This window comes from Melospiza georgiana, chromosome 7 (genome assembly GCF_028018845.1).
Source record: "Melospiza georgiana isolate bMelGeo1 chromosome 7, bMelGeo1.pri, whole genome shotgun sequence".
Taxonomy (NCBI): Eukaryota; Metazoa; Chordata; class Aves; order Passeriformes; family Passerellidae; genus Melospiza; species Melospiza georgiana.
The window spans coordinates 31,416,073-31,472,707 of NC_080436.1; the positions used below are offsets into that span (position 1 = coordinate 31,416,073).

General features: G+C 47.5%; 1 protein-coding gene across 1 annotated transcript; it reads right to left on the reverse strand.

Annotated features, from left to right (window-relative positions):
• Nucleotides 1-4,121: 4,121 nt before the first annotated feature.
• HEG1 (heart development protein with EGF like domains 1) lies at nucleotides 4,122-55,698 on the reverse strand. Its single transcript, XM_058028510.1, has 21 exons — nucleotides 55,527-55,698; nucleotides 37,380-37,646; nucleotides 36,170-36,388; nucleotides 35,558-35,797; nucleotides 34,091-34,399; nucleotides 33,382-33,690; nucleotides 32,563-32,865; nucleotides 31,390-31,698; nucleotides 30,140-30,694; nucleotides 29,441-29,782; nucleotides 27,116-28,465; nucleotides 24,819-24,938; nucleotides 23,104-23,198; nucleotides 22,277-22,335; nucleotides 21,682-21,842; nucleotides 19,867-20,001; nucleotides 15,155-15,197; nucleotides 15,015-15,052; nucleotides 14,440-14,527; nucleotides 12,833-13,007; nucleotides 4,122-11,256 (listed from the first exon to the last, which is right to left on the reverse strand). Exons 1-21 carry the CDS (start codon nucleotides 55,696-55,698, stop codon nucleotides 11,107-11,109), a joined length of 5,439 nt encoding a protein of 1,812 aa, XP_057884493.1. The 3' UTR covers nucleotides 4,122-11,106.
• Between the last annotated feature and the right edge of the window lie 937 nt (nucleotides 55,699-56,635).

Genomic DNA, 56,635 nt, shown 5'->3' on the forward strand with positions numbered 1-56,635 from the left:
TGACCCCGTCCCAAGCTATGCTAATTATGCACTTGGAAAAGAATACCTGGGATCCACATGTTCACTTCCTGTGCAATAAATTACCAGTACAGACAAGCTTCATGCCACAAATTCCAATTATTTTTTTCCTATGAGCAAAATCTTATGCTAAAGCACTTCTTACTGCTTAACAGGTTAAATAGAAAGAGAAAACACCTGCACCTTTGACATCAAAGAAACAGGACTGACATTGGCCCTTCTGGCAGTGATCATGGCTGTTTTGTTTGCTGCCCTCTTATGTGTGTTGCAGGCTCACTAAAGTGGTGAGTGAAAAGGAGCAGCAGGCAGGACAGCCAGCAGGTGTTTTTGTCTTTATCTGAGTGGCAACCTCCCTTGCTTGAGGTAAAGTGTATTTCTGCCAGAGAGACATTTGCAACCAGGGAATGTCAGGCTGGAGCAGAAATCCTGCAGCAGATCTAGAAATGACAAAAAGCCCAGAAAGGTGTTAAGCAGGTAACCCTGCTGTGATGTGTGGAAAATAGGTTGGAGACTGAGACTTATGAACATTGGACTCTAGGAAGCTTCTGAAATGGCCAGTGAGAGACCAAGATGGGAAAAAAGGTCTCTGTGGGCAGGAGTTGGTTATCACAAAGTCTCTTACTTCCAGCTGCCTCCCCTGCCCAAGTTTTCCAGTGTTTGTTCTGCTTTGTGCTCCAGTAAAATGCACTGCTTGAGGTCAGCTGGGACAGATCAGTGATTTCCAGTTCCTCCTTTTCAGGCAAAGGTGTAATTTCTCTCATTTTGAAGGTCTGAGTGACTCTGTATCCTGCCACAACTGCCAGTAAAGTCTTTCTCTGAAGTAAACACAGGTTATGCCATCATTACCAGACAAAAGAAGGACAAACAACCCACCAGTGTATTATCCTCTGCAATGCCACTTCTAATGGCTATGGTCCTGGTCTCCTCTGGCAGACCCCACTGCCAGCAACACAGGCAGGTTATGAACACACTACTGAATGCCACGTAACAGCTCCGTGTAGTAAATGCCTCTCCCTTTGTCTGCTTTTGTTTGATTTTCTGTTTTAAGAACAAGAAATGCAGTCTTGGGTAATCTCCTTGAATGAAGGAGGGTGAGAGAGACCAGAAGTATTACTCAAAGTCATTCCTGAGCTTAGGGCTGTCCTAAACTTTTAACTTGCACTGAACCAGGAAGCACTGCTGGCTTACCGACAGCAAAAATGGTTGTGTGCCTCTGCCGGCACAAGGAATGAGCAGCCTTGTCCCTCTGTGAACCTGCTCAGGATGCTGAGCCTGAAATGTGGGGGGGTTGCCTGTGCCTTCCTTTGTATCTCTGTCCCTGAAGTCCCTCCAGTGTGACCTGCTGCCCACACCTACCCCCAATCCCCACAGTGACCCCCTGGCAGCCCCCTCTCCCTCTGTCAGCTCCTTCAGGCCATGCTGGATTCAGCTCCTGCCCTGCTGCTCCCTCCCATGCCCAGTGCCCCTCAGATCACTCAATTCCTCCAGGCCCCTCCTTCAAAGTGCTTTGCCAGGAAGCTGACAGAATAAGAGAAGGAAATGCCTGGGAAATGTTTGGCCCCAGTGCCCTGTGCATACCTGCTTGGCCAGTGTCCAGCCTCCACCTCAGGCCACCACCACCCTCCCAGCGTCAGGGACATCCAAAAACAAATCCCAGAGTCTTGTCAGAATAACAAATTTCAGTGCTGTGAGCCCCAGAGCCCAGCAGGTGCTTCAGGTGGGAGTGAGTGTGCAGAGGAGGACAAACCTGGCTGTTGGAGAGTGGCACAGCTTTGTGTCACCCATCCTCTGGCAATGTCCATCTCCCAGATTACACTCTGATTTTCCAATGCTGCCTCAAGGTGCAGCCAGATTAATCCAGGTCTCAAAATCTCCCTGTTGGCTGTAAGGAAGTGCATGGGACCAAAAGAACTTCTCAGGGCACTACAGAAAATGAGGGCCAGGTCTTCAGCAGGTGTAAATGGTGCAGCTTTTCTGCCTACACTAGAGACTAGTGGCTGAGTGTGCAGTCCTGCACATTAGAACTGTTCTCTACAGTGAATGCACATCAGGAACTGGTGTGTTACCTATATTTCTAAACTTTACTTCCATTCCCGGCTGGTTGTTTATGTTTATTACGATCACAGTTTAGGCAGTGTGAGTCATTTGCAATGCAAAAGGCCCCAGTTCCTCCAGGAAGCAATGCCCTGAACAGACACAGATCATCAGGGACTAGCAGTTTTCATCTCTGCCTGCCCTTCCCTGCCCATTTGTGACACACCAGTGGTCACAACAGGCTCTCTCCAGGAAGGAGGGTGAAAGGCTCTATGTGCCCTATTGCTTGGTGATTTGTGGGGAAATTAATTATATATTATAAATCAAAGATATGGTGGCTTAGAAGAACAGACACAGAGAATTAACCAAAGAGGAGAACTGATAGCAGTGAAACTGCACTTAATAATTAAGTCATTAAGCACACAGTAAGCACAATAAAAAGTTGACTGTTAGTCCAGACAGACTCACACAGCCACAGGAATTGTGATGTCCTGCAAGGAACTACAGAGAAAACTTCCTTTGCAGAAATAACCCAATAACTTTCCAGAGGCTGAAAAATCAAACTGTTGTGTGTCAAAACTCAGATATGCCAATCAAGAACACTGAACAATTATTATGGAATAAACAAATATGCTATGTTTAGTAACAGTAGCTGCTCTATTGTCAATACTTTTTTATGGCAGGAAAAAGAAATACCAAAAGTAAAGGGCCTTATCTGTCTATTTAAAAGTGCATGTAATCAAGAGGCAATCATGTTGTCAGAAGAAAAGGTAGGGAAAATTATTTTACAGCTCTTTATGTGCACTAGCTCAATACTTTTTTCCTGCACATTTTTTCAATCCTTTTTCTTACTAGATTCATCTATATTTTGTTATTTCATGTAAATTTGCTTCCTCCACTATATATGACATATATAAGTAGAAATATATGTTTTAATTAGCTAAAAGTTTAAAAAAAGCTTCAGAAGTCTATATCAAAGCTTTAGCTACGGATACAGATTCACATATAATCTGGGGAAGCAGATGCTCTTTAACTCCTTTTCAGGTGGTTCCCAAGAGTTTGAGGGCAGATACTAGGGATGCATTCAGTAATCTCAGAGGCACTGACATGCAAATCTGGAGTGGGCAGGGCTGTTAAATCATGTCCTTCTCCACAACCACAAAGACCTTTTACTTAGTCCCATGGAAATGTTGTGACCTGTGGTTTTACACTGCCAATTTCCTAACAGATACCAACCTCACACAGAAAGTGGAATAATATGAGACAGTCATGGTAAGTGGTCTCTCACCATGGGGTGAGGTGCTATCTGCGGGTGTGTCTCTCTTTTCATGGCTACTGGGAGAGCCAGATCATGTGTTCAAACTGGTCACCTAAATTTTCATAGAACAGATGAATCCCACCTTAGTCCCATCTGATTTCTGTCATAGTTGTACGGCTCTGGAGCAACACTGAAAAAATTGTCCCAAATGAACCTACCTGCCATTGCTCCAGATGCTGTTCCAAGCCATGCCTCTTCTCAGCAGCCTGAGTGTTCCTCTGGATTCAAGGTGCCCTCCTTCTTCCTTTGAGGGACACTCAGCTGGGCATTCTCCACTGTCCCTGGTGGTTTCTACTGGGACTGGACTGATCTCATGGTGGTCAGGTCCAGTCCTTTGCCCTTGCAAACAGCCCTGCTGCACCCACCTCTCCTGAGGTTTTCCTCCCCTCCAACATGCACTCACACACATAAACAAACAACTTTACCAGTTCCAGCAAAAATTAAACTGAGGAAAAATTAAAATTCGACTGAGTTGCTTGGTGCCACCAAGGTAAATGTATCAGAACACAACTTGTACTTCAGCTGAGCAGAATTTTGTTTGGCACAACTAACAGAACATACCCATTTCTTTTTGCTTTTCAATTTAGTTATTCTATCAGGAAGCACCATCAGAAGAACAAAAGCAATTTCTTTTCTATGCAATTTCTAATTTTCTGGATTAGATGTATAATAATAATTAAGACCGCCTAAAAATTGCATATGTTTTCCCTTTACAGGCAAAGCTAAGTACAATAAAAAAGCAGGGACATAGTAATATTCATTGTTTTATTGTATCCTTTTATGATACTGACTAGAACGCCAGATTTAATAATATTGGACGCAGGTATAAAAATAATCCAATCCTTAAAAATTCTATTTTGCTACTACAGTACTGTGTAATTAGTGGAGGCTGAAAATATGATACAACTTTAAATAATACTGGTTTGGAAAACATCCTCAGAACCCCAGAGACTTGGAAGCAAACATTCAGAGATAGAGGGAAGGGAGTGGAGCAATGTCAAGAACATAAAGCACGTTTACATTCAGGTTGAAAAGAAGCACAAACAAATGCTGAAAATTTATCTTTTGGAAGAAAGTTCACAAAAGGTGAGCTTTACTACTGAAATTCTAAAAGCTGCTTAAATAAATCATTATGATTTTACACACCAAGTTTCACCTTTGACTGGGAGAAAGTCCTGTGGAATTTAATGGGTTTAAAGCAAATGACTGAGTTTAACAGGATTTCCTTTAAAAATGAAGGTAGTAAATATTTATCCTGTTGAGTAGTAAATATTTATCCTGTTGAGTAGTAAATATTTATCCTGCTGAGCTTCTTTTTTTTTTTTTTTTCTATTAAGTAAATCTATCCTAGCAGATTTTATTGAAGACTTTTAATGTCCAGCAAATTCTATAGCCGTATTCAAGAGAAGTGATCAGTGTTCACTGTATTCCACAGGACTTTTCCATACAGGATTTTGCTGATCTGGGGGCTGCCTGCTGCAGCCATTAACCCAAGTAGGGAGTCCCATCTCTTCTAGCATTTCATTGAAATAGAGACTGAGCAATTTAGCATTTCAATACCACTTTGGAGGAACATCAGGTACCCTTGCTAGGTGTTCCCTCAACAAGGATATTATGCAACACAGACTAGACACAGAAAAGGTGTCATCCCACACTTGATCTCACAGTACTAAAGTCACACTTCTGCAAATTAATTAAGCATATTCTTTTTTTTTTTTTTTTTAATTTTGGTACTTCTTACTCCTTTGTGAATTTCTTCCCTGCTTTTCAATTTCAGCAACTCAAGGGAATGAAGAATTAAATGTACATTGAAAAGGTCCCAGACTCTTATAAGCATAGGACATACCCCTTCTGAAACTAGGAGATCTTGCTTAATTTTTAAAGGGACAGGCAAGAGTGATCTGCAGAGCAGCTGATATGTGTGACAGCAGGAAGCATCTCTACATCCCTAGATATTACAGGATAGGAAAGAGGCTGGCTGACCAGTAAAACAACGACACAAAATTCACATTCACACTCTTCCCAGGAAACTGTTTCCAATCTTGAAGCTGTTTTGTTCATTCTCACATAACACAGGTTCCGCTACAGTAATAATTATGCTTTAAAAAAAAGAACAGATAAAACACGGAGAGGCAGGAACAGTATCACAGAAACAGGCAGACAGAGCCATGGGAAATCATGTACTACATGCAGGTGACCCTGGTGGTGGAGTAATTCAGGCCTAAAAAAAATTTCTTTACATTCCATGGGAGAGTTACCCAGTCACTGTGGGGATGCTGGATTACATCCTTTGTGTGTAAAGAGGAAAAAACATTAGTCAGCATAGGAAGAGCATTTAACTAAAATGCATCCGTTCTTGTTAATTTAAGGAAGAAAACTAAAGATTACTATTAGGGAATGAAAATTCCAGCTGGGTTTGGAGTGGATATGGCCATTGACCAGCATCAGAGACAAGTCCTGGGAAAGCAACTCAGCATATCTGCAGCAATGTCCAAACCCAATCTGTGCTCACTCAGGTCCCAGCAAACAACCTGTACAAGTACTGACACAAACAATTTCACAATGATAAATACCTCTCTCTAACGGCAATTTATTGCTATTTTTAAATAGCAATAAAGAGTGTGGAGGCAGATAACTTTCATAAAGCAGTTCATGAGCAGTAACTCAGTACATGACTGTGCCAGTAGGTCTTACAGGAAATGCCACAAGAGCAATGAGATTCATTGCTGCTATAAAACCTAACCCTTCCAGTGTGGGGTAAAACCTGGCCCAGTTTATCCACTTATGGCCCAATTCAGTGCTGTGAGGTTTCAACAGTGTGAAAAAACTAAGCCTGATTTTCCCAGTGCAGCTGGAAGGACAGGGCAAGCAGCAGGACACAGGAAGACTGTATGTTCAAGATGCCTACTGAAAGATTCCTCAAATCTGTGTTTTGCTGATCATTTCACTGGGACTGCCTCTCCTATGCTGACTGTCAGGGGTATTTTTTGGGGTAAGGCATTTTGTCTGTATAACTGGCAGAGCACCATAGCAGCAAACACATGCCTCTCACAGTTTTTCCTATCAAGCAATAGAATTAGCATTTTTTTTCCCCAAATTAAAAACACACCCACACAACTGCCCATGGGTCATTGATGACTCCTCCCCTCACTTTCCACAGCAGCCAGGAGCAATAGCAGATTTATGAGCAGTCTTAGTGTAATTTCTCTTCCTTTCCCCACATCTGGCAGAACCACTTGCATTCTCCATACCAAAGACATGCCACTTCCCTCCTATTCTCTCACACAGTGGAGAATGATTCCCCTTGGCAAAAACATCCAGTGTGCTCAAAATTTTCAGTTTGGGGTAGCTAGAAGTAATCTAAAAGAGAGATGAGAAATAAGCTGCATGATGAGAAATATCCTACAGGGAGTTAGGTTGTGAACAGAGAAGCATCTGATTTTGAAAGTGGGCCTGAGGGCACATAGAGACCTTTCTTATACCCAAGAGGAGTGACAAGCCCCACTCCACTGCCAAAGGGAGCTTTGTTCATGGCAGACACAGAGAGGGCCCTGGTGGCAGCTTTACACAGAGACAACCAGCACTGAAACACTGCCCCCATCCCTGCTGTGGCTGGGCGAGTCCCTGCTGCTGGGTGAGGCAGTGAACACTGCAGTGAAACAACCACCACAAACCGTGACACAGCACAAACTGTGTGTAGCACAGTGCTCTGCACCCACCCCTGTGTCCCAGGGGAGCTGGGAGTGGGTGGTGCCCGGCTGGAGACAGGAGCACTGCAGCACAGGTTGCAGCAGGGCTGGTGGATCACCCCAGGCTGCCTCTGTCACCTTCGCAAAAGCTTCCTGGAACACTCGGGGAAAGCACCTGCACTCATCTGGGTGCTGACTCCTCCTGCCTGAACCCCTCTCTTGCCTGCTGGGCAGGGCCTCCTAAAACACCCAGAGAAGGTGTGGCAAGCCAAGAGGGACCCTTTTTCCCCTCCTTCTGTGGGCTATGCCTTGGCTCTGAGACTCCTTCCTTATCCAAGCTACACAGAAGGTCAGGCTACAATGGATAAACTCTCACAAGAACGCCCCAATGTTTACTTCCATTAGCAGAGAGAAAATTTCAGTGCAATAACACTCTTTCAGAAAATTCCAAGTTTTGCAGTCCTCACTCAGAAAATCCTGCTGGATTTACTGAGACCCTTTCTCTCCAGATACAATTCAGCAAGAATTTGAAGACCATTAAGATATTAAAATTATTACTTTCAAACTTTTGTGTGCTTTCTTTAGAAATTCACTCAATTCCACTCAAATCCCTTGCAATTTGCCATGTGCTGGGAGATACAGACCAGAAGTTTTTGTTCATATACTCTTTGTGCAGAAGGACTGCAATTGTGAGTTGGTGTGCCATACTTTGCCCTCGTACCTGACACGCAGAAGTTCATCTCCCAGTCTTTGAACTAACCAAGCAGTTAAACATTTTTGCCTATAAGCATAGGCCTAAATGTTTCCCCATCTGAGGAAATGCTGGCACATGGGAAAATCATGGGGTTCTCAGCATTACTGGGACATCTTATCACAAGCTACTTTGCTAAAAAGGGACAAAGTCCAGTGCTTGTCTATAGGCTTTGGATTTAGATTTTGCATGAATTGCGTCTTCTTTTCTTTTGTAACAAAAACACAGCTCTCCTCCATACCAGGTGAAAGGCAGTCCTTTCTGTCCTGGATGAAAACTCTGATCAGCATGGCAACGAACAGCTAATTCTTGTGCTTTACCTGTTGTAATATTTTGGACACTGTAAGTAGAGCTTTCCTTAAATACAGTTCCTTAGGTAGCTGTACTTCCCATGAGCATCCATTCCTTTCCCCCTACAGCTGAGATCAGCTGTGCACTACCAGCTGCAAGGCTGATTGTGGATCAGACAGGTGTGAAGCTGCATGCATTGTCACCAAAAGTTCATGCAAGTACAAAGGGTACTGCCCTAGGTGTCCATAAAGCTCTGGTTCTCTGCAAGCTCACACTGCTGCTTCTGCACAGAAGACAAGAGCTGAGGCATAAAAGAGACAGTGTGTTTGTGTGCTATGGCTGGTGCACTGAACTGTGCCTTCTCAGGCACATCTGGGGCACCTTTCCTGTCTTGAAGTTTTGAGAAAACAGAAACAACTGTGAGCAGGGACCAGAAACCTCTAAGCCAACACAGCTTATAATTGCCTGTTGCTGTCTCACTTCCCTCTGGATGCCAGTTACTGACCTTTGGTAGGGAACACAACAGCCTCTGAAGTGCTGGGAAAGGATCTGGGAACTCACACCATCTGTAGGATGCAAGTACCCCCTTCCTGATAGAGAGCTCCTCATCACCCCGGGTTTGCCTCCAGTGAGCAGCCACACAACACATGAGCATGTGAATTAGGGTTAGACACTTTGGGGGATGCACCCCATGATCCTCAGTGCTTCAGTCAGCTGAGCTACCTAATGAACTTAGCAGTGAGCACTGTGTCTTTTAAAGCCTGGTGGGGGAGAAGGGAATATCAGCTTATGTGCACACTACAGACGTGGTGAGTTAGTGGCAATGGAACTGTGCTATTTCTTATCCTTGTACAAGCAGCCACCTTGAATTAAAAGCACAGTCACATTCAAGAGGAGAAACTGCATCTGGACCTTGTATCTAAACAGGCTTTGGGTGACTCAGATTAACAGTGCAGTAAAGATAAGTGGTAAATATACTTCATGATATTTAATTATATTTCCCGCATGTGAGCCAGGGCAGTCCCCAGCACAAATGCAGGCTCTTGGAGAATAGAAACTAACCCTGAGGACTTGGGGTGTTGGTTGGTGAGAAGCTCAACATGACCCAGCAATGTGCTCTCACAGCCCAGAAAGCCAACTGTGTCCTGGGCAGCACCAGATTCTCTCCCTCCACTCTGCTCCCCTGAGACCCCACCTGCAGTGCTGTGTTCAGTGCTCCCATCAGAAGAAATGAGGCCAGAGGAGGCCACAAAGGTGGTCAGAGGCTGGAGCACCTCTCCTGTGAAGACAGTCTGAGAAAGTTGGGGCAGTTCAGCCTGGAGAAGAGTAGGCTCCAGGGAGACCTTAGAGCACCTTCCAGTAACTAAAGGAGGCCTACAAGAAAGCTGGAGAGGGACTTTTCACAAAGGCATGTAGGGATAGGACAAGGAAAATTATTTTAAAGCAAAGAAAGTAGATTTAGATTAGTTACAAGAAAGAAATTCTTCACTATGAGAATGGTGAGGCACTGAAACAGGTTGCCCAGAGAAGTTGCCAATCCCTGCAAGTGTTCAAAGCCAGGTTGGATGGGGCTTTGAGAAACCTGGTCTAGTGGAAGGTGTCCCTGCTTATGGCAGAGGAGTTGGAAAAAAATGATCTGTAAGATCCCTTCCAACCCATTCCAGGTTCTGTGATTAGTAAGATCTCTTTCCACAACTCACTTCAGGTCAGAATACAGTCCATAATTTTCAGCCTGATCTTTGGTGAGAAATGCAGTAACTTAAATTCTTCAGCTTCTGCTAATATGAACGACTACACCTGGGTGAGGAAACTTGCCTGGTCTGAATCACTCGAAACTAGGATGGAAGAAAGAAAAACACTTCAACATAAGTGATCTTTGCTATGCCAGGATTGCAAGCATCATGTTTTTCTCTTCCTTAAATGCAACTGACTGCAGTAAGCCCTCTTTTCCAATGCACTGAAAGTCTCCACAGCGCCTACAAATTCAAGGTGGACTCTGGAGGTTTGAAAACATATCCCACCTTCAGTGCCCAGAATTCAGGTTCCTCTGCCCAGCCAAGGCTACAGCATTATTACTCCTTCAGATTCCTCATAAAAAATATTCTGAATTCACAGCTCATCTTCTTCTTCCCTGTGAGTAATTACTTAATATTGTATTGCTGTGTCTACAGGCATTTAAATCCTTGCAGGGAAACAGAGCCCCAAAGGATCCCACATGGAAGCACCCCGATGGCAGGTAGTGGCATCACTTCTGAACAATATTGGTTGACAAAACAACAACATTCCCTATATACAGAAGATTTCAAAGCAGCACAGAGGAACAACTGTGCCTTTTTTCTGTTAAAATTGCAGTGGTGTGACTAACCTTCCCACACTCCTTGGAGACAATCAATCCACAAATTCAGCCAATATCGCCAGACACCTGGCTTTGGCAAGGACCCAGAAATCTGGAGAACTTTTACCTGTATGAAGGTGAACACAAGTCAGCTTCGCTATCATACACGAAACCGACAGCGAGGCAGTGATCTAAAAGGGAGTGGACAAACTTGCCTGACCAAAAGCAATTGCACAGTGAATCTTTGCATGAAGGCTGGCTAGGAAGACAAGCACAGTCAACAGTGAACAAGATCTGTAAACAAGACACTCCCTAGTGGTATTCAACGCAGAGTGCTGGGCACAGTCCATCTGCCTGTACTGATCCATGCTTGCCCTTGTAGCGCCAAGAGTGAAGAATGAATAAGGAGTACACGTGTTAGCTTCCCACTGGGTCTTTTAGTGATGTGCTTCTTGAGCCATTCCCTCCTCTTCCTCCTCCTCCTCCTCTCTGATGCTCAGCAACTGTGACCGTCCCTCAGGGCAGCAATGCTCAGCATGAAGTTCAAAGTCCTTCCTATTAAATGGGAAGAGTAAGATTGATGTGGCCTCAACTACCCAGGAGACACATTGCACCTGGGAATTAAGGGCCACACAACTGTGTCAATCTTCCACTCCCTCTCCACTCTTTGCTAAAAGTAGTCTCTTCTTCTGGTTTCATCACTAATGAAGGACGGATTGTATTGTCCAGGGTAGATGCACGAATGTCGAGATCCAGGCAAACCAGTGTAGGGAGGAAAAAGTCCATTTCTTTCCAGTTCAGGATTTCTCAGTCCAGTTGGCTGTATTAGCAAAACAAAACAAAAAAAAATTAAATAAAAAGGGTCTTGTTCTCACACTCAAATCCTTCTTCAGGCACAGCATTACCATATTTCTTTGCTGTTGGATCAGTAGGCAGAGGGAACAATGGGATCTCTAATGGTCTCTATAATCTAGAACCATTTTTGCTGTATTGCCTGAAGGAATTATTATGATGAAATCTAATTTCAACATCTGGCCAATGAACAGATTTGAAACTTACCTGACTCTGCCAAGTGCAGTCTAAGTACACAGTTAATTTTTAATTAAAAAAAAAAAAGTCTACTGCTGAGCTCAGGTATTGAAACAACTCTCATTTAAAGGATATCATCCTAGAGCCATCCTTAAAGGAGACAATTACAGAAAATCAAAGGTAGTCTCCTGCTCTGAGTATTACCTGGGCACTTCTCTCCCCATTTACCATAGGTACCTCATCTCCCAACATAGACCCTTGAATTACATGTCAAATACAAAACTATCTGATCTTCCTTTCTCTCCCCTTCCTGTAACTAAGTAAGATTCCTGGGGACACTTGGTGGAGGAACATTGATGCCTAAGATCAAGTCTGTACAATCCTTTCACCCAGTGAATAACATGAAGCTTCTGGGTTTAATCTGTTATAGAGCAGATCCCTGCAAAACCCTCATCATCTACTGCTTGCTAAAAAGTTTCCATTTCTTGTTCCCAGCATAATGAGAATCTTTATTTAGTCTAAAAAATTAGGCAATGTATTTTCATTTCAAATATCTCATTCTTAGTGGAAGCATGAAGGAGAATTGTTCAACTCCATGCTGTGCAACCCAATAAATTTGCTCACTGAAAAACTTAAAATATAAGCCAGGAAAATAGTAAAGCTCTCTGGTCTGGAAAGCAAGGAGACCAGAATGTGTGATTTGGGTGAAATCCTGTGACTTTCACTCTCATGAGGAACTCACACACACCTTAAGGACATGTTGCTGAAAATGAGTGACAGATGATACAGCAGCACCACAGCTCTGGATACAGCCATTAGCAGATGGTACCAACCATGCCATAACAACTTGAGCTTGTGTCTTTCTGTGCCCTACACAGCTTATTAGTCCTTACTTCCTCCGAGCTGAAGGGATGCTCCTCATGTACCTTGGAGAGGGAAGGAATGGAGGAAAAGAGGGGTCCTTAGTGACCAGCATCTTCCTATTCTGGGGCAAAGTTCCCCAGACAGAAGTTTCAACCTTCCCTTTCATCAGTGAGGGTGGACAGGAGAAAACTGCCAACAGGGAACGCTAGCAGTTTATCCAAAACCTTTAACTGTCCTTCTCTACTCCAGGATTGGGATTTTTGGGCATTTTTACCAAACTATTCCTAGACATTTCCTCAGCATTCTTCCTAATGACATCTCTTTGTGATATTCATCACAGGTAATACCTAGAGCCCATAGGACTCCTAAAATGCCTTGCTATGGAAGACATTTACTTTGCCCTTTTATCTTGCAGGAAAGGGATCTGCACTTCCAAAAAAGAAAGGAATATCTCTTTCCTGTATGAGGCACAAAGGGTTAAAAGTGAATCTATGGATAGATACCGAATAATACACATCTGTCATCTGCAACAGGTTCTTGGTGCTTCCATTCTCCTGCATCTCGATGGTCTCTCTGCCCCACTCCTGTGCCCGGGGATTCTTCGGATATTCAGCATAAGGTGACATCTGGAAATCCCCACTCTTGAAAATCAGTTTACTTATGTCATTTTTATTCTTCCTGTTTGTAAAAGAATGAGGGAAAGTGAAAACTTACAACTTATCCTGCTGTCTTGCATACACTTCTGGCATGATCTCAGGAGAGATCATTACTTGATGTCACGAATCTTGACTGGGAACAAAGATCACCTCAGAAGGACTACAGTCCAGCCATCTGCTCTGAAGCCAAGTCAGATATGAAATCAGGTCATGCAGCTCAGGGCATTATCAGGTGGGACTTGAAATCTCCAAAGTTACATGGCAACCTCCCTGAGCAACCTGTTCCACTGCCTTACTGCTCCCTTGGTGAAAGAGTATTTCCCTACATTCAGTTTGAACCCCTCCTGTTCCAGCTATGCCCCTTGTCTCTTGAAAACATGTGTGTTCATCTAAGTCAATGGAAAAACCATGGAAATGGAGGAAGAAAAACATATGGAAGTCCCCATGCTATTAACTACAGCACTTGTAGGAACTATGTTAATTCCTAAGAAGTAAGACCTGCAAGGAGCTGGCCTGAGTGACACCAAATGTCCTTCCAGGACTATAATGGTTAATGTGTGGACTTTGGTGACATTTCCAGGTCAAAGGAGAGTATCCTCCAGGAAGTTACATAAGCTGCCCAAGGCCAAGGCTCATGAGATCAGTCCACCCTTGTGGAGATCTGCACTCTGGGCCCCCTCATCTTCTGGCTGGGGTTTGCTGGCATTCCCCTGGCTGAAAATATGGGGTAACATGGGCACAACCAAACCACTGCCACATCGATATTCCTGACAAATCCAGTTGCTAACTTTATCAGAGAGCTTTGAAATCCTAGATTTGGGGACTGGAATAGCAGGGAGAAGGTGTTACTGCAAGGCATCCCTTTTCAGATAACATGAATCAGGAAATAGAGATTACTAGGCAAACACATCATGTCCAAAGCCACCTGCTGGTATGGGAATGAGGTGTGTATGTGTGTGAGTGTGTGTGTGAGGGAGAGACACGCAGTGAGAGCACATGCAGGACTTGTCCATAAAGATGGATGAAAATAGCCTTAAATACACTCAAACACCACTTGAGCAACAGCAAGTAACCTCTCCTGTTGCCTAAACTGCTCCTTTCTACTTAGCTTGCACTTTTGAGGTCTGCTTCCTGGCTTCAGAGCCTTACAGCTCTGCATTGGGAACGACTCCCCTGCCTCTCCATCTTTGGAGGACATGATTTCCAGGTGTACCTTCAAGAGACACCCAGTCCCTTGTTTAGCCTGGCTGCTGGGGAAAAAAATTTAAAAATTCCCCAAATGAAAGCACAGTGTGATACTTCTGTATCTCAGATTACCCCACTTGCTTAGCCTATGTTTTCACCTATGTTTTGGTCCTTAGCTGTGCTATGTTTTAGTCCTTAAGAGCTCACATGGGGGACTCTGGATGTGGTGCAATCCAGTGGCATTGAGGCGGGCTGGCAGCGGTACCTACCGGCAGCAGGTGACAATCAGTGCAATGCCCATGATCAGCAGCAGTCCCCCTCCTGCAGCTGCAATCACCACCGTGATCAGCTGATAGGCTGCAGACAGGAGAGACAGAGACTCAGAAACAGCAGTGTGGTTTAAACCCCAGTGTAACATACCCACAGTCCCCATGCAAAGGGATTAGCTGCTTATTTCCCACCTTCCCCCCTTCCCCTAAGCAATATAGCCCTAAGAAATAGAAACAAGTTCTTGATTCCCTAAGGAATAGATTGCCTTCACTGATAGATCAGAGTAACTCAAATGGATTCACCTTCAAATATCTAGCTTCAAGAATGCCCACTATATGTGCTATCCTGACAGACCATACAGGGAAAGGAGATCTCCTTTTCTTAAATGACATTAAGTCAGCCTTGTAAAAGAAGGTCCACAAAATTACTTTTAACAGAAAATGAAGGAACAAAAAGCACTGAAAAAAGTAGTGTGTACCTACTGCACTTTAGACACAGTCACTTGCAATTACTTGTTTCAAATCTCCTATTTCTGACACTGTAGAAAACGAAAGGAATGAAATTTGGTACTCACGGTTTCCACAGTTGAATCCACCCAAGCCAAAGGGGCAGCTGGGAACAGAGAACAACAGGGAGTTTCAGCAGCTCAGTTGTGCCAACAGGTCACCAGAGCAAGGATGGTGGGGTGGGAGGAGGGCAGAACAGTCACCATACCTCACACAGGTCTCGTTTTCCAGCTTATATCCATCTTCACAGGCTGAAAGCAGAGGGAAGGGCCGTGAGCACCGCGCAGTGGAGCCGGCAGGGATCTCCCAGCGCAGCCTCACCCGCCCGCCCCCGGCTGCACCGCCGTGCGCTGGATGGGCGGCTGGATGTCCTCAGGCTGGGGCAAAACATCGGGCACTTGGGGTGAATGGGGTAAATTACACCTCCTGCTGACTTTAATGGAACCATTTCAGGGCTCCCAAGAGGAGCCAGTTTGGAGCCTGGCACAGGGAGGGCTGCTGGCATTCCCAGCAGAGCTTCTTGCCCAAATGAAAACTCACTGCACACTTGTGCTGCTTCACACAAAACAGCAAAGCAAAAAATGTGCAAGTGCCTCCAGTTTTCATTTTGAAAGTCCACTTAAACTATGCTACTTTAGCATTGGCACATGTTATCAATTACATTTAAATGTTAATACTGCAACAAGACATTATGCAAACACAGTCAGGGTAACCCAAAGTGGGATGCTGATGTTGTTTTTTCTCATGTCACCTTTTTTTCAGATTTTTCAAATTTGCAGCTAAATCAAATTTTGAGATATCATATTTTACTATATGAAGAGAAAATTTTTCAATAGAAATTTAATTTATTAGGTCTAGATAATCCAGAAAACTGCTATGTGCAAAATGTTGGTGAAAAACTGGAACCATCACTTCAAAATAAAATAATTTCCATGCTTATGGACAGCTATCCTAAATTATCTGAGGAAATTATACCACCCTTCTGATGAACAGCAAAGGGGATGATACACAGGATGCACAACTATAAGGTTCAAAATACTGGTAAGATCACTATTTTTCTCAGCAATAGTCCCAGCAGAGCTCTGGCAGATCTGCTGCCTTTCACAGAGGCAGTGAAGGTGGTCACTCAAAGGCCTGGGCAGGAATGACACAGACAGAGTCACTTTGGGCAGAGGGACGAGCCAGAGCAGGAGTGACAGAGACAGAGTCACTTTGGACAGAGGGGCAAGCCAGAGCTAGCACAGGCAGCAGCCCTTGGGGGTCTGCAAGACATCACCCAAGGTCTGGAAACACCCTGTAGCACATATTCCATGGGGAATTGTTCAATGAAAACAGAAATGCTTGTGGATTTTTCCCCCATCAAACACTTTTGCTTAAAACTGTCACAGAATTTTCCTAAATTTAATTCCAGTTTCAAATCAAATACTTGGACTGAAGCTACATTTTAAAGAAACACCCAAGACTGATTTTAATATTTTCAATGACAGACAATCAACCACAGCACTGGGTCAGAAGCTCACAAAGTTAATTTTCCTCAGCCATTAAAAACATTCACCTTCTTTCTGGTCTGAATTACCCCAGTGTCAAATTCCAGACTTTGGATGTTTACTTATTAGATTGGAAAAGGTTATATGATCAGATTTCTCCTCCTCACCACCGAATCACTCCTTTATCTTTAACAAAGCCAAGGCCACTGAGATCTTTGAGTCTCCCTAATTATTGCAGCTTTTCTCTGAACGCTCACAGGTTCTCTTTGACCCTTCTGATTTCTAATTCCCAGAAATAGATGTTGCAAGCACAGGGATAACAAAATTTACATCCTCAGGATGTGTGGACACAGAAGACTGCGGCACTCACATCACTTCTGTGGCTGCAGACACAGACTTGCTGTAGCAAGTGGCACCAGTGATGGTGGGGGGCTGATGCCCACAATACCTGGTATTGCACACCTTTCTTTGATCTATGTGGCCCCACTACTCCACCACCACCTCCCTCATTCCATTCATTTTTCCAGAGCTGAGGATGGGGAAGGTGAAGCTCATTACACAGCCCCCCCTGCTGCATCACACTGTGATGCTTTTTGTACCAGGTATATTTTGCTCCCTCTAAGATGATTTCTTTGAAGTAAAGGAGGAGAGCAGAGGTAACTGAAAGAGTTAAGAGCCCCAGTCAGCAAACAGCCAGGGCAAGGATAGTAAATCCCAAAGAATCCTTGCCTGGCTCATTCATCTCACTGGGGCATTAGCTAAAGGAGGAGACTAGATGGGTTGCTCCTTTCCCTTGCTAACAAAAGCAGACTGAAAACATTATGGAGTGAACATTCCACCACAGGATTGGGCAGTAACAAAAAGTGCAGTGGAAGGGAGGGAGGCATCCCCTCACAGCTCACAGGAGTTGCCTTCTCTAATGAGCACAGAGCCCTGTGTATCCCAGCTCCAGCCCAGCCCCTGCATGCTGGGAAGGCTGCAGGAGCAGGCAGACAGGTGCTGGACCCACTCTAAGCTCAGCAATGTGTGTGAGGCACATCCACCTGGAGCAGTGCCATGGGCAGGACAGCCCTGGCACCTCGCTGGCACACAGCTCTCAGGTCAGGGGGATATGGGAGCAGAAGAGGAAGAGCAAGAGCCTGAATATGCATTTCTCTGTCTTACATAAAAACTTGGTGCTTATGTATTTTCCTCTCCTCCCTGTGTCTTTTCCTGCCACTTTGCTTTCTCCTTTGGCATCTTTGCTGCTCCTTTGAACACATTCCCAGGAGAGCTCTCACTGTCATACTCACTTGGCAAGACTCCAAACACAAGCAGGGAACAGAGGAAAGGCCTAAGGGTCAGGGGCCAAGCAAAGCTGTTGAGTTGTGCTCTTCAACCTAGGATTCCTTTGCCTTCCCAAAAGACACTCAGGGGTCTCTTTGGAAACCTGCTTTGCTGCTCCTTGCTTCACTCCAGAAACAGTCTGTACTGGTAAAAATAGCACGCCCTTGAAAGGCTGGCACATTGGGTTTGCTGCTCTGGTACTGAAATAGCCATGAAGATACTGAGAAGCTGAAAATCAGCAGCAACCCAGAGACACTGAACAGCACATCCTGGCCAACATGCTGGACCTCCTGTGGCTCAGAGACCCAACCCTTCCCTGGCCCATGGCTTGCTTTCCCAAGCACGTCCCTGGGGACAGATGCCTCAAGGAAGACAGAACAAATCCTGTGGGTCAGTGCAGGCAATTCTCCCAGTCTTCCCACGGGGGAGACCGGACAGGGCAGCACAATAGCCATTTCCCCCTTTGCAAATCCTATAATTGGAGCTCCTAGACCACATTTTCACAGCCCACAATGAGGGTCGGATGCTCACGAGACCTTGGTTCCTGTTTAGGCCCTAAAAGGGCAGAGGTTTCCAAAGAGGCTGGTATATTGTATGCTATATTTATCAACAAAATAGCCCTGAATATCAAAATGGGGGCCATAGCTTGGCTTTTGAAAAGCCTTTAAAAATCCCAACCACCTGGCTTGCCCAGATGGGCACAAGTGATAATGAAAATCTGGCATCTTGTCAGAGAGTGGCACCATGCAGCCAGTGCTGCCCTCATGCCTCTGCACTGCTGCCTAAATCCAGCATCAGCCCTGTCCCTCAGACACCCTCAATAAGATGTTTCCTACTGACAGCAGTGAGATGAAGGTGGCATTTAGGCCTCACTGTTTACAGATAAGGTTTTCATATTTTCCACAGCAAATAAGTTTCTTAAGTATGGAGTAATCATACGTTCGATGTCTTAGATCTCTTAGCCCTGTGCAACCATCACACCCAAGTGCCTCACAGCCTTTCAGGTATTTATTTTCACTACTTGGCAAGAGGCATGAACAAGACAAATGGAGTAACTTTCCCTGGGTCCCCACACTCCATGATGGAACAAGAATTGGGTAAAAATCTCTCAAGTTTCAGCTGAGCTCCTCACTCACTACATAGGCCCCTCTCTGACTCTCTAGGGTTGGTGGAGATGCTCAATATTTCCCAAAAGAAATCCTTCCTCCAACATACAAGATATGGGGAAAGGAGGAAAACACAGAGGGAAAGGTTTTGTCACAAAGGAGCCACAGAGTGCAGGAGAGGCAGGGCCATGACCTGGCAAGCAGAGATGCCCATCTATGAGCTGTCCCTCCCATAGCACATGAGTTATTTCCAGGCACATTTTTCTCACTCTCAGATTTGGAACTGACAAAACATCTCCGCCTATTTCAAGAGCAACCCAGCAGGCAGTGCCAGAAGCAATATATTACCACTACTGCAATTGTTATTGATATGTCATCAGAAAAGCCCTACAGCAACCACAAACTAGGGAATGGACACCCTGATCCTCCAGAAGTCATTTTGAACATTGGCATGTAAAGACTTTGTTTAAAATGCAGCAAAACCAGATTTGTTGATCTGAGGAGTAGCTAAAAAATACCATTAAAATATCTTTAAGCTTAAAATTTCTATTTGGAACTCACCTGAAAAACAAATTCATAACCATTTTCAGATACAAATTTTTAAAATACTGATGATATATTAATATAAGCTTTTGAGTTTAAAGCACTTCCCCTAAGTTCACTGAGAGTTCAGACAAAATCAAAACAGGCAGAGACACACGTCATCTCTGCTCTGTGCCACTGAACTGGAGCCCAAAGCAGCCAGGCCCCTTTCTCCCTCTCCTCAATCACTGAGACTCACAGCAGGCTCCAGAAAGAGATAATATTATTCCTAGAGAGACACTGTGTCTTCAGTGTCTGCTGAAAAGCCCCCTAACTAAATAAAAGAAACTTGAGCTGCTAATATTTATTCATAATATCGAGGGTTTTGCAGGCACAGCACTACAAGCACACACTCATTTCCACTGCAACAAAAACTTTGAGGAAAATCCAGGCAAAGTACACCACATAAAGAGCAGTACCTCTGCAGGAGTGGTCCATCTTGTTGTATTTGAAGTACCCACTTTTGCACTGGCAGAGAGCAACCCCATCAAAGTCGGTGCATTCTGAAGTTTCCTTGTCACATTCAGGGTCCTTCTGTCTGCACAAGCTGCCAGCTGTTGGGAAGAGTGGCCGACATCAGCATGGTTCTCTCTGAACCCACCATTATGCACATTTGCTTTCCCTAGGCATCCCATTCAGTTGATGTGCTGATTTAATCACTTTTTTTTTTTTTTTTTAAGTAATGTTTGTTCCATTAGGAGGGAGTCAACATTACCCTGTGTCACCATTTCTTGTGTATCTACCATCATTTGCACAGGCAAATAGAGGGGGTGAATAATAAATGTTTCAGTTTGGAAGCAGAAGGGGAAATGAAAAAGAGAAATCTGGTTTGGCTCAAGCTCAAACACATTAATCCCCTGACACAGTTCAACAAATCAATTTTTAAGTTTATATCAAGCAAAACATTACACCAAACCAATTCTTTTCCATTTCAGTACTAAGCACTGGATTTTTCCAGTTTTCAAACAAAAAATTTGTACTTTCATTTATATTACTTTGAAGCAGTGTTTTAATTTAGAAAGTCAGATTTGTTACAATGAGTATTCAGCAAAACTGTGGATAAATGATGGAAATTGTGACATCAAATTTACATTTTTACTGGGAGGTCAGACTAAATGGAATTAATAAATATTTGTGAGAAATAGGATTTTATGGAAAATATGTCACTCGTTTGGCATTCTCCTTTTATAAACCTTTCCTTGCTAGATCAGGGTTTTTTTAATCTGACATGTTTTCTTTTAGGTACTCACACAGGAATATAATTTGTTTCTTACTCTGCTTATTTCAAGTTAGAAGTTGACTTTACAGAAGCACTATATCAGAGGTAATGGGTAAGTATAATCCAAGTAGGTTTACCCAAATAATTTAAAGCAAACCATGGGCTGAGTATGGCTTTAAAATACAGCCCATTGCAATAAAAGCACACTTTTCATCTGCATGTTTACTCTGCCAAAATCATACTGGGGGTTTCCCACTAAAGCCAGGCTAAGCATTGCCACCCTTCATCCTCCTCGAGGCCAAACCTTAAAGCCTCAAACCCAAAAGTCCCAAAACAGCACGTGCAGCAGTTTCCTTGCAGGAATCTCTCACAGATAAATCTCCTCCATCACTCCCTCAGGAGGTGAAAGCTGGAAGATAACAGGGCATAGCATTGGGGTCCACCTGGAGAAGGTCACTGGTGTCCTTCCCCACATCTTTCTGTGCTGTATCCACACCGCCCTTGGGCAGATGGAGTGTTCAGTACAGAAATCACAGTTCTCACTAATTGTGAACCATTTTACAACCTGCAGCACTGAAAGTGGGCAGGCAGGAGAGCAGGGCTTGCTGTGCAGCCTCCAGCAGCTCTAATTGAGCTCACCAGCAGGGTTTTGTCTCTGGGCTTTCACACCATTTCCCTGGCTCCCGGCCACACGTGTGAAATTAAGAGTTACAGTTTTTTCATCTTGCTGGGCCCAGTGTCACATCCCAGAGATGAAAGGCATCCCTACAATGTCTCTAATCCTGTGCTGCACAAATTTTCACAGAGGCAGATTTCTCACACATGTGGAAAAGATAAGGCTTGGTATCTGCATCCCTTTTGTACTGGGAGGTTCTTAAGATGACTCCCATTTAAGCAAGATAAAAAGATACAGAGGGATTTTTCCAAATGACAAAATGTTGTCCCCCTTTTATAAAAGGAGCCAAATAAAACATCCCTTTCCCCTCCTGCCACAGCCCTTCCAGATGCTATTTACCTCTGTGGAGTGATTTCAGGCTTGATATGAACTGGCAGGCTTCAGTGGGGGATTTGCAAGTTCGAATGTAGCTTTTCACACTGCTGATAACATCGAAGAAAGTCACGTTGGATGCTAAAGAGAACGTGGATTGCACTGAAACGTGCACAAAATTTGCCTCCCTAATAAAAAAAACCAAAAAACAGCCCTGAGTATCACAGGTCAGTTTGATGTCATCATTAGCACCTCATACATAGAACTGCTGTTAATACAGGAGATGCTTACCACAGACACAGCACTACATGCACTGTGACAGACCTTAAAACCAGGACTAACCAATACCCAGAGAGGAGAATATGGAGCTGGAAAGGATGCTGGTAGCTCACTTTGGAACCAGCCGTAAATCCCTCCTGGGCAGGCCATCCCCAAGCTGCTCAGGGCAGGAGGAGAGTACCTGCAGGTGAGCCTGGCAGGCTGGTCAGGCATTCCTCATGCCCTGCACCACTGCCAGGCTGGATTGCATCAAGCACTGACTCAAAATGGAGAGTGTGGCTCTCAAGGTGAGGATCCCAAATGCTCAAGTGTCTCATTCTTCCCCTGGCAGCCTTAGCCTTACCTGCTTGCCTTAACTGTGGAATGGTGGTATCCTGGCAAGCCTGACAGCGATGCATTGAGCTGCAAGGAGGGAGAGAGCAGCTGTTAGTGCCCAGGGCATGATGGAAGGAGGCAGCCCCATGGGATGTAGCATGGGACAGTCCTCCTGGGTCACTGACACCATCCCCTGTGTTTCCCAGAGATGCCTGCTGAGACCAAGGGGGCTCTGAGCATCCCAGAGGTTTATCTGCTCTATAAGAGAGAGGCACTGCCCTGTTGTCACTCCAGGATGGACAAAGTCACCATTGCACAGCCTTGGGGATTTTGACACGAGCATCTGCCCGTCGCCGTGCTGTGTCATGATCACAAAGGTCAGGGAGAGAGCCCCGTGCAAGGCCAGCCTCAAAGCAGCACCCTTGGAGACTGCAGCTCCTCCCTGACCCTGGGTCTGTGCAGTTGTTTGTGTTTACTCCCCAGCACAAGCTGTGCAGGCAGCACCACAGTGACTCCACCCAGCACCACCTTCCTTTGGCAGCATCTCCAAATCCATCTCCAAAGAGCTGGAATGAAGTGCACCCATCCCAGGAACCACTAACAGGATGAGCTTGTGCATGCAGAGATCTAGACAGGAACTGCACAGGGATGTGCAGATGACCCCCAGCCCATGGGTCTCTTTGGAGCTATTGATGGCACAGCCTTTGGGGAAGCCAAGAGCCTGCCCAGCACTGGCTCTCAACTGAACAAGAGCCACATGGCTCAAACTGAATGGCCGGGAAATGTGACAATCATAAGAGGAGTGAAGGGGACTTGTGCCACCAGCACTGCCCAAGTCCCAGCAAGGACACTCACCACCTCCAGGATCTCCCTCTCCACGTGGAAGAGCTCTGTGTACTTCCCATGGGTGATGTTAAGTTTCAGGGGAACCTGGCCAATAAATATTCTCACTAAAAAGTAGAATAAGACAAGTTAGTTGGAACACATCTCTGTGCCATGTGTAGATGTGGTTTTATCTGCCTTACATGAGAGGCTGTTTGCATGGAAAATCCCTTTACAAGGCATACAGAAAACTCAGATCTGAGAGTCACTGCCCCAATAAAGCAAAGTCATAGCCTTGGGTTTTTTTCCCAAGGGTTGCTGCAATGTTCCCACAGTCCCAGGCAAATTCCAGAGCTCAGTGCTGCTGAACAGACAGCATTTCACTTCAGTGTTCATACATTTCATGCAGAAGCACAGACTAACTTAAATAGATCCCTGAACACAGAGAGAGATGGGTAAATTTAGTAGGAAGACAGTGTCAGGTACCAAAGCTATTTATGATAGTTGGGGGTCAAATTATGTCAAATCTCTTACTTTTCCCTGCAATGGAAGGAAATCAAATCAGCAAGTCAAAATAAAGCACTGTAGAAAGGATATTTTCATTTTTCAAACTGCTGGAGAGAATGAGCAATGACATTTGAAAAGAGGTCCAAAAGATGCATTTTTCTGTGCTTAGATTCATATTTGATTCACAGCAGCAGAATGCAATAATCTGAGTTGTCCAGACTTGCAGAGATAATACCCCTAAATCTTGTATTAAGTGTCAGGAGATACTCAGTGGAACTGAGAACTCAGAATTCCAGCTTTATGTTCCACCAGAAAAACAAATACAGTTGCAGATAACATTATAAAGTCCTCAATTCTTTCCCATTTGTTTCCCATCCACTGAACCTATCTTCACCACAAATTGTATATCAGACATCTCTAATGTAACAGCTCCAGACAAAAATTATGATGAGAATCACCTTCACAGTGTTTATATAATCTGTCCATACTCCAGTTCAAGGCATAATCAAAACAAGTCTCTAAATTAGAAGCTGACATATTCCAACTTGAAGAAATGTTCCAAAACACTCTTCAGGGACACCTCACCCATGTTTCCTTAGCAAAATTTCCATGCCTCTAATCCTCGTTGATTAAGGGTCAAAATAAAATCTATGAAAACAATTTCCCCTTTACACTGGAATATTTTAAGTCCTTGAGACTGAGAGTCCTCTGACAGAAAGGAAGGGGTCAGAACCTGAGTTCCAGCTAATAACTGTGCTGCTCAAAAGATTCTAAAGGTCTGAAACCAGACCTTGATCTCACAAAGACTTTCACCACGGCTGCTTAGCTTTCCACACATGGCTGATCCCACTGAAGCCAGGTTACACAACAGCCTCCCTCACTTCTCCCAAGCCAAGTGCCTCCACCAGAGTTTGCAGGGCTGATAAGCTGCTGGATGCTTTTTGGGGGTTTTAAAACACATCAGGAGCAGAAGGGGCACATCTGTCCTTACTAACAAGCCTGAGCCCACTGCTCCCTTGCTGAGTTTTTAAGAAGAACTCAGATATCTCTGCCTGCTCCCCAGGCAGCCCAACACAACAGGCATTAGACACCACACTTGTATAAACACTAAAAGGCTCTGATAAAAGAGGTGGTTGGGAGGAACACTAAGCTCCTGAACTAGTTCTGAGCCTAAGTCAATTTATTTTAGAATATTAAAGATAATTATTTCCATCCCTGGTTTTTCACTTTCGTTTTCTTACCTAAATTGCACTTTCCTTTTTCCAGCTCATATCCAAGAGGACACTGACAGATATAGGAGCCATGGGTGTTGTTGCAGGTGGCCAATGCAGGACAAGGGTTGGAAAGACATTTATCCACCTCTATAAAAGTAAAAAAACCAACAAAACAACAAAAAATATTATACTTACAGAATCATAAAAATCATCAGCTGCTGGGCTAAAAGAGATGAACTTGGCTCCCCATCTGTGACTCCTTGAGCATTATCAGATGCTTCATTGCATCATTTGCACTTACTATTTATGCTGTTCCTAATTACTCTGTTGGAGCTGAAAGAATAAATATAAACCACTTGAATATTCATTCAAAAGCCCTTGAGGTCTAGCACAGATCCATGTTAATTTGAACATCCAACTGATCTGTAGCACTGCTCATCAGAAGATCTCAAGGTTCTTTCCAAAGACAAACAACCCAACAGTTTATGCATGAGAAAACCAAAGAAGGAACCTCAACAGCCCAAGTCAGACATGTGGGCATGGGCTGCTTGACCAAAGTCCTGTCCTTTTCATCCAAGCCCTGTATCTCAGCTCCAAGGGCAGAGCTTGAGCACTGATCCAGTCTGCAGGTTACCCAGTCCTTCTCCAGGGCTCCTCCATGCCAGCCTGGGGATGGTCACAGCAGTGATTCCTGCCTGTGCCACCACTGCCAGTGCCCTTCCTGCTGGGTCAGCAAGAGCTTGGAGAGCAGACACCATTGTAATAAAACGGTGTCTCGGGGGATTAAAGACAGTATCTCAGATGTTTTGTAGATTAAAAAACTCAAACTGCATATTCTGAAGAATATATCCAATATTTCCTCTTAGAAAAAAAGAAAAAAGATGTCCTGGTCAAAAAAGCTCCTCTTGCTGCATCTGTGACTCAGATGAGCACAAACACACATCATACACACCCACAAGGGCAGGCCATAGGCAGGGCTGGGGACTTGTCAGTGACAAGGCTCTACAAGACCAGCAAGACATCTTAGACATCTTACACCCCACTCATACCTATCTTGTGGCTGCGGCTGCTGAGTGCTGCAGCAGAGGCAGGAAGCACAGGTTCTGTGGTTACAGCATGAAGGACAAGAACCAACCCATGTGTGCATTTCTGGTGGCACTGCAGTAACCCACAGCACCACACAGACCTGACAGCTCTCTCTGCCCTGGGACACACCACTCGATGCAACCTCATGCCTGGACCAGCCTGGCACAGCTACCTCAGCATCAGTGAGAAGCAGATTTGGTGACTCTAATCTAAGCAACCAGAAATGAGTGGGAGTGATTTAAACCCATGGCTTTCACTTTGCCATCCTTCAGCTCGTGCTTTGTACAGCAGAGACCAGGGCAGCCACTCTCAGGGCAGTGAGTGACCATGGACAAAGCACCATGACCAAGACAGCAAAAGGATCTTTTGCATTCTGGTGAATGGAAAAGTGTGAATCAGTTTCTAAAAAGGATGCATTATCTTAATTTTTCAATTAAAAAATCATTCAAGTAAAGAAATTTTTTTTTGCATTAAGCTATAGCTATAATTAAAACCAATCAGCCTTAGAAATAACATTTAAATACTTAATTATTGGATGGAATACATATTATTGCCAGTATTTCACTGAGATTAATGCCTTTAGCACACACAATATCCTACAGTGGCATGATGGCCGGGCTGTGAACTTCAAACACAAAGTCAATTTCCTTTTATATAAGACTTCAGCAAATGTATTTACTTGAGAAAATAAGGAGACTGGCAGTGGTAATAAATTTCTATAACAACATTCTCAGCAAGACTAGCAGGAGAAGCATCAGGCCCCTAAGAAGATTAATATTTAGTGAGGTGGGGAGAAAACAACTATAGGTTGTAATATGAGAAGCAGTTTCAACAAAATACCAAGTGCTGGCCAACTGTACTTTCTCAGTAATAAGGCAGATATCAATCATTATATTTCTTGATGGATTAACAATAACAATAGATAAAGTGCATCCTGTGCTTACCTGTAAGGCCAATCAGATTTATTTTCTCAAAACAGCCAAATTTCAGCTTAATCTTTTTATCAGAAATGCTCATCAAAGTGCTCACCCTTATTTCACCCATTCAACTTGACTGCTAAACCCTTAGCTTAAAAAAAAACAACACAGAGACGAGTTATTGCCCTCAAACCCTGCTGACAACAGACTTGCACACATGCATGGACACACAGCTCTTTGAAAACTCCTGAAGTGGGACCCAGGAATTCCTGCCTGCTTGTTCCTGGCCCCACCACTGGTGAGAGTCATTGCACACATTACCTGTGGCTGGAGGTGATGTCCTCAGCCTGACTGTGCTGCTTGGCAGAGGAGCAGTGGTTGGTTTGGCAGCAGCCAAAGTCGCTGCAATGCTCCCAGTGGTTTTGATGGTTGGAGGTGCTGCAGAGGTACTTGTAACAGGGATGTTTTCCTCAGTGGCTTTACCAGGCTTTGCAGTGGTGGGACCCATGGCTTCTGTGCTTTTACCAGTGGTGTAACTGTGCTTAGTGGCAGTGGGTGTCTGGGCCCTGTGGTCCTGCATGGTGCTGGCCTCACCTGGGCTGGGCCGGCGACCGGACGGCGTTGTCAGCACAGGAGGCTTCACCGTGGTCACTGCCACTGTGGGGACAATGCTGCCCTCATTTGCTGCACTTGCTGAGGGACTAAGGGGTGCATCTGTTGGACCAGCCTGTGGAGCTGTGGTGAGCAGTGATGTTGCCTTCCCAGAGCTGTCCCCATGGGTGGTGGCATCTCTAGGCAAGGCAGTCTCTGTTACTGCCACGGGAGCGGACACGGACACAACGCGTCCACCAAGCAGCTCCATGGGTTCCGTAGGGAGAGGTGACCTGGTGGGAGTGAAGGTGGTGCTCTTTTGGGGCTGGTGTGTGACACTGGGCTTGTTGGTCTCTCTGGGTGAGCTCCTGGCTGTGGCAGCTGTGGAGGGCTCCAGCCTGACCGTAGCCACAGTGGTACTTGCTTGATCGCTCTCACTGGACTGCGACATGGATGAGGGGGATGAAAACACAGACAGTAAAGATGCCAACGAGTAAGATGGGGAGGGCAAGGAGGAAGTGGGCAAGGAGGATGGCAAAGCCTGCAGAGGGGGTGAAGATGCCATCACAGAGCGCAAGCGGGGCTCAGGTGATTCTGACAACGTAAACAGATGAGTTGGTGGTGGTGTTGATGACAGCAAGTGCTGCAGTGATGACAGTGACGAAGAGGCTGGAAATGCTGATGAAGACAGAGAGGATCTGTCAGTGGTCAGCAACTCAGAGGCAGTGTTGAATAGAGTTATATTTTCTATGCTGCCTGTAGAAGAAGATGTCGATGGTTTGGAAGGGTGCACCAGCAACGGCTCCGTAGATGGTTCAACAAAACTGCTTCTGTTTGATGCATTAGTCTGCCTGTCATGAGCCACAGATGATTGTGAGGCATCAAAAGGGCTGGAAATTTCAGAAAAAAAGGTGGAACTCTCTGAGGAGTCAGCAGAGGTGCTGCTGTTGGAGATAGACAGGAGAGTCCTTTCTCCTCCTCTGGTGTATGTGGTTGAAATGTACGTGCCGTCTGTGTGAGAGACCGAGGTTCTTTTCTCAGCATCACTGCCACTGACTGGCTGGTGGCTACCTGAAAAGTCTGGAGTAAAAGGATAAAAAATATTAGAAAGATAGAGTAATATGAAAGCATTTTGATGTTATATTAAAGCTGCTTGCTAAATAAGATGTTCTTGTCTGTGAACCTGTTCCATGATTTTCTAAGAATTTCAAGCACCATTCAAGCATGGTTACACAATTAGGAGCCTTATGCATGCCTTAATTGATTATAAAATTATGAACCGTGACAGACACAAAAGTCCCATGAAATGTGTAGGTTTCCAAGTCACTGTTCTTCACATATTGCTTTCCTAAAGTGATTGAGATCTTAATATTCTGTGGTATTTGTGACAAGCTAAGCAGAAAAACCCAACTGTTCTTTTTATCACTCATAATTTACAAAACTCATATCCTCGCCCTCTTATCCTCCATCCCCATCTACAGAATATCCATCTTGCTCAGTCAATTTGTTTTTAGACACAGTGAACTTCATGCCTCTGCAGGATGAAATTACTGCATTATGTTAATTTGCAGCTTATCATGAACCCAGTGATTCAAAACTTTGCAGCCAGGAAAACCTAAATGCACATCAGCATGCAAAAAGTTCAGATTATTTAGCACTAAAGGTGCAATCAATCTTATAGTACCGGTTTCAGGATGTACAGCTAAGGTCAGCCAACTTTTAAAAAATTTAAAATGGTATTGAAATTTTGTTTTAATTCTAAAATTACTTAGGTTATTGTGAAACAGTTCTGAAAGCATCATCCAAAAGAAACCAGTTAGGGTGCAAAAAAAAAAAAAAAAAAAATGCAGCCATCAAAACAGGAGGGTTTATGGCTCCACTTCTGGAATAGTTTCCTATCTGTGTGGGGTCTGGTTTTGAGTCCTTTGATGGAAACATCCCCCTGAGTGAACCCACAGGTGGTATTGAATGTAGTAATGAACAAAAACCTTATGTACAAAATACTAAAAAACAATGTGAATTTCCCCAAATGTACACCAAAAACCATTAACTTACTTGTGAGATCATTTTGGAAAGAAGAGTAAGTGGGTATCTTGGCAGAACGCACAAACACCGTCTCCGTCGCAAAGCCCGTGAAGCCCCCGCTGCTGGTGGAGGCGTTGGCTGTCCTGCCCTGCTCCACCAGGGCTGGCTCAGATGGCCCTGGAGAGCTGGGAGCTCCAGCATGGAAAGAAGAGCTCTCCATGCCACCAGCCAGAGTGCCACCTGTCACTGAGAGCAGCATCCTCTCCTCAGCACCCGCAGACGGGGATGAACTGTACACGGGATCAGTGATGGGGCTGGGCATCCTCTTCTCAGCACCTGAGCTGCTTAGGGAGCCATGGCTGCTGCCAATAGCTGAAAAAGGATGGAAAAGCAGAAGTCTGATTTTATCATCTCACAGCAGACAGGACTGCCCAGATACTGAGGGATCAATACAATTAGAGTCATAATGGTATGTTTACGTTATTTGTAATTATCACCCCAACCGAGACAGGCAGTCAATGTGCCCTACAGAAACAAGAGCCACATGTCTCAAGAATGAGACCCTTCTTGTTAAGCATCAGCAGCTGCAGATATACAACACCACAGGGCAGAACCATGACCACTTATAAATGGTGCCCATGACACCTGCAACAGCTGTGTCATAGCAATCCCTCAGAGAAGGGAAGGGAGAGGCAGTCAAACGTTATCCCAGAGCTCAGAAAAACTCACTGGAAGGTTCAGCAGCAGCAGAGAAGTAGGTGAAGGCCTTGGATGAAAGGGTGACCTTGGGCTCTGGGGATCCTTCTTGGCCAGATGACACATGTCTCACTGGAGGCCAGGCCGTGGAGGACAGGACAGGGCCGGTGTGGGTGTCCCCAGCTGTGTCCAGCTGAGATGTGAGGCTTTCTGCTTTTGTGCTCCACGTGCTGTGGCTACCTGGGGCTTGAGGTGTCCCTTCCTTGTGGATGAAGAGTGTGGCTGAAGGTGAAGGCACTGAGATGCTGGGAGAAAACGCAGGCAGCAGCTTTGTTGGAAGCTCACTGAGTCCTGCCCCGCTCTGTGGAACACGACTCTGCTTCCCAGGCTGTGCTGCTGGTGAGGACAGCAGGACTGTGTCCAGGGTGCTGGTGTGGGGGGGAGAGGGAGCAGAGCTCCCTGTGGCACTGGAAGCTCCATGGGTGTCCAACACAGGCACTGTGCTGCTCTCCTCCCTGGCGGCAGCTCCCACCACACCGGGCGTGCTGGTGAGAGGCAGGTGCCCTCCTGTTGCTGAGCTCTTGTCTGCTGAGAGAGAGCAAAGCAAAATGGTTTATGCACCCTAAACTATAAATAAGCAGGTGTTCTCTCTTCCATCACCAGCCTCAGGCTGAGGGCACAGAAAGAATTGTGACAGAAAATCCAATCCTGCAGAAAATGCTAACTGTGAAAGCACAGCTCTTTCCTGTGCTAGGAAGAGCTGCTGACAGCAGGGCACCCTGGAGAAGGCACAAGGAGCAAGGTATGGCAGCACTTTTGGGTTTGCTTCCCTCCAGCACTGCTCCCAGTGCCACAGGCCTGACCTGGGCACCAGACACCCCACACTGTCACCTCTGCACCCACAGTGAGTGAGGGGAGAGCACACAGCACCCAAAGCCCTGGTACTTGAAGGAAAGCGTGGCAGGTTTGTATGGGATCAGTAAATACTGCCTTTGCACACCAGGGTGGACTCAGGAATGACTGCTGCTGCTTCTGCTGGTGTAAACACAGCCAGTGGGGCAGTCTTGAAATTGTGCTGTCCCTGAAAACACAGCAAACCTCGAGACTGCTCTGGCAGCAAGGCTGGCTTTTCCTGGTGCCAAATGTAAGAAACAGAAAATGTGTTTTTCTCTGGAAGTTGAAATTTTCATCCATAAATCCAATGCCATCATCCAGCACCTTCCAGCATGCCCTCCCTCTCTGTGCCCATGCAGATGGGTGTCTGATGTGTGCTCACAGCTCACCTGGGGAAGTGCTTTCTGCAGCAGATGGTGAGCCTGTGAGCAAAGGGGTCACAGATGACAGGGTGGAACCTCTGCCACCACCACCCTGGGTTCCCCAAGAAGACTGGGAATGGCCTGGAGAGCTGATGCTTTCAGTACCAGTGGTGGAAACCTCCGTTGTTTGGGCCAGGGTGGTGCTGGCTGGCAGAGACCTTAATGTCCTCCCTCCTCCCTTGGTGCCTGTTGTGTAAACAGAGGTGATGGTGGTGGGGAAATTGGTTCTTCTCTCTGTTGACAGGATGCTGAATGACACATGGCTGCTTCCAGTAGCTAAAATGTGATAAAGAAATAATTTACATTTTTACACATATGGAACTATAAATAAAAATGAGCTTTCTTCCAATAGCACCCAGAGGCAGCAAGTACAGTACACAAACACAAGTAGAAAATATGAGAAAATGTCAATTTCCAAAGATACAAATCCTTCCTACAAAAATTTGTCTTCTAAAAACCAGTGTGATGCTGACAAAAGTGCTATTATATAAAACTGTTGAAATACTAATGCTGTGCACTTGATTTCACCATTATGTGCCTGAGTGCACTCCATGCTGCTAGAACAAATATCGTGGTGACCCAGAAAAGCCTGGAAATTAGTTCAGACAGTCAACACCCTGAGCAGTGTGAAGGTCTTAGAGAAGTCTGAAGAAGCAGGATCAGGGGGATCAGACCCCTTCAGAACCACAGTGGGAACTATGACCAAACAGCAGCATGAAGGACCTCAGGGACCACACTCAAAGTTGCCTTAAATTTGTTGAGCTGGTTCAAATTCTGGGAAGCAGCATGATCCAAGAAGTAGGACAGAAAGTAGGAACTGAAGTCTGATCCCTGGGACATAATCTAATCCTCACTTGCTTAGTTTTCTTGTCTGTAACATGGAGATAGCAACTGGAGACAGTAAAAAAAGGACTGTGATTTGAAAGTTAATTATTTTTCTTGGCATAATGAAACTTTCCACACATGTGCCCTTTCTGTAAAAAACGTAAAGCACAGTTTTTTGGTCAAGAAAGAGCTGAATAATTTCAGACAGAAAATCACATTGCATCCTTCCTAACAGTATATTCTACATAGCAGGAAAGAGTCAGGCAAGTGCAAGCTTTTAAGAAAAATGGCATTTCAATTCTAATGTGAACTCACCTGAGGAAAGAGGAGAGCCAGAGCGTGTTAGGGGAGAGTCTGCCACCTCAGTGAAATCTGTCATTCCTGTGGACCCCTGAGCCCTGGAGGTCCCTCTCCCAGAAGATGTGGATTGGGTTGTTCCCAAGGTTCTGTACGTGGCACTGCTGGACGTGGAGCCCTTGGCTGCTGCCCAGGGGCTGCTGCCCGAGGCTGACCTGGGGGGCCTCCCCCCACTGCTGGATGTGGCTGAAATGGGAGTGCTGGTGGCAGAGGAAGCAAGGGAGGTTTTCTCTGCCACTGGTCTGTGGCTGCTTCTGACACCTAGGGTACAATAAACCAGGTTTGATTTGTGCATACAGAGCTATACACACAACTGTGTGCTCAGCACCCATTTCTACACTGCCCTTTGAGAAACCAAAGGGGTTTCTCTGGGAGGAGATGAATCTCTTCAGTAAAGGCAACATGTGCCTTACAGAAATCCATGAAAAATCTCAAACCCACATCCTACAGACCAGCCTGCATGGCAGACACAGCACTAGGTGACAGCTGCAAAACCCCAGCAAGTGTCTCTGGCAGAGAAAGTGTGTGCATGTATCTCTTAGCAATGCTCTTCCCAGGACAGGAGTTTCATTAGTAATGAGGCCATCCATGTTTTTCACCCAAAAGCTGAGCTCCACTCTCCCCCTTCCCACCCATCTCACTGCCAGCTCAGTGCAGCCAGTAACAAAAACATCCATGTGTCCAATAATGACTGATGGCCATATCTGAAGAAAAACAGTGCAGGGATGTGAAATCTCACCCAGCCAAGGCAGACAGCTTTCAGACTAACAAATTTACCTGGGAAAGGACCTTCAGAGGCAGAGAGGGAGCTTGTGAGCAAAGGAGGGCCTGGGAGATCAGCGGCTTCCCACGTGCTGTTGAGATGATGTGTCCCAGTCCTCAAGGAAGAGGAGGTCCCACCCAAAGAGCTTGTGGGGTTGCTGCTGGTGGCAGAGAGCCTTGTCACCTCTGCTGTGTGGCCATTTTCTGGGGACATCAGTGTCCCCACTGCCATGCTGGACATGTCAGCAGCCTGGATGTCCAAGTGCTCCGTTGTCTCTTCTGCACCTGGGATGCTCCTGGGGGGTTCATAGCTGCTGCCAGAAGCTGAAAAAGCAGAAGAGAAAGGCAAAACTGCATAAACATAAATAAAAACTGCTGGGTAGGTCTCATCCCACTGTCAGCAGATGTAGACAATGTATGTGTGAATATTCAATACGGAAATGTTTAATACTGGGAAATCATTAAGACAGGGGGAAAGTGGTCTCTAAATAGGAACTGCTGAAGTTATTGCTTGCAAAATTCTACTGGAAGTTTTCAAGGAAAATCTATCCTCCCCTTCCAACAAGAATAATATTTATCCATACTTTCATTTCTGTGAAATGTTTTTAAATGTACAGAATGTGCCAAATACAATATTATTCCTCCTTTCTTTAAAATAAAAAGGATATATTTTGTTAATAAAGAGTCTTTAAATAAGAGTTTTGAGTTATCTATCAAAACTCACTTGTGGAAGCACTTCCTGAAATGGATGGCAAGCCTGAGAGCAATGGGTCTGTGACACCTCTGCCTCCATCACCCTGGGCACCCACAGACACACCAGGGGTCTGGCTCTGGGCTGAAGAGCTGGTGATTTCAGTCCCAGAGGTGGAAATCTCTGCCATGGAGACCAGCCTGGTGCTGGCTGGCAGAGACCTCAATGTCCTCCCTCCAGCCTTGGCAGCTGTTGTGGAAATGGAGGTGCTGGTGCTGGTGAAATCCGAACCGAACCTCTCCGTGGCTGAGCTGTTGGACGGCTGGTGGCTGCTTCCAACGCCTACAGTACAATAGGAAAAATGGATTTATATACATGAAATTATAAACAGATGGATCCATTTTCTCCCCAGATGCTTACAGTGCACATACAGATAGTAAGCATAGGAAGTGTTCAATCTGGACAAAGTGCTCCTTTGGACAGGCAGGACTCCCCTCACTGCAGGGAGACCTCGCACAAACCCCAGGGCTCGCTGCCAGGCTTTGTGAGAGTGGCATGGCCCAGACAGCAGGAAACCCCACAGGACAAGGACTGTGGGGGTTTGCCTTTAAATCCCACCTTTGCTCTAATATTGCAGGAAATAGGCTCAGGCTTTTTGCTTTTCTTTTTTTTTTTTTTTTTTTTGTGGCTTGAGCAACAGCATCAAACAGCAAAGGGAGGAAACCTAAGCACAGCCACATTCCCACATGAGCCTGCAGCTCACTACACATCCCACATCCCAGGGCTCAGTGGGGCACTGTCCTTCAGACACTGGGTCTCAGTTTCCTGCAGCCCCAGTGGTGCTCCCAACAGCTGTATCAGTGTGAGAACCCTGGAGATGTGTTTGCTTCTGAAAAGCTCTGGACACAGGATAAGGATTTGACAACACTGAGGTTTTCAGTATCTGTGTGGAGCAGGAAAAAGTCTCTGGTTTTGGGAGCTCCAGACTCTGGCTGCTGCAGAGCAAGCAAGGGGAAGCCATGGAGCCCAGGGATCTCAGGTTTGCTGCCCTGAGCAGGTTGTTCAGCACAGGCATCTCACCCTGCCTAGCTGAGGGCAAGCCCACCCATGTGGTTGAAGTGTGGGTTCCCAACCTCCCATCCCACCCCGTCACCACTTGGGCACAGGTCACACAGGGCTCAGAGCTGCCCTTGCTCTGCAGCTGGCCCTGCCCCAGTGAAGATATTTCACAGCTGCAGACATCCACCCTGCAGAAAACACTGTGATAACATCCAAAGAACTTCTTCTTTTTTTTTTTTTAAGTGGAAAATGCTGGGGGGGGCGGCTGGATCAAATTATTTTTTCCATTGCTTTTTCCTGCTTTCAGCAGGGAATTTCAGCTAACCATCCAAATAATAAAAAACACAGTGCATGCAAAACAGAGCATCTCCTCTGCTTCAAGAAAGCAAATACTATAAAGTGGCTTTTCAAAGCTATGAAACAAAGGCCAGCAAAGCTCACCTCTGAAGGTGCTATCCATGGGAGGTGATGCAGTCAGCAAAGGGCTGGTCAAGCTCCCTGTGACACCCCTGGGGTGTAGCACGATGTGCTCTGCACCAGTCTGGGTGCTTGAAGCTTGGGAGGAGGCCTGGGGCTGTCCCAGGGAGCCAGGGAGGGCAGAGCTGGGGCTGGGTGAAGCAGCTGCAGTGCCCAGCTCTGTGCCCACCCAGCTGCTCACGGATTGGGAGAGGCTGTCAGTGCCTGCAAGGCAATGGGGGAAAGCAGATGAAAACCCAGAGATGGGCTCAGCTGTCCACACACCATTCCACACTGCCCCTCAGCCCCCTGTCTGCACTGTGCCTACAGGATCTTTGTGCTTGCAAGCTGCTCCAAGCAGCTCACAATTTTGAATACTAAGAGAAGCCACATGGATTCTTCTCTCCATCCTTGTGCATAAAGCAAGCCAGTAAACTGCCCTGGGTGCACAGTGAGGATGAAGAGCTGGATCCACAAAGCTCTACAATACAGAACCAGGCTCAACCAATGCTGGCTGCTCTGGGGAACAGCATTCACCTTGTTCCCAGGTGCTGAAACACTTTCCCAGTGCTCCTAGGCTGAACTGGGATGGCTCACCTGGGTGATGAGCTTCTGGAGATGAAGGCAGCAGCACTGTCCTCATGGTGTTAAACCCTGACCCGTTCCAGAGCCCATGGTGCCCTCCCTGTGTCCCCTCAGCCAAACTGGTGCTGACATCTTCAGAGACTGCTGGTGTCCCCTCAGCAGCTGCAGGGGTGCTGGGAGCCCTCTTGCCTCTCCCTGGCATGTCTGCAGCGTGGTGATGGCTTCCAGGGTCTGGAAAGCAACAGGGAGAGGGTCATGTTCACCTGGAAAAGTTCTTGGGTGGCAGCAGCATCACCTGCAGTGGTACCCAGCCCTACCACATGCAACAGGAAGGGTCACAGCTGCATCCCTCACGTTTCCTCTATTTAACTGCAGGAGGGATTGATGGGAACAGAGGGTTTCTGTCGCCAAAAAATAATGGCATTTTAAATATTGTCCTCATCTGAGCATGGCAAAAGAAACAGATTTTTTTTTAGAGACATTAAAACTGCAGAAGGCAGTAAGGAGCTGATGCCAGAACAGTCCACAGCTGGCAGCCTGGGCATGCCAGCTCTACATTCTAGTCCCTAAGAAGAAAAAAGCCAAGGAATCAAAAAAAATTAAAGAAAACCTCTATGCTTATATCTTATTTCAGCTGGGGATATTAAGAAAAAAACTGAAGTGGGGACAGGGCAATCATCACAGCTTTGTCTTGCTGCTCTGGGAAACAGGCCTTGACTTAAGTTCATATTTAAAAGAGTACATTGGTTTACTTATGACTGAAGATTATGAACAGGCCCAAAAGTAAGTGCTCACTTGCAGGATTTCCATGTAAAGACCTCAGCCACAAATCATCATCACAGCTGGTCAGGTATCCTTAAGCTGAGTTCTTACAGCCTAGGCTGGGCTTGCAGTGGGGTTCAGTTCCTGATGGGAGAAGTTGTGGGGACACCCAGGGGTCTCAGCTCTTTGCACAGCCCCTGAGCTCAGTGGATGGGCGGGACTCCCTGGGTACTGCTGAGTGCTGAAAAACATCAGCAGCAGCTCCAGAGAGTCATCTGTGTTGTAATGCTAAAAAACAAAGCCCAGCTTTCCTGAGAATGGATTTCTCCAATCCTGAGATTAGATTTCTCTCAAAAATCTGCATTTCTAGCTGCGGGGCAGCACTGCTTCCTAACCCAGTGGCTATGCTTAGTCCCTGGGCTGGGAGCAGTAACAGGAACTCTCACACCCATAAACTCACCAGGGGGATGGCTGTGGGTGAACAGGTGGGTGACTGTCCCAGCAGATGGGTTCTCTGGGGATCCTGCTCCTGGAGGGGTGACATCCCCATCACTGGCAGGGGGCACAGTGTGCCCTGTGACCCTGCTTGCTGCTGGCACTGCCCCGTGCCTGGCAGGCAGTGATGCCCACTCCCTGCTCCCAGCCAGCATCGTCACCAGCTCCACAGGAGCACCAGCAGTCCTCATCTCTGTGCTTGAGCTTCTCTCCTGATGGCTGCTTTCAATGACTAAAAGGAAAGACAAGAAAAAAAAAAAACTTAGATCCCATCAGCACTGATGTGCAGGATCAGCTCACTGCAGTAACACCAAGGCCAGGCTCTGAGCTCATTTACTTACACTAGAGAAAAATTTTGCATAATCAAAACACAGACATGAAATTTATTTTTGGATTTGCACCAGTGGAAACTAGACTGGTCTGAGGGGCCAAATACCAAAATCCACCTTTGTGCAAAAGACTAATTCAATTCAGCACCCTCAGGATTTTTTTGTGTTAGGAGAAATGAATTTTGAAAGGAGCAAAAAGAAAGTCTTAAACAAATAACTGATGGAAATACTTGCAGTGTAGGGTCCATGGCAGGAGTGTGATGGTCTCCAGAGCAGAGCCCAGCACAGCCCCATTCTGAATGTAAGATGGGAGGGGAGAGGGCCCCACAGCTGCTCTCCTCTCTCCATTTGGTCAGTGCTTGCTGGACACCTGACCTCAAAGCCCATCACCCACAGAGAGCTGGCAGGGAGCTGCTGAGAACTGCAGGGCACCCAGGATGGTCAGTGTAACCCACCCAGCCACAGTGCAGCACTGGGACACAGGAGATCAGTGCTTGGTGTGGGTTACATGGCCCACCCAGTGCCAAAGCACCCCAGGGTGATGAGATATTTTAGCACTTCTAACATTAATGTCTACCACAATACGAGAAACAAGATAAACAAGAAGAAGATTGGGCATGAGTGGTGGTCCACGGAATAAGGGTTTCCAGCTTATGGTACCACACAGGGCTGTGAGGATTTCACTGCGTATCAGTTCACACAAAAATCAGCAGCCACCAACTATGTTACAGTCCCAAGGCTTGGCTGGCACTGCAGCCTCAGATGACCTTCAAAACCCACAACAAGCTCTGAAGTCAAAAGCAAGTCCAAATCTGAATGGGCAAGGTCCCTGTTTTGTCCATCTTCCTTACAACAAAATGCAGTCTCTGTCATGTGCATGGCATCCACAGGCAGCAGATAAAGGCAGTCAGTCTCTGCCCAAAAGCTCTGATTTTGAAAGTTAAATCTGTTCTGGGCCTCCAAACATTTTCTGTAACAAAATTGTGTGCCCAACACAAACACCTACGGGACACATCTTCTTTGTATTGTATGTCTTCCTTGGAGTTGCTGTGCCTGTCACAACAGAGGTGGCAATTTCAGAAGTGGAGTCCCCTCTACATCTGCAACACCTTCAGTGGGAACTCGCCAAGAAACAGAGGGGTAGGTATGACAGTCTGTATCTCATCCTGGGAGTCTAAGCCCCTGTGGGCCAAGGAGACAAGAGCTGTGGCAGAGCAGAGCCCCCAGGGTGGCATCACTGGCAGCCTCACAGTGGCTGCAATGCCGAGCAGCCACTGCCACCCAGAGCCCGCTCTGAGCCACCTCCTGTCCCACGGGACAAGCTCCTGGTCCTCACCAGCTGGACAAGGGGATGGGAAGTGGCAGGGGATGCTTGCTGTGTTCATTTCCGAGCCAATACCCAGCCTGTAATTGTAGCCCACAAGTCCATTTATAGCAGCCCCGAAAAACGTGGCTGTGCTGGAGGGCAGTGCACTGAATTTCTCTCCATCCCCCTCTCACTAAAAGCTTTCAGCTGTGCAGCCCATGCTGACTGGAGAGCCTGTGGCCAGCTCTGCTGCACAGAGAGAAGGCAAAGCAGCAGATGCTTAAATAAACCCTTAGGGTATGAGGATAGACAGAGGGAAATCTGCTTTCCCAGGCTGCCAACTCATTTATCAACAAGGGCAGGCTAAAATATACAGCATCACACTTCAGCAGGCATTTCACTGCCACTTCTTAAAAACTAACCCTGGAAATGCCAGCAAGCAGTGCCTTCAGCTATGTTCCTTGATTGAATGAGACCAGTTCAAAATTAAAACACTGCTGTTTGCTTATCTGGTGGTTGTTTGCCCTGCAAACCCACCTCAGAGTGTTCTCTATCTTCTTTTGGCTCTGCAGAGATGCTGGGAATAAACTGAAGCAAAACCCTTCCCCTTATTGTGGGCGCCAGCAAACCTGGCTTTGAGTGCAGCCAGGCAGTGGAGGGGCTGAATGAGAAGGTATTATTTACACAGGCTTTTTAGAGTCATCTGGCATTTTTAACCCTGCCCTGCAAGGTCCTGGTGCAGGGAGGAAAACCTCATGCTAGCACAGGCTCAGCTCCCCAGATCAGTGGGTGCAGAGCATAAGCTACACTGGAAAATTCAACCCACAGCATGTAGTAAGGAAACCCCAAAAAAACCATGTTGTTCAACAAAATAGACATGAAATGTCGCATCCATCAAGCCTACCAGAAGTGCAAGATAAAACCACAATATCCTCTTTGATTTGCCAGCAGAAATTAAGACTTCAAAGACGACCCTCCTCTGCAGCGGACAGACCAGATCAAACTTCTTCCCAAAAATTCCCCACGGGACCATCTGGCCTCCCCTGATGCATTAAGGGCTTAAAGCAGAGTGGCCCTTTAGCTGAGGTGCTGATCTGTCACCAACAATTTCGTCACATCCTAAGCTGCCAACAGCTTTGCACGGTTTAACTCCACATAACCACAGCCACTGAGAAATATTTGACTTCCAGCACAAAACCCTGCCACCCACTGGATTGGTGTTTTCCTTCCCAGTGAAAACTAGCAGTGATGCTCACCAGACAGGTCGAGGCTCAGAGTTACTTTTTCTTTGCAAGCATAACAAGCCCGAGGCTTGCTGTGAGCTGAGTTACACAGCTCAGCCAGGACAAACAGATCAAGTTCCAGCTGATTTCTCAAGGCTTTGGGCTTGCCCCTGGCAGCCCAGTTGGAGATCTACCTTGTGAGACTCCTGAAAAATCTCTTTTGGGCCAACAATTTTCTGTCTCCATCTGTGATACAGCACAGGCATTGCCCTGTTTCACAGCTGGCTGCTACCAAGGCAGTATTTAGGTGATGCTCACAACTCAACCATGGGTCAGCACAACACCAAAAAGCACAATAATGCAAGTTTTCTGCAGTGACTGTGATCACACACAGGGCGGGGAGGGAGGTGGGATGTATCCTACTGATGCCAGGAGAGCAGCATCCCCACAGGCAACATTTGTCAGGAGATTGTAGCCAAGCCAAGGCACACCACAAGCTATCCCAGCCCCACGGCTCCCCTGAAAATGGGATTTTTTTCCCCTCGAGGGCAAGAAAAATACTTTCTTGACAGGGGAACACAAATTTAAGAAGGAAAGAAGGAAAGCCAAGAGCAGCTGACTGGCTGTCCAGAGCAGCCCTTCACCCGGAGCATCCCTCGTGGGGAGGGTGGGCACTCCCTGGGGAGCATTCCCGCTGGGATGGGGATGGAGCCGCCCATGGAGCCGCCGTTCTGCCGGGGCTGCGGGAGCATCATCCCGTGCCCGCAGCGGCTCCTCCCGAGGACAGGCAGCTCTAATTATAAACCCCACATCTGTTAACGTTGCATAATCTCAACATCATCCGAGGCTCGCGGAGGGGAGAAAAAACTCATCCCGACTTGGAAAACTCCTGGCTGGCTGTAGGGAGAGGTTGGGAAGAAAGGCGGGTAGCTCGGGAGAAGCAGCGGGAGCAGAGCGGGGCCGGGCTCCAGGCTCGGGGCTCCGGTTCCTGCCGGGCTCTGGGCCCCGGGTTTCGGGCTCCGGTCCCTGCCAGGGCCGGGCTCTGGGGCTCCGGTCCCTGCCGGGCTCTGGGGCTCCGGTCCCTGCCGGGCTCTGGGCTCGGCTCTGGGGCTCCGGTCCCTGCCAGGGCCGGGCTCTGGGCTCTGGGCCCTGCCGGGGCCGGGCTCTGGGCTCGGCTCTGGGCTCCGGTCCCTGCCGGGGCCGGGCTCTGGGCCCTGCCGGGGCCGGGCTCTGGGCCCTGGGCCCTGCCGGGGCCGGGCTCTGGGCTCCGGGCTGTGTTTTGAACGAGCGGCTGCTGCTGCGGATGTCGGGATCATGGGTGGAGGCCGGTTAGGAGCCAAGCGAGTTTGTGCGAACAAAAGCTCAAGCCCTAAATCTGGACCGTCCAGGGCTCTCTGGGATTTTCAATTTCCTTCCTTGTTCTTGCTCTGAAAGAAGAAGTTCAAGGCGGGGGGGGGGGGGGTGAGCAGAGTGGGATGAAATGGAGGGTAAAAAAAAAATTCATACTTGAGATGGGTCAATTGAGAGTAAACACGCTGATAATACTGCTTGGGGAAGGTCCCTCGTGTGTGCTAAGTGCGGGAAAAATGCAAGAGGTTTTTAACCACATGCAGTCAACCCTGTTCTGCTACTTTTTTTTTACATCTATACAAGGATTTATTCTGTCTGGATTAAGAGAGGTGGCAAGAGAGGGTGTATGGGGAAGAGAAGAGGTGCAGAAGCCTTACTAGAGCCTCTCATCCTTTGTGGGGGCTGGTTTGGATGCAGTATCCGATAGACACACTCTCTTGCTCTGGTGCTTCTGCTCCTCATCCTCTCCCCACTGGCCCCCAGGCAGAGCAGGACAGCAATTCACAGGATCTTCTGTCACTTTAACCATAATAGGAAGGATTTATGCAGGCACCAAAGGTGCCTAGAGCTTTAATATGTCAGCTCAAGAAAAGTGATGGGGATTTAATGGCAGCAGCAGCCCCTGCAAGCTCTGAATGCCAAGGGCCACACGGTTAATGCCCACCTGGCCACTTCCAGCCATGGGTGCCCCCAGGGCTGAGGACATCAGCATCATCCCCAGACACTCCAGTGCCACACCACAGCACCTTGTCTGCAGTTCTGCTTTGTGACACAAAACCACTCTGCACTTCCACACCGCCTCCCTTCCGGGACCTGTAAAACCTCAGAGGATACTAAAGGCCATTTTTGCTTCCTACACCTTTTTTCACCATCCCAGAACCTGATGCTCAGAGATGCCTTTAGGAAAAAAAACCAGGATCCAATTACTGCTCTTAAAAGCAGTACCCTAAAGCAAGAAAACAGTAAGGAATCTCCAAAATAAATAGTACACAGAAATCTGTGTTCCTTTCTAAAAGCACAGGATATATGCATATGGAGTGCCCACAACTGGGATAAAACCTGCACAGTGCAGGGACAGGATATTGTTCTGCTTATCAAGAGGTTTACAGCCTCTTAGTTTTGGTGTCCTAAACATTTCCCTGGGGAGGTGCAGGCTCCCAGATCACCTGCACGAGCCCATGTAATCCTAAGCTGCCTACTTATCATTCTTGGGCAGTTTGGTTCAATCCACAGATCCCTGAGACCACATGGATCCATGGGACCACCTGTGCTGCCTGGAAACCACAAGCCCGTGGCTCAGGGCAGATCCTCAAACCTCTTTTCATAGACTTTGGTTTTTAAACAGCTTTCAGCAACTGAATTAAAAAAAAAAAAAAAAAAAAAAAAAAAAAAAAAAAAAAAAAAAGAAAGAAAAAGTCCTGGTTTATCATCAAGTCCTTGAAAAATACATTTATATAAATTCCACTTCCAACAGGGATAAGCCATGACTTACCATACTGCTAAAAAAACCATAACCATGCTGGGGCTACAGTAAAATCTCAATCCATCCATCCAGTGGAGACTGAACCTCCAGTGTCCCAGGCCCTGTGTCCTGATGTCCTTTCTTGAGCAGAAAGCCAAACCCAGCCATATTTTCTGGCTTGACAGCTCATTTCTGTTCTGCCCTGGAAGCCTCCCTCCAGTGTTAATGTGGGAAAAGCCCCTGCAGGCCCAGGGCAGAGCGAAGGCAGCCCCAGAAGCACTTACCAAAGGGATTTCTTTTCTACTGCTTTTAGTAAACATCAGTAAAACCAAGCCAAAATAAAGTTCCCTAAGTGCACAGCTCTCTGAGCACTCACACCTCCTCTCCATCCCCTTTCCTGAACCCTGCAATGCTGAAATGTCCCCAGCTACCCTGTCTGCAGCACAGATCCCAAATGCTAAATCTCAGCATCAGCAAATTCACTTCCAAAACCCCCGAGTCTTTTCTATAATGTCCTGCAGAAATATTACAGAAAATATCACCCATGCGTTGCCTCTCCTTCCTTTTTCTGAGGTTTTTAAAGCCCCCTGGAAGCTTTCCTAGTTGGGAAGGCAATGCTGCCCTCACCAGCACTCACAAGGCCAGAGCAAAAGCCACTCAGGGACCCAGCCTGGTGTCATTTTAGCTTCTGCTCCCATCCGAGGGCAGTGCTGCTGGAGACTATCAGACGGCTCGGGGAGGAAGTCTCCTGGCAGGACTCCACCAAAGTGGAGTTGCTAGGTCACTGGAACAATAAAAAGGCAAGAAAAAACATCCTGGCTGCAAAAAAGATGGGGGGGGGAAGAGAAAAATCCATGGTGGTGTGCACAGTTCTGGTGAAGGGGTAAGAAACAGGCTGGTGAGGCTGGAGGGAGCAGGACCAGGCTGCTGTCAGCTTCTGCAAGCACACAGCTTCACTTCTAATGTGGCTCCTTCTCCAGACCTCTCGCACAAATACTTCCAGAAACCTGGAATTTGTCTGCAAGGTGTGCAGCTTGGGGTCAATATTTCCAGGGCAGCAAGTTCACTGTGCTGTGGAGAGATTTCACTGCACTTTGCCTGTTAGCTGGGCACCACAACCCACGGGATGGCTTTCACCCCAGCAGCTGCCCAGGCTCACTGAAACTGGCAATACAGGGAACCTGCCCCCAGCAGGGCTGGGCTTTGGTGATAAGGGCTGAGCATCTCTAAAGGGGCTGAGCACTGCACAGACCTGGGGCTTGGGCTCCCCTCTAAGGAAAGGTGCTAGAGGCTTAGAACCTGCAGGATGAAATTTTGCTGTCTGGAAAGTCTAATTTCCAGGCCAGAAGGGAGCATTAGCTCATTCTGTGTGACCTCATGATAACCAAAGCCATTCCATGAAGCTTATTTACTCCCAATATAAGTTCAGTGACTTGTATTTGACTTAAACAAATCTTGCAGGAGAAAGAAACACCCCAACTATTGGTATTTGTAATTACCTGAAAACCGCAAGGACTGTGGGCTGAAGCACAGATTTTTCTGCACAAAACCTCAACGCGTATCAAAAAGTGATGCCAAGCAGTGGCAAAGGACATCTGCCCAAGGGGCTGAGGACTCAGCCTTTTGCAGACCCAGGTGAGAACAAGACTGTGTTTTCACATCCCACTCTGGAAACAAAACCAGAAGTCCCTGCTCCAAAGTGGTCTGAGTCCAAGACCTGCTTCCAACACACAGGAAGGGATAATAAATACTGGGAAGATGGAGGAAGGAGCAGGGAAAGGTGCTGCAATGCTGAGAGGTGAGGCTGGGAGCAGCCAGGGGCTGCCACGAGTCCCTGGGGACCAAGCCATGCTGCTCAGTGACGCAGGTGGGCTTTGGTCCAGGTGTCTTGACCAGAGCCTCACTCCAGCAATGTACTCAAGAGCTCCCCAGGGAACTATTCCCTGTGCTTAACATTAGGCACACGCCAAAGAGCTTTGCTGGCTGGCAGTCACTTCAGGGATGATGACCAGCCTGGGAATTGAGCAACTTCTCAAGGGCACTGTGGGGATGAGAGGGACAAGGAGCCCTCTTGGATGCAGGAAAATCATCAGCCTGCCAAGCGATCGGTGCTATTTGGTGACATGCAGTCACAAGGCTCAGTGGATTCTTCCCTCCATGTAGACCAGAAAAATGCAACCCCATCTCAAGGGAAAACTGAGGGTAGCCCAAGCCTGACACCCAGGTTGGATGCAGGGCATGATGTCATGGCAGCAGGAACCATGGATCCTCTCGTGGCTCCTGCCCTTCAGCAAGGGGCACTGAGACTTGCGAAGGGATGGAGAAAAAGGCAAACAGGCAAAAAAATAAATACAGCAGCTTAAAGAGAAATGAATCCCCAGAAGAGACAAGGGCCCCCACCTCCCTTCCCCCATCTGCTGCCAAAGGATGATGATCTAAATCACATTTCCTAGATGACACCGCGCCGATCTGCCCCGGAAGCAGCGGTGGCAGCTCAGGATGGCGCCGGCCCTCCTTCTTCCAGGGGATGAGCCAAGCCTCTCCCCTGGCACTGGCAGAGCTGCCACCACTGACAAGCAGAGGAGCAGCACTGCCAGGGACAGCTGGAACAGAGGTCCTGCCCCACAGCCACCACTGTGCCACTCCTCGGCAGCCACACGTTTCCTTTCCGAGAACAGGGGAAGGGATTTACCACTTCCAGTGCCTCCCTGCAAATGTCTCAGGGAGGATGAAAAATAAACACCTTCTTTCAGATGTGGGCAGCAGTAGGAATGAGTGCTGGAGCAGGGCAGGGCTGGGCTGTCACCATCTGAGATGTCACTGAGGGCTCAGGGGGAGTCATGGTCAGGTCACATCCTACCTCGATGCATACGGGCACGGGGTGGTGAGCAAGGCAGAGCAGAATACTGAGAGGACAGAAATCTGTGCCCCAAACCCACCTGCCCACACAAAGACACAGACTACCCAGCACAGAGCCACCACACATCAACTGCCTTGGCACATCCATGTGACCACCAACTTCAGTCTTAACCCAGCATGTGACACAGCTTAACAACACCCTACAATCTCCAGGTGTAGCAGCACTTTGCAGGACAGGATGATGAGGATCTCTGACTGCATGCTGGGGACTGTCCTCAGAGGCCACAAAATTGCTGTTATTCCCATTCCCCAATTTAAAAGCCTCCTGGTTCATTTAGCTTTCCTCGTGCATCACATTTGCTACCTGTTCCTAAGAAGAGACCATCTTCATGATTTTCTGCATTCCCTGATTGTTTCCCTCCTAAGAAACATCCTTTCAAAGGGCCTTTATCTGCAGAGTTGGCTGACGGTCTAATACTGCATCCCCATTCTGCACTTGCTGAAAGAGCTGATAATGTCCTAAAAAGAATTAACATTTAGATGTTAGTCCTGTAACCAAATCTGAATCAAACAATGATGACTGTTCAAATGTCTAAAGCTACTCAGGGGTATTTTCATTTAAGCCCTACCAAGCTTGTACCAGGGATGAGGAGGTTTCTAAAGATGCCTTTGTGAGTACCAGCCACTGAAACCCTTCTCCTTGTCCCTCCAGACACAGATACAATTATACCCAGCTCCAGCACAAAGATAAAGGCTGAATTACAAGAGCAGCATTATGCTCCACAATCAGGGTCCTTGATTCCAATTGACAAGGAGCTCAAATCATGCGCAGTTGGTCTGTGGATGCTTCCACTCCTGGAAATCATTCCCATCACAGGAGAGAATGGAGTTCAATAGACAGGGTTACCTTCTGCATTTCCTCCCCAAATTGCTAAATTACCTTGTCAGTTTGGGAGATCTTACAAGTAATGCAGGGTCAAACCTGGCCAACACTCGTCTGGGATATTTCTTTGCAAAAGGTTTAACTATCAGCTGCTTCAGTTTCCCTGATAAGAAAGTGTTTTCTTACCTATAGTGGCACGGATGTAGTAGGACAGTTATTCAGAGATGCAGTGAAATCCTTCTCATTTCTAAAAAAGTGGTGTGTTTATCTACCATTCTGGGTGATCCCAGAAGATAGGGAGGAGATATATCGAGATCCCTTGGGAAATGTCTTGAGATCTCTTACAGACCTGCCTTTTGCTTTTACAGAGCACTCAAAACCAAAGCCAAATGAAAAACCCCTCAAATATCCAAACTCCCACATTAACCCCCCAATTTATGCATACTCCAGAAAGCACTGTCCTCCCCCCAAAATCAATCCTGACACCCTGGGTGGGTGGGCAGCAGAACCGTCCTCCTAGGCTATCAGAGAAGGCATCTTTTGGACAATACATTGAAGCCAAACTTAGTCTGATTCATCCCTGCTTCAGCAAAGTTCACCAGAGCGTGACGCTTCACATCAGTCCTCAGGGCTTAAGAGATTTTCCACAAGAGGAAGGGTGTTAACACCAGCATCCTAACAAGCAGTGACGTGAATAATTGTGCTCCATAGATCTAAATTCCTCTTGTCACTCCAGAGACAGAAGTGCCTTTTAGCATGCTCTTCAAGGAACAAGAGAGCCCACCTTTGCTACCAGTAAGCAAAGCAGCCTGTCCATCAGTCCAAAATGCCCGCACAGGGTTTCTTCTGTGCTCTGGAGATTTCACAGGAATCTAAGGGTGGTTCTGGCAGCAGAAATTACCACAGTGTTGGCCTGGTTATAGAGGCAAGAGGTAACAGAGAGAGACTGATCCTGTAACAGCCCTCAAAACCTCTGCCATCACAGCCTGCTGAAAAATGCTGAGAAAAACGCCCTAATGTGTGTGTGCAACTCGATGTCTTCTGGGAAATGCAGCCTGGGCTGTACCCCTGGGACAACAGCTAACCCTGCTGGCTTAACCCTTTGTGCACAGTCTGCATGCCTTTCTATCAAACCACTTAAAATTCCTCCTCACTCCTTTCCCACTGACTTTATCTCAGAGTTAAAAAGAAAACGTTATTTTCTCCCAAACTTCAGTGGCAGGAGCCTTGTTGCCATCAAACCGCTGTGCAAAAGGTCCCTCAAACATCTCTATGTTTGCCTTGGCAAAACAACTGCAAAGGTCATGGCACTTCCAGAGGACTTTTTCCAAGCACCAGATTGGAAGCCCAAGATGGGGTGTCCACCCTGCAAGGCAAAGGGAAGGACCTGCAGCATTTGGTCACAGTGCAAGTGACACGATCACCGTCAGCCAGAGCACAGAATGCTGCACTGCTCCATGGCCATGCAAAGAGTGGCAAGGCACATGGAGCTTGTTTTTCCCAGTGGAGAGGCAATCCACCAAGGTCAAGGTGCTTGCACAAGGTATTCAAACAGCTGGACAGAGAACAACCGGGTTTGCCCTCGGCATTCCTGCTGCGCTCCCTCTCTTCCCCTAGCACAGCAGGACAGTGCAGAGGGCTGCACTTCTCCTGCAGATGCAGATGCCAAGCAGGGGTGTCTGAAACAACCCTTCTGTCTGGACACAAAAGCTTCTGGAGACCAGCTCAGAGCTAGTGGTATTTTTAAATAAACCCAACCTGGGCTTCCTCTGTGACTCCTAGCATTGCAGCTAATAGTTTCCAGGCTTTTCTATCTACCACCTCAACAGCCAGACGCTCTTGTTCTACCCCTCTAAGTGATTCTCCTGTAATGACAACTCCAGGAGTTGGGGTTTTAGGGAAAGACAGCCAAATCTTAGGAGGCTCTTGACACAGATCCTGACTTTTGGCAGCAGTGCTCCCTCACCCACAGCTGGGATGCTGACTGCAGCTTGGGAGATGCTTAAGTAACCAACTGCAAACCTATTTATCAAATGACTCCAAGTCAAGGGCACAGCAGATGCAAAAGCAGATATAACCCTCCTCAACAGCCCTGCCTGCACAGAGAACAGGCAACTGGAAATAGCTCCATCCAAAGCCACCGAGGGATGGGGGAAGCAGCACAGCAGCAGCAATAGTTTGTAGGTTATTACACCCTATTATTGTAGGTTATTCCATGCTGTTTATGCATTTCAGGCACTTTTTAAATGATAATTTTTTATATCTCACGCATTTCATACTGGTTTCTGAAAGGATGAAGCTCCTGAGGCAGCTCTGTTTGTTCTCATACATTAAAACAAATTAGCCTGGAAGGTAGGGGGCTCCAAGACAGCAGGTTCCTACAGGTTTTGTGAAGAGCAGCACTTTGGCAGAGCAGGCTCCAGTGAGTGCCCAGCCTGGGGAGCTGCTGCACAGACCCAGGGGGCTCCCCATGGCTGAGTCCATGCCCTGGCCCCAGGCCCTGCACACACTCAGCACCCACAGAGCCCAAGACAAGCCACAGCACACACCAAGGCCACACATCCTGTGGCAAGCAGAAGAGGACAAACCACAGGCTTTTGAGCCTTCTGAGTGGAAACCTTGCATCATTTTACCTTCCTCCAGCTGATCCCTGTGCTCAGCCTGGCTCTGCCTGTCCCTTCTCCATGTTTTCATGACCATGAGTGGCCATCACCCTCTCCAGCACCCAGATGAGACAAAAAAACAAATTAAGAGCAAATAAGGGATATAACCAAGGTCCTAAAATCTGTATTATATACCTCACAGTACTCAGATCTTACAAGAGGTCTCATTTTATATAGGGGCTGGTTCTTATCCCCTTTTTCCCCTGTTCTCTCCAGAGCACTTCAGTAAACCAGGTCTGACAGCAGCATTTCTACAGCACAGGCAACAGCTACACTAATAGCTTGGAGGAGCTGAAGTTTACAGAGCTTCCTTTACTCAAGGGAACTGCATTTTTCTAAGATTATATTATTACTTGGGCTGGTTGCTCAGTAATGCAACATCATTTCCCTTTTGGGTGGGAAAATTCTCTCCTTGTCCTCAGATGTGAATGATTTCAGCCTGAAAGGATGAAGGCAGACTCTGCATGAACTGTGCCCCTTGCTGAAGCAGCAGGATGTTATATATATAACAGCTGGGCATTAAAAAATATATGGTGATGGGTGCACACACATCAGCTGCATGTATGCAGAAAATGGTGAAAAAGAAGGGGTGCCAGATGTGACAAAACCATTTCCTCCTGAGAGGCACCCACAGACTTCATTCTTTCACCACGCCTGTGCTTGTAGCCCTCTTGCATCTCCTCTGGATGAATATCCCAGCAAATGAACCTCTCATATTTACAGAAACAGCAAATTACAATGCAAATGTTGCAAAAACTGCTCAAAGAAATAAAAATTTGAATTTGTAATCAGGTCTGCTGCCACTGAAAATTGGATTCTGCCTTCTGTGTTCAGCCATTCAGGAAAGAGAAAAAGCCTATTGTATGACCTACATCTTCAACTGAATGTAAATAACAGGGCCTGTGGTTGGGGTACTCAGGCCTCATGACAAGCTACAGACTATGGATTTTGCACTGAGCATTTTCAAGGGAATATTCCCAACTACCAACCTTTGATTCGCTCGGAGCACCTCCTGACACTCCAGCTGGTCAAACTGCCCCAGTGCTGCTTTGCACCACTGCAACAGCAGAGAGGCACCAGAGCAGGTGCCAGGATCTGGCCCTGCCTCTTTCCAGAGGAGCTCTGTGCACATCTGAGAGGATCAGCCCAGGTTTCAGCAGTGCAGTTTGTCTGCCTGGAAATATCCTGACACCTCCAGACTCCTCACCCCTCCATACCAGAGAAACTCTTTTGACACTATGTGAGGAAGGAAAGCCAGAATCCAGAGGGTTTACACTGACTATCTACAATCTATCCAGCTCCAGACTATTTCTCTGGGGGTATTTCAGGGGTTGCAGCCCTGCCTGGAGCACCCCAGGTGGCTGGAATGGCACAGGGAGAGGCAGAAAGCATTTCTGTGCTGCAGAAAGTCAGCAGGCTCAGCCACAGCTGAACCTCGCCATTCTGTAGCTATCCTTGTTTTGGAAATGGCACACAGCTCCTATGGATGGGGAACCCACAGTGCCAGCCAGGAGGTTCCTCTGGCAGCAGCTCCAGAAGTGCTGTGGACGTTGGTGGTGCCTTAATCTCTACATCACAGCACTGAAACCCTGTTGCTGTACTGACAGGTTTTATTGGCTTGATTAGCTTGTTATTTGAAACAGTTCTGTATTCTGCTGGGGTTATTTTGTTAGCATGGATGAATGCTTCATTTAAACCAACACAACCAGACTGATGCTAAAAAGTTTCATGTTTTACATTTTGGGTGAACAGCTACGGTCAGCAGCATCCATTCATTTTCACTATGAGCACCAAAACAAACAGCCTCTCTAACCTGGTATCATGACCCTTCTGTTAAATGAGCAAAATCCTCTGCCACCTCTGAGAGATGTGAGGGTGATGGAGTCAGTCTCAGCAGCTCTGACATGCTCCCTGCAGATGAGCAGGGTGGGGAGAATGGAGGGAGGATGGAGCACATACAAGAGCTTGAGAGTTCAGTCATGGAGACTTTCTGACTGGCAGCCCAAAAATTGGTATCTGTAAGAGCAGGTGAAGGAAACAAGTTGTCCCAGAAACTTGACACTCCTCTAAACAGATCAGTATCTGCAACTTCTGATACTGAAAAGAATATTTGCTAAGGAATGCACCCCCACACCAGCAAGGCTGGTACCAGCCCCTGCAAACATGGCAGCAACAGCCCATCTCCCTTGTCCCCCCAGCCACGAGAAAAACATCCAGCAAGTTAAATTATCCCTCTGAAGTGGTGTGGTGCTGGAGCAGAACATGCTGCCAACACCTACTGGATGGGCACAGGCTGGCACTGTGGTTTGGGGCTGGGAAATGAGACTTTGGGGGAGCCCAGCAATGGGCAGCTCTCCCCTCGCCCCTGCCTGTTCACATCCCCCACAAGCACAGTCACTGTGCATGGCAGTGCCCATCAATGCCCATCACTGTGTGCTCCCTGCCAGCCAGGCCACACAGCTATCCCTCAGACCACTCACTTAGCACTTTAATATCACATCAAGTGCTTCGACAAATTGATGTGAACCCAGCTGCTCAGTGGACAAACCCTGCTACCTTCCAGGGCTTGAGAAGAGGAACAGGCAGGAAAGCTGATCTCCAATCTTCCTCTGTTTCTGAAGTGCATTTTTTTCCTTGTCTTTTCTTTTTTGCTTTAAATTATGCACCCCAAAGGAGCAGAGCTAAATCCATACAACCCCGGGGAGTTCATGTTCACAGCCCACCAACCAAATCCACTTAGAGCTCACAGAGGAGCAGCAAAGATGCCCGAGACAGGAAAACCCTGCAGCCTTTTGATAGCAGTGCTGAGGCACAGAAGGCAATTCTTCCTTGTCCCTGAACCACAGGGGGAGGGAGCATCCTTCCTGCACCACCCACAGTCACCTGAAACTGCATCAAAGCCAGAGAGCAGCATCTTGCATCTCTCTGCATCAGTCTGGCTGCAGGGAGAGCTGGGCTCTGCCCCCAGAAGCCACAAAATACATACTGCAAAATGTGAGGGAGGTTTGGAGGCAACACCATACCTTTGTGCAAACAAACATCCTCAGCATCTTCTTCCCCCCTCCTAACTTTGCTTATTCCTCACACAAAGTTTCAGGCAGAAAGTTAAAAATATACATAAATAAATACAGATTGTTTACCCCTTCTGAGAGTTTTGGAAAGTTTCTCCCAGCAGCCAGCCTAAATCTCTGTTGCAACTAAAGCTGGTTCCTTCTCAGGCAATTTCACACCTCATTGCCAGGGCTCCCACCAGGGAAGCTGCATAGAAAGGTGGCACCTGCCATGGGAGAGAGGGAGCAGGGACAGAAGGACAGACACAGATGGCAGCAAAGCAGATCAGCTTCTCAGGGAAAGCCCATTTCCAGCAGCTCCATGCTGTGCTGGGCACCCTGGCAGGGCACCTGTGAGGGTAGAAGTGGCAGGAAAAGGGACATGGCAGGAACAGGGAGACCCCAGCCACAGTGACTTTGTCAGGGGCTCGGTGTTACCTCTGCTGTCCTGTGGTGTCACTGGAATTATTCCCATTTCACAGATGGGAAACCTGAAATTCTGAGACCTGCAGGAGGACAGAGCTTGTAACCAAACCCTGTCCTGACCCAGGCTGGTGGCAGACAGTGCCCTTCAGCTCATTCAGCACCCATGTGAAGTTGTGCCAGAAGAGATTTCATGGAGAGATTTGGTAATGCTTTAACTTGACTGTCACCAGCTTTCTTGCTTCCTACTTCACCTATTTTTTTTCCTGTGTTACTGTCCTTGGGTTCAGACAGTATTATAAACACAGGCTAAAGCCATCTGTCCTCATCTCCCAGCAGACAAGCCCACAGAGGGTCTGGCAGGGAGGGCGCCAGATGCAGGCTGAGGCACAGGCCAGCCAGGAAGGCGGTGAGGCTGCAAGGGCAGCCCTGCTCCCTTGCCCCACGCTTTGTGAGAGACTCAGAAGCCCCATTTCTACACCCACTCCCTCACCATCTGCTCACTAAGCCCGGCCTGAGGAAGGGCTTTTGCCACCCAGCCCCAGACTGCTGCAAAGGGAGATGTAATCTTCATTTCCTGGCAGTGCCAGGGTGATGGGTTCACAAGAAATGGTCCCCCGGCTTCAAGCAAGTGTTTTCAAAGGTGGGACATGCCTCCAGAGGGGCAGGAGCAGTGGTGACACAAAGAGGGACTGCTCTGGAGTCTGCAGCTCAACCTGAGGGTGATTCGGGGATCCCCAGCCCGCTCCTGCAGCACCAGACAATTCCCGTGACTGACAGGCATGGAGCTGGCGCTAACAGCGAGTGAATCGCAGCTGTCAGGAGCCAGGGTAATGCACGGTGCCGTTTGCTGGGGAGAGAGCTACTGCTGGGCTGTTTGTCACTCCTTCACGGCATGCCCTGCTCCTCCTGGCTGTGCCTGACATCATTCACAAGCACCTGTGGCTGCTGAGCCCTGGCTGCACGGAGCAAAGCCTGCACCCCCGAGCCCGCCAGCCAGGCACTGTGGGCTGACAAATGGCTCTTCCAGCATGTGGACACATAGTCCGAGCTTTTCAGACTCCTAACAAAGGAAATGCATTCCTCTACTGACTCTCAGGAGTCATCAAGGTCACAGGAAAAGATGCCAGACTGAAAGCTGAGATTAAAATAATTTTTTTTTTCTGTCCGCTGAGGAATCTGCGCAGCTTTCAACAAATAATAGGTGAGCAGTTTGCTGGCAAGTTGCAGATTTTATCTTCACAAGGTTGGTAGCAGGTAAGACAGCATTATTCTCTCCCAGTTTGGAGGGCAAACCGATACTTGGAGAGGCACAAAGAAGTAGCTGAGCTGGGAACAGACCCAAATCTCCTTCATTTCCATGCAGTATCCTAGTCACAAAGCTGCTCTCACAAGCACTGCTAGTTAGGAGCTTTCTAATCCACTGCAGGCTACATTCCAGCTGATGTCCCTAGCTATACATTGGTCTAGTCTGGATACATCCTACAAAAACATGCCTTGGGTTTGTGAAGAAAATGAAAAGGTTATAAATGTACTTCCTCACATTTCCTGAAATTTTACAGCTCCATGCAACTAAACTTAACCCCAAGTTCCAAAGCACAATATTCTCTCCACATCAGAAATTAAAAGATAAAATTTGACAGTCCAGTTTAGGCAGGCAATGAATGCTTAAACCCACTTAAAACCTACGCAGGATTAATTTGACATATTGGATTCCTTATACCACCTGCAGACACTCAGTGCTTTCCAAACTCATTGAGAATTAGTCATCCTTAGAGCTATGTGCCTTCTTTGGTGAGTAAATGAGCCAGTTTACTGAATGACACTTGAAACATCCTTGCTTGTTCTGGGAAAAATAAGATTTATCCTGTGCTGGAACCACATTCAGCACAATCTGTAAAGCACGAAACTAGGCACTGCTTGTGATAATAGCACTGAAGATGTGGCATAAAAGGAAAAATTTGACTCTATACATGACTAATCTGACAGTCTGTAGGCGACTAGAAAAGGAGGGTATTTACAGAGAGCTGATGGCATCTGTCCCCACACCTGATAGGGGTCAGTACCTAAGGAGAGATGAGAGCATTGCTGGAGACAAGCAGGAGGCAGCCCAGATCCCGAAGATCACCTACAGGAACCCCCGTTTCCCACCTGGATGGGTGAACACATGTGGACAGCACTCCTGGTGTCCCCCAAAACCCTTCTCAAGTTCCTCGGTGAAGTTTGCACTGCTCGCCTTCCAGTCTGTCCACACAGCCACAACGTGTTTACACTTTCCCACCCACCATTCCCATCTCAAACCTTCACCCACTGAAGCAGCTGTAGGACAGTGAGCTGGGCAAGGTTAAAAAGGAAAAGGAACTGGGGGGGAGTGTTACACTTCCCAGCTGAGCCAGCTCTGGTGATGTCGGGATGCTCAGCACCCACAGCAGCGGTGCCGTGGGGACAGCGCGGGGTCCCACACCACGAGAGACCCGCACCACGCGGACCCCGCACTCTCCGGCCGCTGCCGGGACGAAACCCCGTCCGTCCCCTTCTCCCCATCCCCATCGCGGAGCACTCACCCGGGCTGCCGGCGGGAAGCGAGGAAGGGCGGCCGAGACGGTTTCGGGACGGAGGAGGAGGAGGGGGAGGTGGAGGAAGACGCCGCGGGGAGGCGAGGGGCAGCGAGCCGGCCGGCGGGACCGGGACCAGCCCCAAGCCCAGCAGCAGCAGCAGGGTGCAGGCTGCCGGCATGGCGCTGGGGGTGGATGCAAGGGGAGCCGGGGGGGGGCAGGGGGGTGGCTGTTCACATACCCGGAGCGGGGCAATGAATAACCACGTAAATAGCGATTTTTTAATGAATTCCCCGTGCCCCCCCCCCTCGGGGCGGCGCCTTAAAAGTGCGGGGTGCCCATAGCGGAGGGGGTGAGGGGGGGGCCCGGCCAGCAGCGGCAGCAGCCTGCGGCCAAGTGCCGGCGCCCGAAAGTAAAAGGGCAGGCGGCGGAGGCTCCTCCTCGAGCCTGACATCACCCAGCCGCGGCTCGGCTCGGCTCGGCATGGCCCGACTCCCCACGGCCCCCCCCACCCCGGCCCGGCCCGGCCCCCAGCGGCCGCCCCCTCCCGCCCCGCGCAGCCGTCGGGCCGCCCGCTCCCTCACCCGGCTGGCTGCGGCAGCACCGGGACTATTAGCACTAGTAATAACAATAATAATAATAACGCTCCTTTTTACTTCTACTTTATTTTTCCTGATGCATCTGCCAACCGCGCCGGGCGAGCACGACCCCCTTGCCCGCCGCCGCGGCCGTCGCGGAGCTGCCCCGGTTCGGTTCCGCATTAAACGCGGGCAGCGCGCAGGCCCCGCACCCGGCGAGCACGGCCGGGTCATCCCCCCTCCCGCCCTGAACTTAAATCCCATCGAAATCGAGTCCTTGGCAAATAACTTCAGCTTTTTTCTTGCTTATAAAGCTGACTCCCTTTTGAACGCCGGCAGCAGCGTTTGAGGGTGCAGTTTCTGGCAGTGGTGAATTTCCCAGGCCGGGCTGTACGGGAGGCAAAGGATTTCCCTTCATTGTTCTGAAATTCCCCTTCAATTTCATGCTCCTAGCTCTGGGAGGGAGCACGCCGCAGAGCAGTGGGCTGGGCTTTGCCGGGGCTGCCGGCATCCCCATGTGCCGGGTTTAAGGTCCACCTG

Excerpts from the sequence above, each read along its gene's own strand:
- HEG1 (XM_058028510.1), bottom strand. The coding sequence starts at position 55,698 with ATGCCGGCAGCCTGCACCCTGCTGCTGCTGCTGGGCTTGGGGCTGGTC. Across the intron at positions 22,336-23,103 it reads AGAGGGAGATCCTGGAGGTG|CTCAATGCATCGCTGTCAGG; the intron begins GTGAGTGTCCTT and ends CCCTCCTTGCAG. Across the intron at positions 14,528-15,014 it reads TGGATTCAACTGTGGAAACC|CCTATCAGCTGATCACGGTG; the intron begins GTGAGTACCAAA and ends TCCTGTCTGCAG.